The sequence below is a fragment of the Leptidea sinapis genome, chromosome 2 (assembly GCF_905404315.1).
Source record: "Leptidea sinapis chromosome 2, ilLepSina1.1, whole genome shotgun sequence".
Lineage (NCBI taxonomy): Eukaryota > Metazoa > Arthropoda > Insecta > Lepidoptera > Pieridae > Leptidea > Leptidea sinapis.
The window spans coordinates 28,039,042-28,111,130 of NC_066266.1; the positions used below are offsets into that span (position 1 = coordinate 28,039,042).

Below are 72,089 nucleotides of genomic sequence, written 5' to 3' on the forward strand. Positions count from 1 at the left end.
TTCACACGTTTCACAACAATAATAGCTTATTATTATAGACGATAATAAAAGTAAACATAATATCTGTGCAGTCCTGTCATGTTTGTTTAGCATACCACGTGTGCTGACCTTGCAAAAACCGGCACTCTATCTCATTTCATTACATAAGACTCGCATAAGTGTTTTTTATCTCGTGTGAGTGAGACGGAAGCTATCAATTAGTCTAGTTACTATACTTGGTCTATGGTGGGAATGGATTATGTCTAGTGATATGAAGAATCATTAAAATAATAATAAATGTATAGAAGAACTTACAAGATACTGTCATTTTAGCAACATGGAAAATATGTTTACACATTTGGCATACAGCATAACCTGCATGGAATATTGGAAAGTTTCTATTAATCTTTTTTAATATAAGACAAATAAGAATACATATTATTTTTTCTTTTTAATACGAGTATTGCACAGTTAAATACTTTTTAAATAATTAAAACGCGAGTAACCTAATAATTTAATGATTTTTAACGTTCGATATTTAGGTAAAAGTTACATTTTTATTATTTACTAGCTGACCCGGCAAACGTTGTATTTGCCATATAAATTAATAAAAAAGGGGTATGAAAAATAGATGTTGGCCGATTCTCAGACCTATCCGATATGCACACAAAATTTCATACAAATCGATTCAGCTGTTTCGGAGGAGTTTGGTAACAAACACCGCGACACGAGAATTTTAATGGACTTATTCATTCCGATGTTTCAATGACATTTAAGTCATCACTTTAAAGGGGACAGTTCCCCTGTAAAAATGTAACTTTTTCGGAAACATCAAATATAAAAGACAGTTTTAATTTAATTATGTTATAAGTTTTATTTAAATAGGAATACAAACAGGTAAAGGTCAAATAAACATTATTCGAATAGTCTTAAACTAATTTTGTGAATCGTCACTTTAAATATTTCTTTAAAATTATGAATTTACCATATGTTTGTAAAAGTTAAGTACTCTTGAGAAGAACCTATAAGAAACTCAACAGCCACTCTTTTCAATCAAATAGCGTATTTTACAATGGCTGTAATATATATAACAAATTAGTTTTTAAGGTCCTGCATCCAAAATGTAAGCTGTGTTTAAATAATATAAATTATTTCATTAAAAGTAATAAAGAATTCACTGTATAAATATAAACTATCATATTATATTGCATGCATCAACCTTTAGAGTTTGTGTAGAAGGACTCAAGGATGCTTCGTGAACATGATGATCATGATTACTGTCATATTTAGTAATTCAATATAACAAATACAATAATTTATTATCTATAATAGGTCGACCTGTCTGGGTTCTGATAATTTACATAACGTTACATGTACTGGTGATAAGATTTAGGCAGTAGAAGGCTAGAAGTATGCTTGTGACGAGTCCACAAAATTTGCGATTGATGTATGATTGTTCAGCTTCCATTTTGGAATTATTTATCAATATAATTATAATAAATATATTGTAACAGATAGAATTAAAGTATATGTAATCATCAGAGAAACTATTATTATTTATGTCTTTTCAGTTGATTTATTCGTTTGACTTTAATATATAGTATAATATAAATACTTTGCATTTCATTTATCAACAGTTGACCTTGATCATTCTAGGCGATCTAGAATTTAGTACAAGTCGTGCCGTCGGTTATACAATTTTTTTGGTCCTTCGAGCCGGACTTGTATAAGAAAATCCCTTGAATGGTAGGTGATGGTAGGAGCACTTTGAGACCACAGTAGTGTGTGTGTCTTGATATCGTAGTATAAAGTCATCGAGACGACGAAAGAGAAAGTATTTACAACTATGGACTAGCATACTTTCTTATTTTGAGTTATTACCATATACCTTATCAAAGATTGTAATAACATATTTCTAAATATAATGTTTGCTATAAATTCTATGAAGAAAGCACTAAAATGCCACTCATTCGTACATAATTTAAACACTTATGTATTTTTTACTATTTCTTGCTTTTCAAAGGAAGGCTATCTGATATTCATGTCTGCCACTTTCCTTTTTATAGAAGGAAGCCAAGACCTTTTTTGTCGCATTAAGGTCACAATAATGTGATCTTAATTATGATTCACAATGAACAGAAAACAGGAGTATTATCATAAATATAAATTTAATATTATTATCCTTCTACAGCTAAGCGTATATACAGTATGCCTAAGTATGACAACATTTACCTGCAACTCAAAAACAACTGTTATAACTGATCGCCTGATTTGAGTTGACGACTGTTGCTTACGCGCCATATTTGATGTAAAGTGAAGCACTTTGTTATAAGCTGATTTCCACCGTCGCGGTCCTCCACAGTGCGCTTTTCAAGGAGCTTCCTCCCACTACAAATCTGTGGAATGAGCTTGTGCGATGTTTCCAGGACGATACGACAGTACCTTCAACGGGACGGTACCTTCAAAAAGCGCGTACACATTCTGTAAAGGCCGGCAACGCTCCTGTTATTCCCCTGGTGATGCAAGGGGAGGACGCTAGGTAATCCGTGCGCTCGTTTGTCCTCCTTTTTCCATAAAAAAAAGGTTAGCAATACAAACATAAAAATAATATAGATCTGACAAAATATATTTTTTTACTTCTTTGTTATAGAATATGCATGTAGTCGGTATTGTATCTATTTATCTTGGAACTTTTACTCCAAACCCTACATCCAAGTATGTTGTCCTATAAACTTCAAACGTTATTTGTATGTTTCTTTAGGATAAAATAGAAACATTTTAATCTAGGCTCTAGTGCATGCAAGAGCACTCAAAAAAACTTGATGCTAACCGATGCACATTGCTCAGATATTTTTCCAGAACCTAAGAATAATAAAGGCTAAGTATAAATGAGAAATTCTGTTCAAAATTTCAGTACACTGACAATTATCCCGCGTATTCGCACCTCTCCAACGAAAGAAAACGCGTTGCATCTAAGCAAGTGCCCTCCGTCGAACAGATAATGCGTGGATGATGCAAAACAATAACTAGGAAAGGATAAGTCAAAATAAAATTATTGAAGTCTTTTTCCTCTTTAGAACTTTCCATATTAGCTTGCCTTTTTACGTGGGTAACACTGAAAATGTTTAGAACTTTCCAGTTAGAAACATTGCTAATGAAAACTTACGGATTTCAATTTTGGAACCATTTGGTAAGGTAACCTAATTGGCGGCAAATCTAAAACTCTTGTTACACGTGAAAATAAACCAGACGCGGGAAAATTTTTGGTCAATGATTTATTATGACTTTCGTTGTGGGCTTACTCAACAATAAAGCAATGATAGGCTGCGATTTCAGCATTGAAATGAAATGAAATGAAATTTTATTTGCAGGAAACATTGTACTTAAGATGTTAACAATATAATGGATAATCCAATATGTTTCGTCAATTGACATGCAAAATATGTTACAAAATTGTCTAAACACTACTCGTACTGTTATACCGAAACATGTCGGATTTCACAATGATATCAATAATATTTATAAAATGAAATTTTAAGATATTATAATATGAGACGTAAATAACTTAATATTTAATTTAGTACCTATGTATAATATTAATAAATTCAATGTCATAAAAGTATATTAATTTACATATATTATTATCAAATAGATTTTGTATTGAAAAATTCATTTAAACTATAGAAGCACTTATTTGTTAACTACTGATGCAGTCTTCTTTTAAAAACTTTGAACGGTAAATCTTTCAATTCATTGGGCAATTTATTATATATTTTCACAGACATGCTGTAACAATTTCTACTAAAAGATGCAGTTCTACAGAAGGGTATTATGAGTTTATTTGGATACCTTGTGTTTAAAACCTTCTGGCTTTTTTTTGTATAGAAATCACACATATGTTTTTGAACAAATAGGCTTATCTCATAAATGTGTAGGCATGGCAGCGATAGAATTTTCAATTTTTTAAATAGCGGTCGACAAGATCTAGGGGGCCGGCTCCACAAACCGCCCTTAAACACTTCTTCTGTCCAATAAATAAATGCCCTATGCTCACCGACTTGCCCCATATGACCAATCCATATCTTAAAGCTGAAACCACGAATGCATGATATGCCATTAGCGCTGTTTTTTCACCTATTTTTTTTCTATACGCGGTTGAGGACAAATACATGTTGGTTAATTTTTTTGCTAAATTTGTCAACATGTGACTTGAAGGACAAGTTGCTGTCTAAAGTAATACCAAGAAAATTGACAAGTTGTGCTTCTTTAATATTCTCATTATAATAATTAACATTTATATCTTTTCCTTTCCCATTCTTATTATAATACTACATATACATTGTTTTTTTTATATTTACAGTCAGGTTATTTTCAGTAAGCCATTCAATTGTGTCCTTTATTGTTTTATTAATTTCTATATCATATGTCAATTAATTGTTACATTTAATTACAATAGAGATGTCATCAGCAAAAAGAGTATAGTTATAAGTAGTAATGCTAGGTAAGTCGTTTATGTAGATTATGAATAGAAGTGGTCCCAATATACTTCCTTGTGGTACACCTTTTGTTTTAAGTCTAAGTTCTGATCGATAAGGTATTACTTCTTGTTTATTATTTAATTTGGCAATTTCAATTTCTTTCTTTTCTGAGCGAGTTTAAGCGTGGACGTAGCAATCTCAATGATGTACCGCGTGAGGGACGTCCTTTAACAGCGACTACTGAAGATAACATCAGTGCTGTGCGACGCATGATAGTGGAAGATAAGAGAGTGACCTATCAGTAGATACGGGCAAGCCTAGGCACTGGTATGAGTCATGTTCAAGAAATATTACACGAACATTTAGGCGTCATGAAGCCTTGTACCAGATGGAGTCCCCATACTTTAACCAACGACCAGAAACATCTTCGCATTTACTGGTGTAGCCAAATATTAGATAAGTTCAACGGCGGTGACTCAAATGCTGTATTTGACATCGTCACAGGTGATGAAAGCTGGATATATTGCTACGAACCCGAAACCAAAAGACAATCAGCTCAGTGGTTCGGCCAACTAAGGTAAAGAAAGGAAGAAGTCAAGGAAAAAAGATGATTGCCTCATTCTTTGGTCGTAAAGGTCATTTCACGACAAAAGAATGAGGCAATCAATAGAAGTTGGAAGGACAGTTACTGCAAACTGGTATGTCAATCGCTGTGTGCCTGTTGTCTTGGAAAAATTCGACAGCAGCGCCCTCGAAGCAGGATCCGCCTTCACCACGACAATGCTTCAGTTTCGAGATAATGAGTCATCCGCCATACAGTCCTGACCTGTCGCCCTGCGACTTATATTTATTCCCAAGAACTAAAGATAAAATTCGAGGTATTTGCTTTACGAGCCCTGAAGATGCGGTGAAAGCGTACTAAAATGCCACACAAGAGACCCCTAAGGAAGAATGGGCCCACTGCTTTTCTGAGTGGTTCCTTCGAATGCGACGATTTGTATAATAAAAGTATTGGCAACTTTCTACATTAAGCCGTTTTTCATTTTCTATACATCAGTGTTACCTAGGTAAATATAAAAATAGAAAGATTGGTGGCGTCAAGGTTGTAAAAGAAAAATAACAAAACAATTATTGCATCCACTTGAAAAAAACAAGTTTGTCTTATTAACAGGTGGAAACTTATAAACTCTTTTGGGCCATGTAATGTATACCAACTCTGAGATATGTTTCAATTAAAGCATTTGAGCCACATCATAATGGCTTTAGATCGGATGGTTTTCTTTTAGTGGTTATAAAATGTCGTCTCGTTCTATTATTGTGACAATACACTCATTTGTCGTACCTAACAAGCAAATTGTGATTGATAAAATATTTTGAAAAAAAAAAGAACTGAAGGGTAAACTAATCCTTCAAAATCCTTAAGGCAAATAATTTTGTGAAAATATAGATTTTTTAAGATGTACATTAGGTAGGTACAGTATGGTCTGTTTTTTTGCTACGAAACCTCTTTTATGGTTTTACTAGCTGACCCGACAGACGTTGTATTGCCGTATAAAGTAATGAGAAGAAAATTAACAATTTAAATTTTTGGGGTATTAAAATAGATGACGAACCATTTTCAGACCTACGAAATATTAAATCGTACTACAATAATTATTATATTCTATTGTGGATGGAACAGCATAATATAAAAATCGCGATAAAAAATAGGTGAATTATGTAAATATTTGAAGTTGTAGGTATTCTATATGCTGAATAATTTTTCGATTTGCGCCGAACTTGTGCACACGCTATATCACAAAAATTTAATTGAATGCTTGTGTGCAGAAATTTAATATGTTAACTTTAGATTTATCAATCTACATATAATTAATCTGATAGATAGTAAACAACTGTAGTTAATCTACCAACTATGGTTAGCTAAAATTAAGTTTGATTTTTAGCTCCTGAGAAAGTTAGAAAGATATAAAGATTCTAATTAGTTATTCATTTTAAACAATTTTTCAATTTGATTTCTGAACGACGGGGGACATATCAAAGGAAAAACAAAATTGTTGTTTTATTTAATTCCGAGCATTTTCATATTTATTCACCTTTTAAACCTTCCCTGGACTTCCACAAATAGTTCAAGACCAAAAGTTGCCAAAACGGTCTAGTCGTGCTCGAGTTTTAGCAAGACTACTAAAACAGCAATTCATTTTTATATATATAGATAATCTGTTTTTGAATTGCAAGAATCTTCAAAGTTGGCTTAAAGTACTTGTGTCCAAAGCCGTTAAGTGTCAAAAGTCAAAACATATTTTAGGCGCTAAGGACCATGACAGACTCTGTACCACCAATTTGCACCATTTACACTAAATGTAAATATTCATTAATTATGTTATGAATATAATATGACCATTTTAAATTGACTAAAAAAATCCAAAACTTGCGGATAATAAAATGTAAAAAAAAGTAACTCCACCCTTCTCGTCGACTTCCTATTTCTCAGGCGGCCATTTGCATTACTTTCCACGCATAAGCGATCAACAAAATGACTTAAATTACTTGGTGTATAAAAATCCTGTTGAACAGATAATTATTTTAAGAATATTTATTAAGTATGTATATTATAAGGCAAATATATCTATACAACTTAAAACGATAATAACAACAACAGCCTAGAAGGTGTCGTGGAGATTATTGTAAAAGTGACTTTTGATTATTTGTCAAATTCGAATATTCGTCTCTGTACATTTTCAACTAAGAGTAGGGTTAGGACCGATAATATTGAAAAATGTTTCGTTCGTGCAATCATCGTTTCGATATTGACTACGATGTAACTAAGAGTAGTATTCGACACGACTAATGCCACGATATATGAAAAAAGTGCCACTTCTTAGAAAATGTTCAATTAAGTGCGCGCTCTCCAGGCTTCATGTTATTACTCCGAGCTCATATAATAAGTTTTACAGTTATTTTTTAACACTAGAATGCTATTGTGTAAGTAATAAATATCGCGTTAACAATTTCGAACAAATATTATGGTGATACAGCACTGAGGCTAGCCAACTATACAGGTAGAGGCAAAATAGATGGAAACTGTAGGTACTTACTTAGTTTATCGAAAAAGTAAATAGCAGGCTAGCGAAACTCTCTAACGGCCGTTCCCAATATTCAGTATATCTTCAGTTGTGGCCTACTTGAGATAAAAATCGTAACTTTCGTTGACTTTTGTCTAAATAAACATATCGACGGTAACTCACCTTATCCGTACACGCTGTCATTGACAGACAGGGAGGACGAATAGCCTACCAGCGATAGAAGTTTGTATGGAAATTGTGGAAATGGAAATTATCTCTATTATATCTGTGAAAATGGAAATTATCTCTATCTGTAGATAGTATACTGTGAACAGTAGTTAGAAAAAGCGATTCACTCGATTGTATCAATTGTGCAGTCATTTATAGATTGACAGATGACGGCTATAATCTTGTAAAAAAATGAGATATCTGAAATCCACTACATGAAACTATTCTCTTTCAAATTTAGCCGAATTATACTTCGTCGCCCATCGGAATATTGTAATTACTACTATTTTTTCAATTTTGTCAAATGACTGCACGTTTCATACTAAACTAAATTTCAACTTTTACTTATGTAGTCCCGCATCTTATTACGTCGTATTTACATCCTCTTTGCTAAATACAATCTTTGGGACTTCTCTTACTACAACTACAATACCAGTCAATAACAATCATAAAACAATAGGCATTGATAATTGATTTTTCCTTTTTTCAATAGAGTATGACCGTAGTGGTTAAATTATTGCTTTAATCTGTAAATTATTTATCTTGTATCTACCTCAAAGAGTATGATAATTTAATACCTATATATTTGTAATTTGCAACCTAGCGAAACTCTAAGAAAAAACGAACAAAAGAGTGAATCGTCACTCGATTGTATGCAACGTGCAGTCATTGATAGATTGGCAGATGACGACTATAATCTCATAAAAAACGTAGATAGCCTAAATCCACTACCTTTTATGGGACTGTTCGCTTTCAAACTTAGCCGGATTATACTTAGTCCCCAATCGCCGAACTGAAATTACTAAGTTTATTATCTATTTTCATACTAAAGCTTAGCACGCACTGCGATTAAACGCATGCTTCTAAACGTAAGTCTGAAAACGCAAAAAAAAACTCATAGCTTTCTATACAAGCGCACGCATTAGCGCCTTTTTTCAGTGACTGATTTTAAAACGTAACTTGCTGCATTTTGATCGCGGTTTGTAAAATCGCTTTTTTTTGTGTCCCATAGTATTAGTAGGTGGCGTACGCACAGCGGTTAATCGCATTCGGTTTTCTATTCAGTCTCGACTGGGCGAGCGCAGAGGATAGATCGTTAGGTTATATTGCCTTACGAAATGCAGTGTCTTCATATTGTAGATACTGGTTCACAGATTGTAATAATTTGTCAAAAGTACCAATGGATATTCTGTAGTAATTAATAAACTCATCGGGATGCTGCCGTATGTCGTTGTACATTTTGCAAAAATATCCTTTCAAATGTCATTGATCTGTTAATGGGTGTACCCAGTACCTATGGCGGCGCTGTTTTGTTTTCTTTTTTCTATTTTGAAAAACCAAAGCCTCAACACTTGCTGCTCGCCTGAAATCCATGGTGATACTGGACTAAAATTAATCAAAACACCAACCGCAGTGCGAGGTTATATGCGGTTTTGCGTTTTCAGTCATTTCCAATTTCCGCTCGCCTTTAATCGCAGTGTGTGCTAAGCCTTAAGCCAAATGATTGCACCAGTGACCTTTCACACTAAACTAAATTTCAATTTTTACTTAGGCTGTAGCAAAGAGTATAATAATATATATGGAAGGTTGTAGGCAGTCGACGTAGTATTTACATCTTCGTTGGTAATTTGTATATTGACTTTTGTTAAATGATAACATACTAGCTGACCCGACAGACGTTGTTCTGTTCATAATAAAAAAATTCTTGCTGATGGAATTTTGGAAAATCCGTTCTTAGCTGACCTCTACTCGGTGAAAAGAATATTCCTACCAAATTTCAAGTCTTTAGCTCTAATGGTTCCAGAGATATCGTGATGACTATATACGTCGAAATCTCTTATAAATATATATAATATAGATCATGCAGGATGATGTAGCTAGGTACCTTCTTTCTCTTTGGTAAATTGATACCTAATTTGTTTATGATCAGTAAAAATATTCTTTTAATTTGCGCTGGAAATGTATATGTAGGTACCGCCTGACTTAATTTTTTATTTTAGATTAAAGGTAGTTATGTCCATTTTAGCCCAAAATATGCTTGATAGTTTCTGTTGGATATGTCTAAATAAAAGTGATAAAATGTATTGTATAGATAATTATAATATGTCTTTACGGGGTGCTTATGATTTCTTAACAAGTTCAAAAGTAAGTAACTCCAATTTATTTGTTTATATTAATTGTTTAAATTAACAAAGCTTTTCTTATTGTACCTTAATTCAGGAACGAAAGTATCACTTAGCTGTGATATTTGTGTAATATTTTACTGTAAGAGTGGCAATGAGTTTCTTGCTACTTCTTCTTATTAGCTCAACCCTTTACAAAGTAGCGGTAGATTCAATAAGAAAGATATATTTTTGACATAAGTGTCATTTCCGTGACCTATTTGAATAAAGTGATTTTGATTTGAAAATATAGTATCTATAGAAACTTGAGAGGCATCATTATCTACAAGCCTTTCTGTGAACAGACATAAACTTATAATGCCTTGTACTCGGCTGAGTAAAATTAGTAAGTCTTTTATGGGGCAATGTATACTTTTACAAGAAGATCCCAGAAAATGTTCAAAGCAAAAGTATTATGATATTCAAATGAAATGTTAAAAAATGTTTGTCTGAAAGAACATAAATGAATTTCTTAGTGAGACCACAGATTGGGAATGGAGTGACCACCCTCAGACTATTAATTATAAGTTTAATTGTCCAATATTATTTTGTAAACATATCTTTTTGGTGAAAAAAAGCTGTGTTTGTTGCACCCATTCTTTGGAATGGGCGGTATCCTATTTTGAAAAAAAAAATATTTGAATTTGTAAAATTTCAGAAATCAGACAATTTTATCTACACATGCTACATTTGCACATCATTGTTGCACAAATTCAACACCCTGAGGAAACAAGCAGTACATGCTCAAGAAGTAATGGAACAGTATTTACATACTAAGGTATGCACAATTTTTTTTATTTTTGATAAGTGAGTTACTAGAATGTATCACCTTCATTAGGTAAGTACGAAGTTGTAGCAATATTTTGATATTATGCTGTTATTGCTGCTTTTTACAATAAATTATAGACCTTATATAATAAATAATAAATTATAGATACATCTTACTTTCACTTTGTGTTAGTGTGCGTGATTTGCTCAAAATAGTAGTTCTATAACTTAATTTTTTTTTTATATTTTTTAGTATCTGTAATAATCTTAATAGTATCTTAATTTTTTTCGACGTTTTCACAGCTATCATAGGCTATCTAGATCATAGGTTCACAATGTGGGCGATAACGCCCCTTTGTGGGCGCTTAAGACTTTTGGGGGGGTCAGTAGAAGACCCACAGAAAATTTGGGGACATAAGTGGGTGGTGAGCAAAAAAGGTTGAGAAACTATGATCTATATGAATTAATGATCTATGTTATAAACATCGTCTTAATTTAACAGTGTGACCCAGGCCTTCTTTAGTTTCTTCAATATTATCATGTCCTTTTCTGTTCTAAATAACACTTGTTTTCTTTCTAGCATCATCCCTTCTACTCATGACTGATCAGCCTTGCTTTGTTTTTCCCATCTTGTGGTGTCAAATTATTTGTAATTTCCACTTTGATTGTGGGAGTGATGGGTGTGTGGGATGGAGTGGGTGGGTTATGTAAAACCAGCTCTTTTATATGTTTCATCCTAGTTTGCTTAATTAAATCATAATGAATACATGATTTTTCTTTTGGCTGCACATTAAGAATTTTTAGATTTAATAATGCAAGATACAATCCACTGTTAAACAAACATAATATAAATTTATGATAGATTTTATCTTTTAAGTGAGTTCTTCACTTCTGGGAATATACTATTTAAATTTATATTTGTACCGAACTTGATGGTTTACATGGGAAGCATATGGATAGTTTTAGTTAGAAGCTCTACTATTTAACAAATACAATATAAATTATATAGATCCAATCTCTTAGGATATGTCTAACAATTTGTGTTATAGGGTTACTATTAGATATAGCTCATGTTATTATTATTTATACAAGATTATGTTGTGTTTGTGGTGACACAGAATATGATGTTTTTTTTTTTTTCATAAAAATATGGGATGAGACGAGCAGGATGTGCAGCTCAGATGGTAATTGATGCGCCCTACCCATTACAATGCAGTACCACTCAGGACTCTTGAAAAACCAAAAACTTCTGAGTGGCACTACAACACTAATACACTCTTGTTACCTGGTCATTAAACGGTGATAGCAATTTATCTGTAACTAGAAATACATTATTGAAACCGGCGGTAGTCACATTAGTGAAGTATCTAGAAATAGTGAAGTATCTAGTTAGTTTATACATCAATATACTCTCAATTTCAGGTTGTTCCTGATTCACTGCGTGGGGCGTTTCACAATCTGTCTGTACATCATACTGTGGATGTTAACATTAACAGTTTGCAAGATGAACAAGTCATTATAGACGAACTGCAGGAAGTGTTTGTTGATGTGGAAATGGATGCGCAAGGTAATGACTTCTGTTCTTGACCTTCCTCATATATCATTGTTTATCCAAATTTTTCCCATTTCCGTCCTGCGGTCGGCTTCATTATGGTTTCGATATGGGGGCTTCTGTATTTCTTAATTGGTTCCATTTAGCATGCAGGGATGGCTAGTCACTCTAACCAGCCCACCCCGTTACAGATGTACGGAATTATCCTGAGAATTTGTACATTAGTCTTGTACATTCCAAGATTACAGTCTACGACTTAACTGCCCGAACCAAAGTCTGTCCATAACCCCAATAGCCAGAAGTAACAGCTATATTATTAAATGTCATGTTTCAGAGTTGGTTGCAACATCTCAGAATGGAGGCATTAAACTGAGTGCTAAGGAATATGTAGACGGCGACCAACTTAACACCAACATGACCCAAACAAGTGATCAGACAGAGGAGCCACCCTACACTTTTGGTAATATTAGTCATATATTTTTTATTCTAGTAGTTTTACTAAAAATCTTGAGTTGTCAAATAATTTTTAAGAATACCACTGTATTCTTTTAATATCATTACATGTTATACAAATAGCTGTACTATTCTCATATATTTATCTTGTCAAAAGAATTGTAAACTAAATAACAATGGAATAAATAAACTTATAAAAAAGCAATCACTTAATAATATAACATTTGGGAAGAATTATCATGGTATCATTATTTTCCTGAGTTCTATTATGTTTTATAAAACTATAAACACACACAGACTATTGATCACTTTGCAAACATAACTTTAAATCAATTGCCAAGTTCCTTTCGTTCACTAGTAATATACATTAACTAGTAATATTCAATAAGTTACAGTTGTTCCTTCAAAACTTTTATAACTATTTTTCTGTTTTCTACTTGCATTTATTTATAATTGTTTTAACTTTAACATGTTTCCTTTAGTATCAATTGATAGAGGGAGACCATCTGTGTGCTGTGCTAATTATGACACAGGGCCTTGGGTGACTCACTACAGCAACAAAAAATTTAAAAGGAACTATTAGATTACTAACTAGATTATTGACATAATCTACTACTACTAATGAATTCCAATTGGTTTACTCTTATTGAACAATGTATTTGCTTTTATTTTGAAATTGTGAAGTCTAAAATAGGTGTCAATTGCCGAATTTTCCTACTTAACAAACCATTGAACACTAACAAAGTAACTAACCTTAAACTATTTTATTTTAAAACAAGTAATATGTACACTTATAAAATCAAGCTAATATATAAATATAGTAATAGCACCTAACATTGTATGGATCAATAAAGACAAAAGAATAATATTATATCACGATTTACAGAGATTTTATGCTAGAACATTTCAAATGGCTACTTTAATATATTCTTAATTTAATTTTTACAGTGACAACAGTAGTAAAAGTTGAGTATGATGAGGATGAGTCTGAGCATGAAGTTGAAAAAGATACAGAAATAAATTTGATTAAAGGGACTGTTGCAAACCAAGTAACAGAACAAAGTGAAGCTGAAAAGCAAATTAAATATTCAAATCAAAAGAAGATATACAAAAATAAAAAGAATTATTCTTGTACAATATGTGGGAAAAAATTCACTGACTCTACCCATTTGAACACACATATTAGGACACACACTGGTGAGAAGCCCTTTTCATGTAAAGTATGTGGAAAATGTTTCTATGCCTCTGGTGATATGACGAAACATACAAGGAGGATGCATATACGTGATAAGTCCTATTCATGTGATGTGTGTGAAAAAAGTTTTAATGATTGTGGTAATATGAGGAAACATAAAAGGATACACAGTAAAAATAAACCTTTTGCTTGTAAAGAAGTTGTGCATGATGAGGAATACCTGGTGGATCAAGACTATATTAATAAAGAAATAAATTTAAATGAAGAGACTTTTGCACATCAAGAGACAGAGCATAGTGACTCAGAAAAAAAAATATTATCCGCTGACCCTTCACTAAATCATAAGAAGATATTATGCAAAAATAAAAAGGTTTATACTTGTAAAGTGTGTGGGAAAAATTTCGCTGATTGTACTCATTACAGCAAACATAATAGGACACACACTGGGAAGAAGCCCTATTCATGTAAGATATGTGCAAAAAGGTACAGTTATCCTGGATACTTAAAAATACATAATAGGATTCATACTGGTGAAAAGCCTTTTCCATGTAATGTGTGTGGAAAATGTTTCTCTGCCTCTGGTGGTTTGAAGAAACATACTAGAAGGATACACACATGTGATGAGTCCTATTCATGTGATATATGTGGAAAAATTTTCAATGATCCTGGTAATTTGTGGAAACATAAAAAATTACACAGCAATGAGAAGGCTTATTCATGTACAGTATGTGGGAAAAGATTCAATGATGCTAGTTATTTAAAAAGACACAGTGTGAGGGTACACACTGATGATAAGCCGTATTCTTGTAGGGTATGTGAAAAAAGTTTCAATGATGCTAATTATTTGAAGGTACACAATAGAATACACACGGGTGAAAAGCCTTATTCTTGTAATGTTTGTGGAAAAAGTTTCTGTGCTTCTAGTGATATGAAGAAACATATTAGAAGGATGCATCCAGGTGATTAGCTCTATTAATGTGTGTGGAAAACTTTCAAGATACTGTAAATCTTTTTTAATATGATTAATAAGAAATGTAAATCTTTTTTAATATGATTAATAAGAATATATATATATATACATATATTCTTTATTTACTTGAGTATTTCACATTTAGATGATGTAATTACTTTTTAAAGAATAAAAACATGTGTAATACACCAAATAATTGAACTTTTCATTTGATATTTGCGTAAATATTACATTTTTACTATTTATTTATTTATCACGACTGATTTTCAAGGGCAACGTTTTAAGGGGCCAGTCCCCCCCCCCCCCCCCTGCAAAAATGGTATTTGTTTGAAGCGTCAAATATAAAAATTCAGATATAGTTACACACAATTTAGTAACTAAGAAGTATTTTACTTAAATAGAATTGTATTCCTATTTAAATAAAATACGTCTCACAGGTGAAGAGGCTTGTTTATGCTATTTCTGTAGAGTTTTACTTATGATGATAAAGACTAATAGAAACTTAATCAAATATATGGGAATGACGTCTCAATGACGCTATCTCACGTGGTCAAGACAAACGAATAGAAAATTCGTAGCCAAGCTTACAACATTCAAGATGATAGAATAGAAATGTAATCGTTTCTAAAATGTTTATTGCTACCACAGACTAAAATCGCTACATCTCATTAAAATCGTAGCCAAGTTAGTTTTGACAAGCGCATAGAAACACTTTCTAAGTTTTTGTGCGACCACTTAGCGTTCGCCGAGACCCACCAAGGGCTTGCATATCATAATATAGGCAATTAGGTAGTGGGTACCTCGTTATGAACTTAAATAAATATAGTGTTAAAGTTAATTTACTACCTACGGTAGGCAGACTACAGATTGCATATACGAAGGTAGCAACGTTTCATACAACTTATGTCGTCCTGTCGGACTAAAGTGCAACTACACCTAGTTAGATCCACATCCTTGCTAGAAAACCAATGCACGCCCCTGAGACCTACTAGAAAACGATAAAAAATGACGTCATTGGCGTTTATTTGATAGTGTTGGTACGGAGAAGAGTTTTGTTTAATAGATTATTTTGGATTATATTTACCATTTCGCATTTAAAATGCATACTTTGTATAATGAAGAAGTGTGGCTTAGGCGTCGAAATAGAGACTTAAACTTACCATATTTGTCTGTTAATTAATATCATCATGCATGTTTTTATTTATTTGTCTATTATTATTTTATTATATTATATTAAAGCCTTGTTGATCTTATGTGATTCAATATGTTGAAACACATAAGACCAACAAGTTTGATGTTGTGACAAATGTTGTGACATATGTGTCACCGCCTCTGACAGGGCAATTGATTCGCCAGTAAAGATGGAATTCTGCGGGGGACCTTTGTAATTTAAAATTATATGGAACTTAGGCATCCAAACTGCAGACCCGACCCAGCTTTTGTTGGATAATTTGGATGCGTCCGTGTACAACGTCACCCAATCAAGCCAATCAGAAGATAGAATTGAATTAAATTTTCTATTGGCTTCAGGGCACAGTTTAGTAATTCCAAAGTCAAAGAAATTATTAGGTTGGAAAATGAGAGACTGATATTCTACTTCAAAGACTGGGCATAAGGCTGATTGGAAAATGGGAACTGTAAAAGCTTTAAATTAAGTATGAGAATTAATTAACGGAGGCGGATCTTTATGAGAAGAATATAAAGAAGTTTGAAAAGTTGGAGACATAGAGTGCAGAATATCAAGAAGGGGGTGTGCGCTTAATTGGATTGCGTTAGTTAGGAATGTATCGGCTAGGTACTGACGGCGAAGGTGAAGAGGTGGGTCTAAACACTCCACTTGGTGAGCGTTGACGGGAGAACATTTCATAGCACCAGTTATGATTCGTAAGCATTTGGACTGGATTTTCTCCAATTTGGACAGGGCTAATTTGCTACACGGTTCAAGTAGAAAACTGCCGTAATCAAAATGACTACGAACGATAGCATTGTATAAATGTTTTTGGCAAAATGGGTGAGCACCCCAGAGTACCCCCGAAAGGGCCCTCATAACATTGACACACATTTCTAAACAATGTACTTCAAGTGGTGAATACCGGATAGCTTAGAGTCAAGAAAAACACCAAGGAATTTAACATAATCCTTAAACGGGACTGATTCATCACCTACTGAGAGATTTATGACCGGCATGGTGCGTTTTTGGGAAAAAATAACCGCAGTACATTTGGGAACAGACAGAGTGAGGTTGTGGTCTAAGAGCCATTGATTCAGATAATATAAAGCAGAATTTATCCTCCTAAGACCCAGGTCTATATTTCTTTTGTACTCATTGGTACCCACTGTACAGAAAAATGTACAAATTGAAAAATCCTTGTCAGACCCAAGGATTGAAATGCTTCAAATTTGTATTATTTGAGTTGCTAAGATTAAAATTTATATTTTTTATGTTGTTATAAATGGCTGGAATACATCTATAGTGTTTTAATGTGATTTGAATTTGTGCATTAAAATGCACATTGGGTATTAACACATACTTAATAATTGATCTAAGAATACTGAATAAAACAAGAATATTGCTATTACAATGAGAATTATAATCATTATTCATTATTATTATTGACATAAAATAGTAGGAACGTTAACACACAACTTAGATATATTTTCAGTCACAATTTTAACTATTATTCAGACTTTTATGGTCATTTTGACACAAATTTTCTGAAAACAAACAGCATATTTAGATACTAAAATTATAAAGATCAACATTATTAATAATAAAACAAATTTCATATATTTGGAAATAGAACTGAGAATAGATGTGTTTCTTATTACTAGTGATACTCTGCGTAGCAATTGCGAGAAGAAGTCAAGCAGAGAAACATATCGCATTTAGTCATTTTGCTGAAGATCTTTTGCTGCAGCCTTCTTTGCGACATCTATTCATCACTCCTGTAAATTCAGGCATGTGTGACGACACCTCACGAAGCCGTCTTATTTTGGATGGAATTATATTGACAGATGGTCTACCTCTTACGGCGTTGCATTGGGATGTCGTCATCTGCTGATGATCCAATTTCCAATTGTTCCATCATGGATTATGTTAGTTATGATTTTAACTAAAGTATCGTCTATTTATTGCTCAAAATAATCAATGCACGTGAAGTCCTTGCTGTCAATAGGCTGGTAACTTTGTTCAAATAGCTGTGGATTTGATGGGTTAAAGTCTTTAGACAGCCACTCCGCGCCCTGATCGACTCCGATCCCTTGCTCTGAAGCTTGATCTTCACCGTGATCCACGGCTATGGCCTCTATTAGACTGTCTACGTACTGAACGAGAAGGAAGACGGGCTAAAGGAGGATCACCTTCATCCGATTCTGACTCTGAAGAAACCACGTCTTCTTGAACGCGTGGGTTGTAATCATCATTTGAAGCATTTCCATCTTCAAAATCATCCTCTTTATAGTCAGACTGGTCAAGTGTGTGGCTGATTCATTCATCCGCAAGTTCTGTGAATTAAAAATGAAATTATTACCAAACTATACGTTGAGAGCTTGAGACCCAAAGTGCAGAAAAATGTACATAAATATTGAATGCAAAATAAAATAGTTTAACAAAGTGAAATTCAACTAAATAATATTTGAAACGAATAATGTACTTACTGCTCAATGTAAAATAATGTGTTTTACATAATATCGATTAAGATCCTTTTGATAAATTAAGATAAAAACTTACCAACGCGTACGGGCGGTCCCATCTTCTCGCAAGGTCACAAGTTTGCTTGAGAATTCGTGTCAAATAGGTGATAGTAACGAAATTCAGACAGAAAATACATCAACCTAACACATCAACTGACAAAATTCAATGGCGTGAAAATTCAAAAAGCCCACGAGTTGCTCGAATGTTTTGTACAGAAAAATTTACAAAGGGTCTCACTGACTACAGAGTCACGTGTTGTGCTGGAACTGACGGAAGTAATTTATTTTGTACATAAAAATGTACGGGGGGTCTTAGGAGGTTAAGCAAGATGAAGAATAGTTGAAAGAAGATGAGATGGAGTATAGCATCAGCATATTGAAGAATTTTGCAGAATGGGCTAATAGTAAGGCCTAGGTCAGAAGTATATATATTATATAGCATAGGACTTAACACTGAACCCTGTGGGAGGCCCTTCCTAACAGTTCGAGGTGGGAGGACGGTTCCTTGATGGCGGACGGAAATAGAGCGACCCATTAACATATTACAAATGATATGGATAAAGCTAACAGGAATACTCAGTTGGTGCATTTTCTGCCTGAGTAGAGGAAGGTGAACGTTGTCATATGCCGCTGAGACATCTAGAAAGACCCCAACAACATGCTCGCTTCCAGAGAATGCTAAACGAATTTCAGAAGTAAGGATGCTCATGCTGTCCAACGTACCCTTACCTTTTCTAAAGCCATATTGGCTATTAGAAAGGAGATTTTTATTTTCTATTATCCATTCTAATTTGTCGGATCGGGGCTTAAAAGGCAATCAGATTCGGGGACGTAGGGAGGAGCTAGATGGCAAAAGAAGTCTTAAGAATTAAAAAAAGAGTTTGGGTCATTGTTTGAAATGTCGGGCATGTTAAAACCTCTACGATACGTTTTATATTTTTTCAAACAAGGTAAAGGGAGGAACGAGGACATAAGGATTCACAGAATTGACGCCATCCAAGGGATTTCTTTTTGCAAAGAAGTCTTTTTGTCCAAGCAGAAATCTCTTTAAAAGAAATATAATCTACCATGCTACAAGATGTGGAGAATATTTCCTCAGCTTCTTTTCGCGGACCATGGCGGAGCATTCGGCATCCCACCAAGGAGGGGAAGAAGTTAGTTTTCGGTCAGGGTTTTTATGGGAATGGAAGAATTAGCAGCTTGTAAAATTGACGAAATGAACTTCTCATATATCTGGAGACAAATAGATATTGTTATCTCTGTAAAAGAGTCACTTTCTGAGTCCATAAGCAATGAAAATTGATGCTAGTTGGCATTGGCGACTCGATATTTGAGGAGTTTGAGGGAGGGAGAAAACGGGGGAGATGGATGGGAATAAAAAAAAAATAATGGGAAATTGGTCACTATTCAATGAACTTGGTAGCACTAGCCAAGATGAGAGGGAGACTAGAGAATGAGATGCAAGAGAAAGGTCTGGCACACTGATATTTTGTGTTGGGGAAACTCTACGAGTGGCAGATCCATCAATGAGGATATCTAAAAGGAACGAGGAAGATGGGTCAATACAATGAGAACCCCAGATGGTGTGTCGGAAATTAAAATCACCTAATACCACCATGGGGCTAGGTATTGAGGAGAGGATAGTATTTAGTTCGAGAATGATGTTAAAATTGGAGTGTGGAATATAAACAGAAACAAAAGATATATTAGCAGCTCAGGCAGCTACTACATGTAAACCTGGATTATGTGTAGGCACAATAATTTGGGAGAATGTCTTACATGTATTAATCATCAGTGCACAACCTGCCCAACCATCATCCCTGTCATCCCGGAGGCAAGAAAAGCCAGAAATCCTAAACCCAGGCATAAGCCACGTCTCCGAAATGGCAAGGATAGACAATTTGTGTCGATTACTCAAATATGGCAAATCATGTTTATGACGGCGAATGCTTCTACAATTCCATTGGAGAATTTGGAGACCTATAGGAGCCATTATTGCGGGAAAGGACTTCAAGTACCTGTTCAACCAGGACTGAGATATTGTTCGGTAAGGTTTTAAGACTTTAAAACACAACTATTAAATCAAAACTACCACATAAACTGTGACTTTGATAGGTTGTAATTTGTATGTTTGAGAAAACGCTCACCATAGCCACGGACGACCATAGCCAAAAATATAAAAGATAGAGATATTTTCTAAAGATATTGGAGAACGAGCGATTGACACAGTCGTGTCAACTTGGCTACCAAGTTAGCGTTTTCAACAATCGCTCAACGCCAATCGTTTGTAGAAAGTCAATCAATATAAGGCGTTTGTCACTTGGCTAGGTCTGCAGATGTTCTCTCGGAGGCTTTCTTTCTACATGTTAATATATTGTAAACCTATAGATATTGTGAAATATGTTCTGTACTGTAGTTGAGGATACAGTAAGGATAGACAAATCAACAAGCTACCCTTTGTTGAGTAAAATTTAGATTGTCATTGAATCCACCTCTTGCTCTCATTCATACTCAAAAATTACGCCAAAAAAAATATTTGTTCGCAACTGTTCCGTGATAACCAAAAGGTTTTTGTATCTTGCTTTTTTTGTATTTCATGCAGTACTAGATAATCAATTTAATTTAACAGCCATATTATCCACTAAAAAGTTATGATCACCCAGATAAATTCTTGTAAATTTAATCATCTAGAACACACCTAAGACCACGTCGCCATGCCAATGTTGCAGGCTGCAAAAAAAAATCAAATCACAAACAATAATTTTATATTATACAGCATTTCTATTACTATTTTCACAAAAAAAGCTGTTTGATAATTTAAATTATATTTCTAGATCTAGATACTATTTACGTTGTTTTAAATAAGTTAATAAGATCTATTTCATTGTAATAAGTAAAATAAGATCCTTTTTTTAAAACCAAATTGTCAATTCTTGTTAAATACAAATTTAAAAAAAGCATCAACGACTATTTCAAGTGATTACCCAGTACCCTGGTGTTTCAAGAGAGTGTGGGCGGCGGTAATGACGTGCCATCAGGTATACCCACTGTACAACTGATTAAGTGTATGTAGGTCGTATAAGAAATGGTGGAAGCTCTGACTGTGGTTGTGACTGACCGAAGGTTGCGCAGTGCGCTAGACACAGGGATAAGCGCAAAAATTCCACAATTTTCGTTTGTCACAAATGTCGTTGCGTAACATGACAAACACTCCCAATATAGTGATGTACTGATTTGTACTACAACATTGTCGCCTTATTTGTTTCATGAATTATTTTTAACAATATATCCCGGTAGGTTTCCTCGAGTTAAAAGATAGTTTATGATTTAAATTAAAACAACATTGAAACTTGCTCGCAGACACTTTATTTGTAGTACTGATATATTATAATTACAATGTATATCCGCAAAAAACGAGTTACACATTAGAATATTTTTAGTGAAATCAATTACATTTAAATTTAGTCTCGACATAATATTTAATTCGAGTCACATTAAGACTTTCTTAGGGAAGTTTGTGATGGACTTCGTAATATTAAGAATACAACATCAGCCCATAACACTGATTTGAAACGCATCACAAACCTAGTATAATCACTTAAGTCATACCGTTATACAATACATCCGAGTTCACATCATTTAAGAGACTACCTTCAATAACGCCATTGATTTTTCCTCTATTTCTCTTTAAAACTACTAACATGATTATTTTTCGATATATCATATAATTAGTACTATTTTATTCCTAATTTTACAGGAGTAATAATGAATTTTCTTGATAAAAACAAATATCAAAGTATACCTTAGCGCAACGTTTTGAAGCGTTTTACATCTGACCAACTCATCATAAATTGTAGATCAATTTTAGTTCGCTGACATAGTTTCTCAAATAAAACATTATATAATATATACCTGGTAACAAATAAATATAATATTGAAATAGATTGTTCCTTGATGATTATTATTATTTCATTGATAACTAATGTCCCATATGCCTGTCATTTCTTATCCTGCCAGCAGTGGACCTATAGTATTTCCTAGCTTTCGTAGTATAATCAACCATCTAACATCAACATATTATCTTAACACCAAATATTAAACATTGAAACGTTCATTCCTTCTCCTTGTTCTTGGTGGCGATGTGGAAGGCGATAACGGGGATCGAACCCAGGACCATGCAGGATCCCATTCCGTAGAAACAGCAGGAGTAGCCACCCGTGACGTCACGAATTAATCCTGCAACAATTTGTATTGAATGCTTAGGTCCATTAGGCTACAGCGTCAGCATATTATTGAAATGAGATGAAATTATTGATGAAATGACCAACTAAATAAATTCTACGTCACCACTACTTAGTATTGCTTTCATCGATGGTCTGGTGCACTCCAGTATCAGCTCGAGCCATTTGAACGCGTGCAACACAGACCTGAGCGAATTGTCGGACATCCAGTATTCTGCAAATGGCTCGAGTAGAGCCGTCGCTTCATTGCGTGTCTTCTACCGCATTTATCACAGGTGGTATTGGAAGAGTTGTTCTACCTGATTTCTGCCGCCAAATTCCTCCTTCGCTCGAGTCGCCACAAATTAGGATATCATGATTCATGAACACCATCTGGATGTCGGACGTCAGTGCGGTTTCCAGGAACATTTTTTCTTGAACAACAAAACTATTAAATGCGCTTCCATGTGCGGTGTTTCCAGGACTATACCACTTGGGCACGGCTGTTATTCTTGCAACGCTCCTGTGTTTCCTCTGATTTGCCAGGGAATGGGTGGCGGTGATCAGTTCATTTTAAATGGAAGGTTCGTAGGTGCGTAGGACTCATAATAAAATTGGTAAATTAATTAACGCACACTATCTATTCGTACTTACATATTGGGTCCTCCTAATCAAGCTGAGGCGCACGAAATAAGGCATCCTGTCCCACTGGTAAACTATTTTGTTTATCTACAAGTTTTCGTGTTCCAAGTTTGAGGAGGACTTTTAATCCGATCACGTAAACAAAAAAAGGAAAATACGTACCTGCGTATGACTGGAAGAAAACCGGCACTGATTGATAACCGGCTGCATTTTGAGGATCCTGCGACACAGTCCTGTCTTAACTTATAGCGGAAATTATAGCGTTAAGGTTACCAGCAGTGGGCGGCACGGATACCGCGGCCAGACTCTGGAACATTCTGACCAGGCCGTACGAGGAGGCAATCCGAGCTGTTCCGAACGCGTCGGCCAGAAGAACCGGAACTAAGAGAAACCAGCACCCCAGGCATAAGCCGTATGCACCTGCCAATGTCAATATCAAATAGTCTGTGAGACACGTCCGTACTGTCAACGAAAGATACTTCGCCTTAAAATTAAAATAAGAAATGTCAAGCCAAGATAAAATGGCGACGCTACGAGATTTGTTTATTGTTATGTGTAGTCATATTATATTCAGCTCCAATTTATTCTAAGTTATTTACTTTGCGTAAATGATTCCACTGAACAAATTTAAGAAGTTATATTTAAAAAAATTTGAATTGTAATATAAATAAATGTACTTTATAACGGAAAAGGGGAGAAATCTCACCCGCAGCCACTGCGAGAGACCACCATGACGACAGACTCGGTAGAGTCAGCACCGCAATGCCGGCGACCAGAATACTGCAAACAAAGTACCGCAGAGATCAACCGAGATTATAATATATAGGTAAAGCGGGATTAGCAGGCGTGCCAAAAGTAGCTGGTCAAACTGAATTGGCCATTTTCCTACACAAGTGGGATTTGATCTTTATTTTGAGCGTCCACTTAATTAAATTAATAAATAGAAAAATTACATTAATCACTAGTAATAGTAATTTTAATTTTGAGATTAGGTGATGTAGCCGACAATAGCAGACGAAACAATCTGGTTTGACTGTTTTGGGTTTAATTATGTTGTTTTAGCACGAAATATCTACTTCCTTTCTGTTAAATATTTGTATCAAAACAAAATTACATTACCCATATTTTGAACGAAGTCTCGTTCAATATATGGGTGGTATTTCATTCGTTACGTCCTTTAGTACAAATACAGAAAAGGTTTTGTTACCTATTTTGCTTTGGCAAGACATTCCGAAAACACATTGCTCCGTCAACGACAAAATACAGTCGCGATAACGCGGGCGAGACATTCATCAGTTCTATAAGGACAACTGAAGCTCCGACTAAAAATAGATATTAAACAACTCGAAAATCGTTAATAAAATAAACCCGTTGTAACGAAATTTTGTAATCTGAATAGGAAAGAAATATTCTGTCTAATTACTTCAATATATTATTATGCTTATTGTTGTCGGATTTTTTTTATTAGGCTTCTGTTTGCGGCCTATAACATGAAGCTGTTTGAAGTACTCTAGCACTAGCAAAAATAAAAATATTAAAAAAAGCAAAAGAGAGAGGCACAGAGAATTATAATACTGATATTCTTATTTGAAAATAATAATGATCCAATTAAATACAAATTGTGCACAAATATTTTGAGGAAGAATCAGTCTATAATATAATAATACGTTTTCTTTAAACGGCAACAAAAGGGGCATTTTCTGACTTTTGAGTAATATTCTCTTGTGGTAAGTTAATTGAAAATGCTTTCATATTCACACATAAATTCAATTTGTTTTAATTAAATATGATACCTGATAATATAAGCCTTAGTTCTGCAAAACAGATGAAGGTCACACAGCCAGCCAAGCCCGAGTCGGCCGCACAGGTCCAGAACAGCACTTATGGCTACAAGACGACCTGTTAACATAATATTATATATGCAATGAGATTTTCAGTAAGGACAAGTTATCTTTGACGCACATGTTGGATTATCTATCGGCAAAGTAGCAAGGTGGTACCTTGATTGAGTACCTGCGAGTAGGGCGAGATTCAGGTAGGGATGTGAACATCACATCTACGAACAAAATTTCTTCACATCTTATTTGTTCGTTAACATCATAACACAATCGTAGCGTGACTTTTCAATACCTTTTAGAAAACATTTTGATATAATATACCTGACAAATTGTTATTTTAATTGATGTCGCTCACTTATGGGATTAAATATAGAAAATTAATTTGTACCCAAAATTTATGAACGATGCCGGACCAACTGAGCCAATCGTTCGAGTGACGCATCGACCGAAATTTTGTGTTGTCATGTAATGTTCAACTCTCAGGTTGTGAATTGTGACTCGGACGAAATCCAAGAGGCGCGGGTTTGGGTCCGTGACATATAATAATAATATAAAATAGTTTATAATTAATTATTGAAGTCACATTAGTTCCTGCCGAGTGAGAGCTTATGCCTCCAGCCTTACCTTCACTCTTCAATCTTATAACTCAATAGAGTGCTGGTACCTACTTATACACTTGAAATGCAAACAATTCACTCAACCAACTTTGGTGAGCGCAGGGAGCGGTTTCGTCAAGAAATTATTACAATATATCGTAAACTAAACATTTAGACACCATATTCTTATACAAAAAATTAAATAACATTGTCAACTCCTTGATAAATAAAATAACCTTTAGAATTCCAAGAAAATCATCTCGTTCCCGCAATTTATTTTCCACAGATGTGTCATACCAACTATGCAAAGAATACTTATTTTAGTACTATTAACTTATAAACAAGACTACTCATTTAGAAGTTGATATATTTCATTTATAAATCGGTAAATTTAAGATAAATATTGTACAATTTTTAAAAAGTTTTCAAAATTGTAGGTAATAACTATTTGTTATTAACTGACTATTTTGCCCTTTCCCTGTTGGATGTATTTGATGAAATCAATCTCTGCATTATCAATGATGGCTCTCCAACCCGAAGGGTTTCTCCTTCTCAAAATCCCAAAAGTGCAGTTGATCTCACCTTATGTTCTCCGTGTCTGGCTCCTCTCCTTTCTTGGAACATCTTACATAATTCCCATGGTAGTGACCATTTTCCTATAATAATTTCTATCCCTGACAAAGTAATTCCACCCCAAAATTTTTCCCCATCTCTTAAATATAGATTAATAGAAGCAAATTGGCCTAAATATTCTTCTTGTCTTGATAAAAAAATTGCTGAGTTTCCAGTCACTAACCATTTTAATGCAGTAGATAATTATAATAAATTAGCTAATGCCATGATTACATGTGCTGACAACAACTTCCCTTTAAAAAAACCTGTTTCAAATAAGATTTCAACTCCTTGGTGGGACTCTGAGTGCACTGCTGCTGCTAAAGAAAGGAAATTAGCTGAATTAAATTACAATAGAAACATGTCCATGTCAAACTTTATTTATTATAAAAAAGTGGCGGCGAAGGCTACCCATTTATTCAGAAAAAAGAAAAAACAAGGTTGGATTAATTTTTGCCAGAATTTAAAACCAAGCACTCCATCCTCAACTGTCTGGAAACAAATTAAAAAATTTAGAGGTTCATTTTGTGATCAGGTGTGTGATTTTAATGTGGATCCTTCTGTATGGCTTGATTCCTTTTCAGATAGGATGTCCCCCCCTTCAGTTCCAAATATGGACTATTTTCCATCCCCCCCAATCCCTCTTGCCTCAACTCACAGTTTAGAGTCCCCCTTCTCATTCTCTGAACTTCTTCTTGCTCTGGATGGCCTAGTTGACTCTGCTCCTGGGGCAGATGGAATCCCATACTCTTTCATTAAAAATTCATCATCTACAACCAAGGAATATTATCTTAGCATAATCAATAACCTTTTTGATCTTGGTTCCATCCCTCCACCTTGGAAAAATCAGGTAATTATTCCATTACTTAAACCTGGTCAGAATCCATCTGAAGCTACCAGCTATAGGCCAATTGCCCTCTCTTCTGCTCTTGCAAAAGTTTCTGAAATCATGATTAAACAAAGACTTGAGTGGTTTGTTGAAACCAATAATCTCCTTTCCAACTCCCAGTACGGTTTCAGAAAGGGCAAGAGCTCCTTAGATAGCTTAGGTATCCTTACAACTGACATTAGAATAGCACTCCTCAGAAAAGAACACTTTGTGGGAGTTTTTCTTGATATAGAATCTGCATATGATAACGTTTCACTTCCCCTACTCAGGAGTAAACTCAACCAGCTGAGTATCCCCGTGAAGTTATCCCGTTTCATATGTAACATGTTAATGGAGAGATCCATCACTATTAAAGGTCCATCCTCTTACCTCCCTCCTAAGTCAGTTTGGAAAGGTTTACCTCAAGGCTCAGTCCTTAGTCCCCTTCTTTATAATCTGTATACCCATGACCTCAACAGTACCGTTACACCTTTCTGTCAGATACTGCAATATGCAGATGACATTGTCCTGTATTCTTCTGACAAGTCTGTACAAGATTCATCTAATCATTTAAATAATGCTCTTGATTATCTTTCTGAATATTTAACACAACATGGACTGTCTCTATCAACATCTAAAAGTAAGGTAGTTTTATTTACAAATAAAAGAATTCTTCCACCTATTAAAATTAAAATTTATGATGTTGATCTACCAATTGTTAATAATGTTAAGTTTTTGGGTATTTGGTTGGATCACAAATTATCTGGCGTCAAGCATTTTGATTATGTCTCACAGAAATGTGAGAAAAATATTAATATTCTTCGCTCATTGTCTGGTGTCTGGTGGGGAGCTCACCCCGTCACTCAAAAATTACTGTACAATGCCATAATTCGCACTCATTTAGATTATGGCACTATGTTCTTAATCCCAGCAAACAAAGCAGGTCTAAATAAATTGGACAGAATTCAGGCTAAATGTTTACGTTTAGTATTGGGAGCTATGAAATCCAGCCCTATTAATGCAATGCAAGTAGAATGTGTGGATCCTCCCCTCTCACTACGTAGACAATTCCTTGCCAATAAATTTTTCTTTAAACTAGCTGGCTGCCGAGCTCATCCCTTACTCCAAAAATCAGAACAATTAGCTGTTTTATACAATGATAATAATATTGTACCTGAAGACAAAAGACCTTGCGTTATAAATAGTTACCTTTTATTTTCTCAGCTCTCTAACCCTCTCTTTCAATATTCTAAATTGCCTTTATTTTCTATGCCTTTCAATGCTCTTACTTTCCAACCCTCAGTAATTTTAGACTTAGGTGTTGATAAGTTTTCTATAGAAGCAAATAAAACTTTTTCTCATATAATGGACTCAGATTTTCGACATTGGTATAAAATCTACGCGGATGCTTCAAAAACAGACATGAGTCCGGTTGGGGCTGCAGTATGGATTCCCTCAACAAGAATTATACTGAATTATAGCTGCCCACCTACCACTTCTATGTTTACAGGGGAATCAATCGCCATTCTTCAAGCTATTCTATTTGTTAAGTCTCACAACATGAACAATTCTATTATCCTTTCAGACTCTAAAAGTTGCCTCCAATCAATTCTCTCAAATCCGTTTAAGACAAAAAGTCAGTTTCTCATCATTCTCAAAATAAGAGAAACTTTGAAAGAGTGCTATGAACTCAAAATTAACATAGTTTTAGCTTGGATTCCAGGTCACATGGGCATCTCTGGTAATGAAAATGCAGATGCCTGTGCTAGATCAGCTGCTCATTCAGGTTCCTTTCAGTATTCAGAAATATTCACTCATGACTTGTGCTCTACCCTGAAACCCAAGATGTATGAGAGTTGGTCAAACATTTGGCAAGTTTCCAAAACTTTAAAAGGCAAATTTTATGGAGAACTCCAACCAGAAATTCCTCAAAAACCTTGGTTCTCAAAATGTAGGATTCATAATAAAACAATAATCTCAACTATATGCCGCTTACGTTTAAACCATGCCTGCACTCCAGTCTTTCTAGCAAAACTTAGAATTAGGGATCATTCTCTATGTGATTGTGGCCTTGATGAGGGAAACATGGATCATTTATTCTTTAGTTGTCCCTTAATGCGATCTTCTCTGCACAATTATATACCCGCTGAAGTCCCCCGTCCAACCTCCGTTAAATGTCTCCTCTCCCTAGTTTACACTCCTTTTGTAAATATTTTGTGTAAATATATTAAAATAAATAAGATTAAGTTGTAAATATTATTTAGTACTTATATTAATTAATTATTTAAGTATTTCTATTTGTGTATGTCATTTATAGTCTTACAAGCATGTATATTATTTGTTTCAGATATTATTAGAAAATTAAACTTTATGTAATCTGAACACCGATTATTACCGTTAAACTTAGAAGACACATACTCAAAGCTTGGTAGTCTAATCTAACGTGATTCTGGCAAATCTGTGGTATATCTTCCACAGAAGCCACAGTAGGAAGAATAGAATAGAATATATACTTGTGAAGATTTTTCTTTTGTTTGACTTGTATGGGGTCCATTGTCGATAATTTTTTAACCTATATTTATGGATATCATTTGCTTAAAGACTGCGAATGTTCCCTGAAAATAAATTAAGTAATATAAAAAAAGTAAACAATGGCGATCTTTTGTGGGTTTATCTGATCTGCCTCGCTCATGTGGTTCTGATCCCGTATGTGAGGTATTTTTAATTATTACTTAAGGACGGAGCCGCGTACGACATTCTTGGTTCTATTTCTGTTCCAAGGCACGTCAAGTCTATGAATTCACTTCAATTCATTCTTGCTGAATGTTTCACGTCTTTTTACTGGAATTTAAATAGTGGTTATGTCATTCTCGTATTTAATATCGGAGTCTAATTCAGACCAATTATATTAGATTGCAATTGTAACTGGAAAGCTCAATGTGATACAGTGGCAGGCAAAATAAATAAGTTCGTTTTCGCTTTAAGAAGGCTCAGACAAACTGTATCCTTTAATGCTGCACTTACTGCATACCACGGTTATATTGCGTCAGTTTTACGGTACGGGTTAATACTATGGGGAAACTCCACTAATATTTCAAATGTATTTCTGGCACAAAAAAAATGTATAAGAGCTTTATGCAATGTCAGTCCTCTAGAATCGTGTAGACCATTATTCAAAAAGCACCGTCTGTTAACGCTTACTGGTCTATATATATTAGAAATTTGTATGTTCATTAAAAAACATGGTGAACTTTTTAAACCAGCAAAGGACTATTCCATATTAGGATTAAGAGATCCAACTCGCCTTCTGATGCCATACTGTAGAACAGCGCTTCATCAAAATAACGCAAATGTTATGTGTGTTAGGGTATTTAACCACCTTCCAAAGAATATTAGAGAGATGCCTAAAACATTAATGCATAAAAAATTAAAATTATGGCTAATAGATAAATGCTTTTATAGTTTAAAAGAATTCTTTAGCCAAAAATAATAGTATTCAAATGTAATTTTTGAGAGGTACCTACAAACTAATGTTTATTTTATATTATCTCATTGAATTAAAGCTATGTAATGTGTATTCAGAACGTATAAGTATAAATTAAATATGATATTCCAATATTGACAATCAAATATTTGTATGCCGATATATTGGCGAATTGTGCTGTACACCAATTAATTGTTAACAACTACGAGTATGTTACCACGATTCATACAAATAAATCATTTCATTTCATTTCATTTCAACCACACGGTAAGTACGATTATGAATTATTTTGTTTTGATAGCTACAAACCTTTTTAAACTAACTATAATCTATAATTTAAGCGAAAATATTTAGGAAAAACAATATTAATGTGTCCTTCCGAACGAATCGAATATGTAATGGCAAAGATCGATTAGTTAATTCGGAAAAATCCGGCGTTTATAAACTAAGTTGTGACACTTGTAACGGGGTATATATAGGTCAAACAGGTCGAAATTTAGATATTGCCGCATTTAGGAATAATCATCCCGAAAAATCACACTTCGCGAAACATGTAATTGACACCGGTCACTCACTCGGAAACAATAATAATTTTGATATTTTACATGCATGTAAAAAGGGTTTCGCTTGAATGTGTTAGAGCAATTAGAAATAATAAAACATAAAAATAACATATTTACATTGTTGAATGAAAAAACAAATGTGGTCCCTTCACCATTGTTACATATCTCTTCCGGGGGTAATACGTCACAACAGCCGACCAATCACAACGCGTCATTTCATTGGACGAGGATATAAAAGAGCGGCTTCTGGCTCATTTTATATTTTTTTTCAATCAATCACTTATTGAACGTCAAAACAATCAAAAGAGACTGCCTCAGACCTGAGAAGAATTGGCGCAAGAAACTCAGTGGGCTTATTTTTAAATATAAAAATATGGATTACAATGTGATATCGTACAATAAACATTTATAATTAAATAGCCTGCGGGTGTTCGCTTTATTCCTAGTCCGTGGTGTCATTAAGAAAATCGTTTATGCTATAGTAACCTTTCCCACACAAACGTTTTTTAACAATTCTTTTAAATTTCGTAACACATTTGTTTTGTACATTTTCTGGGATCATATTGTAAAAGCATATACATCGCCTGACAAATGACTTACATACTCGACCAACCGAGTACTAGTCACAACAAGTTTAATGTTTATTCCTCGTGTTAACATCATGAATATCAGTTTCTAGAAAATTCCTCAATGTGGTTATGAACATACAAAACATTATCAAAAATGTATTGAGAAGCAACAGACAAAATGTTTATTTCTTTAAATCTATCTCTTTATGATTCTTTAGGACCTCGGTTATAAATAGCGCGAATAGGCCTCTTCTGCAGCACAAAGATGGTATTAATATCGGCCGCACTGATCCATAACAATATACCATAGGACATAAGACTATGAAAATAACTAAAGTATACTAGTCGCGCTGTACCTATGGCAGTTAACCGCCAATCCTTCAATATTATTATAGATTCAGTCTCGTGCAAGATTTTGGCGAGACAACACGTCTGAAGAATGCCTCGTGTAGAGGCGAAACACTTGTCACTTTTAAAGAATTGGCGGAATCAACACTAAAGAAAACTCAAATCATTTGGATACATTTTTTATAAATAAGAATTGCTCGTTTAAAGATATAAGATCAGTGCTCGTACCTGCTGCCGCCTTGCTGTGGCCCGCGGCGACGGTGTATGCGGGCAGGAAGTAGAGTGCGTACGGCGACCCGCACGACATCAGGGCCACGGATGTGCACAGCAGCCCGAACCGCCATGACCTCAGCAGCGACACGTCCAGGTATCTGCCAAGTGCCAATGTACAAGTGATTACATGGGTGACCGAAGATTATATTAATATACTTTATACTACAATAAATGCAAAGATTAGACCAACAGTAACTCGGCCGCTAAGCTGTTCCCTTGAAACAGGCAGCGGTCAAGTGACCTCTACTAACGAAACGATGTTTGATACGCGTTCAATCGGCATTCAGAACGTGCAACGGGAGATCAATAGCGACAAAAATGTCGAATAGTTCCGTTTAAAGGTGTAAAAGGCGAAGCCAAAGCTCACTTAGTTTACTTTATAAATAATAATATTAAAACGTCTGTTGTTCCTACAAAATCATGAGAGTTGCTGCGACAACACAATTATCATTCAACTTTTATTATTATACGACTATAATATTAAATGTATGGTCACGATGACGCGTCATATTATGTGAATTTCATATCATGGACACCACGCCCATTTCTCGGCAAAAATTGTTTGACGCGGTAGTCCATTGTAATAGTTTGTATTTTTTAGATATTGTCGGGCTAATGCAATTTTCTTGGACTCTGATTTAACTGGCGAACGCAATAAGCCAAGATAATAAACTAATCTAAAATGGCGTTACCAATATTATATTGGCCGAATTAACACTTAAGAAAACTCAAAACATTTGAATAGTACTTATACTGTCAACAAACCAACCCATGAGTCGCACGGAAAGCAGACAATCTCTAGAAGCTTATAGCACTAAAAAAACGGCAGCCTACATATTTAAATCTATCGATCGCCATAAGTAGTGACAACACGATAAACACGCCTGCTTAACAATTTTATTCATCACAACACGACTTATTTAACTTTATTTATGAAAAGACATTGTCAATAGGAGTTTTAATCTATTTTATGAATTACCTAGAGATCTTAGCGACACATCCTCTCTTCTCTTCCACAATTTCGACGCAGCCTTCTTTTTTATCATCCTGTTTCCTGAAGTCATTTACTGGTTCGGACATTTTGTTATCCACTACTTGTCTTGGTAGCGGTGGTTTAATATAAAGCGAACTGCAATAAAAAGAAGAATAAATGAACAGATAACGCCATGCTCTGCCAACTGAGCTAACCGTTCGAATGACGTATCGTCTTAAAATCTTGTATGCTTTGTTCAACTCTCAGGTTATGGCTTTATCTACAGGATCCACTTTACAGCTTATAACCTGCTCGACCCCAGTACTTGCATATTAGGAAATTGACTTGAGATGTCGCTCTTGTAAATCTAAACAATTTGTTTATTTTTAAAGTGATAAACCTAACGTATCGCCATAAAATCTTGTAGGCTTAGTTCAACTTTCAGGTTGTGGCTTCATTCGGTCGTTACTCAAACGGTTCGATCAGTTGACAGAGCACTGGCACGGAACGCCAGGAGTCGTGGGTTCGAGTCCCGCATCGTTCATAAAATTGATAATTTTGATTGAAAATTGTTTGAACAGATAATGTTTGATAATCACACCCTCACACCCTTTCGATGAGACGCATGTGACCATATCTAATAATGTAGATTTTTTTGAAGTGCGTGATTGTTTGCCATTTTTTATGGACGAGTTGAAGAGTAGAGTTTCGGCTGAAGAGTCGGACAAACCAAGACTTATGTACGGAGCGTTATAGGACGGTTTGCTATAGCGGTACATCTGTGAATAAGAGAGCTAGAGAACTTCCTTTTGGAAGCGCAGGTTCCAATCTCAAATATCACATCTTCCGTAGACAAGTATTATATTTACGATTTAAAATCAAATAAAAATGGCATTTTAAACTGAGCTCTATTAAAAAGCATAGTAATTTATATTTTTCATGACAGTGAGACTTAGAAATACAAATAATTCATTTCAATATACGTGCGCACAGCGGCAAGCGACTGGTTTACCCGCCCTCCACCATTTTCTTTTTACCATATACCACCACTTTGGAAAAGGTTGAGCTTTAACTAGGAGAAGGAGCAAGATACTCAATACCAGTGTTTTAAATCAACATTTACAACTTCATTGCAATAAAAAATATTTTAATAACAATCTATGTAAAACTGAATATTTATGATTTACAGTTTCGTTAACATATCGAACAAGGTACAATAAAAATAAACCGACAACGGGAATGGACCTGCGGCACACCCATATTAACTGCGGGCCTCGGAGATCGGTTCTCACAACAATCAGTCCTTGCATTTTGTCATCTAAGTACGTAAGAAGAATATCCGAAGACTCACCATGGATTTTACAGTAGTATAATGTCCTAATTGAATTTTCATGAAATACACAATTAAATGCCTAAGACAAATTGCTAAGAATATTAATGCATTAAAGAGAGTATAAATGTTGAATGCAACTTAATAATAAAATAGAATACAATGTCTTGTTACCGGCTTATTTTCCGTCTGCTGGCCTTGTAGACGCAAGTACTGTCAGTAGACAAGTCCTCAACTGAATGCAGGATGGAAGAAGATCTAGTTGGGCGCAGTCGAAGTTTGTCCACACGAGGTAGTCCTGACAGATGAGTGACAGTTAAGCTTAAAATTATCCTTTTAATTGAGATGAAACAAACTTGAAAATAATATCTGTAAGACTAAATTAAATATTAAAACCAAGTTAATCCCCAATAACCCTGCAACCACACAGTTGCCAGCGCTTAGGTTTCCAGTAGCCCTATTGAGGCACATAGATAGTACTTTGTACATCCTCCGCGCCTTTGGGCCCACGGGCTAAGTGTCTCGACACAGGCACAATGATGTATGACTCACTCAGACCAACAAATTGGCGACAATTTTGTTGGTCTGAGTGAGTCTGTCTTCGTAGTCGAAGCAGAAGTCCCAGCATTAACTGAAGTAACTTGGACATGAGAAGGAGCTAGAGTGTCAACGCAAGTCGCGTCCCACACCAGCGCCCTTCGTCGTGCCCAAGCTACCAGAATATATCAACGCATCAGCCTACTTATGCCAATGTGGAAATGCTGCCAGTATTATTGGTACACTTTCCCGTAACAATAGTTTTAATTTAATGTAAATATAGCTATAAGATCTCTTTTGTTTGAATTATATAAATATCCCATACTGTTTATATTTAATAAAAAGACTCAAACACATGTATCGCACTTGTAGTCTGTACGATTAATATCAAAAAGCTGAAATGAAAAAGAAGCGTGTAATAAATTATAAGTATTCTACGGTGGGTTCCAAGCCTACAATACTGTAATAGATCCATTTGTTCACGTACCAACGACACCGAGTACATCCAAGCCTTCCGAATCCTCAGAGTCAGACATCTGTGAAGTTGGAGGCGGTCTGGCTACCTGCAATTGGAAAAAATAAATCAATTTGCTCATGTGGCTCCCCTATAAACGTGCAAGATATGCCTTATTAAACTATTATTAATATTCTGTAGCCGAGAAGAAATTCTCGCATAAATCTATATACCTTGTTTGATCGATGAATCTTTTATCATAATATACTTATAACATTCAATACTGCTCCTGAGGACCACATGAGCAACTAATGACTAGGACATGATAGCGCGGTACTCCTTGAGGCATCCTTCTTTCTATTAGTAAAAAAAAGTGACAGGATGCGCATAACATTCAACTAATGGTAACTATACACACCTGTACATTGCACGAGAGCGGGAGAAATGAAATACTATTAAGTAATTATTGTTGTTCTGGGACAGTCTATCCGCTAATCTGGTGGAACGAGGATTCAATTCTATAAACAGCTCTTTTAAATAAAATATGATTATTTTGTTTTATAAATTTGCATAGCCTGTTCAATGACGAGCACTTTTGCAATACCGCCCGGGTCATAAAACAAGAATCATGAGCAGTACTGTATTGTAATGGGCACGGCGTCACTTGTCTTCATAGTCTCGTCACTATCTCCCGTAAAACAATGTAATCTCGCCTCTATCAAGCTCGGATGCATGATCTCAGTGAGGAGGTTGTTCCGCTTGTCGTCGCCGAGGAACGTGCTCTTGTGGTTGAAGGTCATCATGTCAGAATCTTGTTGGAACAGGTTCTGCAGCTTATTATCGTTCAGGAGACCTGTTTTGCCTAGAACAAGAAGAAATAGAGCGTTAGCACTTATCGTAATCTGTGTTAAGTTGGCAACACTGCTTTCAAATGTTCGTTTCTTCTTTGCCTAAAAATATTCTCTCCTCCTCCTTTCGAATTTTGCCAAAGTGCGCGTGGTGAGATGTGATTATTTTCCACCAAATTCATCACGGAGTATTTGGAGGAATTGTTCCTGAACAATTCCTCCAAATGGATAAATCCCTTTATATCGTGTACTACACAGCGTGGAACATGTCCTATCAGACTTGCAGATAGCCGGTCATTAAGATTTATTAATTCCATTGTCGTTACCTTCCTGTATATCATTAAGAAGCGTGGTGTTCTCCGTGGTGGTGGTAGCAGGAGTGTCGGTGGGGAGTGCGACAGGGGGTGGTCGATACAAGGTCGCCGCCACACACACGTGTAGCATCCCGCCTCCTGCAGCATAAACAAGATAAGCCATACAGTGCAACACGTCATCATGCCTACGTTTAGAACTTTAGTGAGATACTACATGACATGTTAGTCGTTAGACGGCCACTGTTCCTTCCGCATCCAGCGGACTATTAGCTATAAGAAGGTACACCCTTTTTTATTTATAACCTACGTCCTAAAGAATCATTGAGAGCAAAATTCAAAGAAATTAACATCTTGTTCCTGTTGCTTCTCAATATATTCTTGATAACGTAATGTATGTTCATAGGCACATAAATGAATTTGCTAGAAACTGTCATAACCATAATGTTAACACCAGGAACAGACATAAGCTTATAATCCCTACTACTCGGCTAAGTCGAGTTAGCAAGCCTTGTGGGGCGATGTATATACTTTTACAACAATATCCCAGAAAATGTTCAAAACAAAATTACGTTTAATTGGATGTCATTGAGCTGTCACGCAGAACATACTACTGATCCATATTTTAATTCTGTTTCAGATTATTTTCGCTGCATATCAGCGCATGCTGTCCCATCCCAGCCGCAGAAAGTGGTGCTGCATCGGTAGAAGTGTTGGTGTGTCGGTGTGGCTACCCATCACAATATTTTAGGATAGTATATTTCCTAAGTATTTTTGTCCTGTTAATATAGTTGCTAAGGTATTTATTGTTTTCAGATTTGTCTTCTGCACATAGCAACGCGCAGTTCGTGTCATTCGAGGACCAATTTCCAAATTTCAGACCGGGTTGATATTACCAATAAATTTAATGTTCTGGCCCCCAATATTAAAGTTTTGGATAAGAATTCACTTCACCTTCTTGGAGCTCCATTATTTCCTGTTTCAATTCCAACGATCTTAAACGATCACATTAAAAAATTTAATAACGTTTCGGACAGATTATTGAAAATTAATTCTCATATGGCCTTAACTATTATTCGGTCTTGTTTATTTGTTCCAAAATTTACGTACCTCTTAAGGTCTAGCCCGTTATGGAAATTTCCAAATTTGCTTGATGTGATTGATATTTCACTTAAAAATATTTTAGAAACCGTTTTGAATTGCGCGTTTACAGATCGTGCATGGTCTCAAGCCTCTTTACCGATACGGTTTGGTGGTTTGGGTACTCGCAAAGTTTCGGGCGTTGCCTTACCAGCATTTCTATCTTTAGTTCATAGTGCGCAGCCTTTGGTTACTAGAATTGTAAATCATGTACCAGATAACTCAGAGATTGTGTATTTGAACGAAGCTAACAATGCTTGGCTAAATATTGCAAAAATTCAAAATTTTGCAGACGATTTAAAGTGTCAAAAAGCATGGGACGCACTTCTTTGTAAGTCAGCCTTTGATGATCTTTTGATCTCATCTACTGACATAACAGAGCGTGCTCGTCTTTTGACGTGCCGTGACAGAAATTGAGTCGGGATTTTGGTTACAAGCCTTGCCTTCTGCGCCGATTGGAACGCTACTTGACAATATGACATTGTCAATATGCGTATCACTCCGGCTAGGTATAAAACTGAATGAACCACATCAATGTAGATGTGGCGTTCAGGTTGATGCTCTTGGACGCCACGGGTTATCCTGCCTAAAATCGGCAGGCCGTATCAGTCGTCACGCCAGCATTAATGAAGTCATCCGCAGGGCATTTGCCGCTCTTAATATACCAGCTGTTTTAGAGCCAAATGGTATTACCCGCCGCGATGGCAAGCGTCCTGATGGAATGACGCTGGTGGCTTGGGCACGGGGAAGGGCGCTGGTGTGGGACGCTACTTGCGTCGACACTCTGGCTCCTTCTCATGTCCAAGTTACGTCAGTTGGTGCTGGGGCTGCTGCTTCGACTGCCGAAGACAGCAAGCGTCGCAAATATGTTGGTCTCAGTGAGTCATACATCTTTGTGCCGTTTGGTGTCGAGACACTTGGCCCGTGGGGCCCAGAGGCGCGGAGAATGTTCAAAATACTATCTTCGCGCCTCAATAAGGCTAAGCTAAGCTTACGCTTCCACGTAATGATAGTTTTAATTTTATGTAGTCGTAGTATTGTAAATATTGTTATAAGATTTGTTTTGATTATATTAACTTTATATGTAAAATGATGCAACAGATTTAAAAAAAAAAATTTACGTTATTCAAAAAAATTGTTAAAAAACGTTTGTGTGGTAAAGGTTACTCTAACATAAATGACTTTCTTAATGATATCGACCGCCCTCAGGCTAATAAATAATAAGTTTGTACAATATTACTTTGTAAACATATTTTTTGATCAAAAAAATATGCCCGCTGAGTTTCTTGTGCCCATTCTTCTGAGGCCTGAGGCATTCATTTTGGAATGGGTGGTAGTTTTTTTACAATAAGGGATGTCAAATCCTATTTTGAATAAATATATTTGAATTTGAATTTAGATCAGGGTCAAGCGGACAAGTGGATCACTTGAAGGAAAGTAAAAAACCGGCCGGCGGCGGTGGGTTGTAGTAAAGTTATGTCTCGTTATACTGAGCACACCAAGGTTTGCTCGATAATGTAGGCTGTGGCAATTAGAGGCATGATCTCAAATCGAGAAGGTAAGTACGATGGAGAGAGATTTTTTTACGCCGACAATCTTCTTCGGCCTCGCTGTAGGAGTTACAAAACAAAGATTAAATTAGAATAGGTTAGCTAATTTTACTACTCATTTTGATTTTAGCCACTAATTATATCAATTCTACCTTGGAAAAAGTCCAAACTAGAGTGTCTTAAGCTTAAATAGGATTTACTGCCATACTTAGAATATAGTGTGATGAAGTCTAGGATAAATTCGGCCTTAAACCTGAGATGGGTCCCGTATCTCTGCCAGGAAATAAGTTTGGCCAGTCAAAGCAGCATATATAGTTACTTGCATCCAGGGCCAATTAAATGCTTCTCAATTATTATCATTAGATTGCGACCTTAGTTGTCTTATTAATTATTTAATTTTTCTTAATTATGTTTAGTTTATATCATCTCATTTTGCCGACTTCTTGAACGCCGCCCATGAACATCTGAAGTGAAAGTATGAAAAAACAATTGCAAAAGAACTTTGAACTGGAAATATCTTGAGTCGTTCAAGTCGGTTCGGGAATAATATAGCTGGAAAATAGTTTATTTGGAAGCTTTTTTTGCGGTGCGATAATTTCTTTTTGTTTCACGTGGTTGTGAGTGGTAGGTAGCTTTACTTTTTGAGAGTGCAATTTTAAATAATCTCATACATTTTTCATAATTAGTCACAAAAACATCTTAGAGGTGCTTACCCAATAGAAGTAATGTTCCATGTAATCCATACGTAGTGACCAGTTTTTCGATCAGCATCGGGAACACGAAACTACCAGCAGCTGTCCCACTCACACATATACCATTTGCTAGAGCTCTGAAAGAGAGCCATGCTTTTAAACAAGATATAGAGTTTGTAGAATTAGATCTTAGGTCTATCATCAGACGACAGACTATCCGTGACGCACTTTTTAGTCTGTGGTAATAAAACATATAGAATTATATGCAGTAACGTAGACAACGCGCAAAAAGTCTGACACACAAAATATCCTCGTAGATCTGACAGACCGCGAAGTTTAAATAGAAAATTGTGGGATGAATTGTGCAAATATATTTGGATATAGTTTTAGAACTGAATGTTTAATATGGAACATTTAACAATCTTTCTGAAAAAATAGGACGAACCCGAAATTATCTATTTCTTCCTCTTTTTTTATATCTCAAGTACGAAATAATACACGGCAAGCTCTGTACTTCCATTGCGTGTCTACCTCATCCCTACAGTTCTGTCGACAAAATGAGAGTAAGTGTGCGTTGTGTGACAGACATTTTGCGCGCAATGCAGACTTTTTGTGTGCCGCAGACTCAATCGCAGAAAAAGTGTGTCATCGGTGATAGGCCTTATACTGGGGCCACACTATCAGGAAACACCCGTAATCGGAATAAATGTTGCGATAATTAACGTATTAAGTGGAGTAGCCACACATACAAAGTCAATTCCCATTCTTGGCAATAGAGAATGGTGTGTACGTGACAATATAAGTGTTGATTTTTTTTAAATTATATGAATATGTTTTATATCCTATTGGAGGAGGTGATATGAGGAGAGGGTGAAGATATACACACTTCCTCTTCAACCGTTGACGAGTTAGAGCTTTACTCTGTCCGATTACTGTCTGAATATTAGTCATTGTGACATTATTCGTAATAATTTATGCTTAGAAGCTTGGAGTTGGTTTCTTTTAAAGTTTTGTAACACTTTTTTCTATTTAATTTTACAGTTAAGTGATTATATAGATGTTAGCATGTCTGTGAATTTTTCGTAGGGGTTATTAAAGTTTTTTTTTTTATAAAAAAAAACCTTTTGATCTTGTTTCCTAGACTATATACTATCAAGCGATAGACAAATTTAGCAAATCTATGACCATTCAAACATTCCGTATTAAACGTTTAACGTTTTAGAAAAACAAAAAATATACTTATTAATTGTTAAAGGAAAAAGACTTAGTGTTGGCAATAAAACGTGGCTACACCACGAGATAATTAACGGCATATCCTGGTAGTGTGGGCTAAAACGATTAAAATACCCAATTGTTTGTCAATAAACATCGAAGACAAAGCTCTGTATTGCATGAGGCTTTTTAAAACTTAATCTATGATCACGTATCAGTTTGTCTCTTTTTGTATGGAATAGGAGGACAAACGAGCGTACGGGTTACCTGGTGTTAAGTGATCACCGCAACCCGCATTCTCCTGCAAAACCAGAGGAGTCATATCTGTGTTGGCGGCCTTTAAGGAAGGTGTACGCGCTTTTGAAGGTACCCATGTCGTATCGTCCCGGCAACACCGCACAAGGAAGTTCATTCCACAGCTTTGTAGAACGTGGAAGAAAGCTCCTTGCAAACCGCACTGTGGTGCACCGCCACACATCCAGATGGTGGAGATGATATCCTAACTTGTGGCGTGTCGTGCGAAGGTGGCGGCAGGAATCAGCTTAAATAGCCCTTCGTAACACTCCTCGTGATAAATGCGGTAGAAGACACACAATGAAGCGACATCTCTACGCAACACCAAGTGATCCAGCCGTTCACAAAGCACTGGGTTCCTGATTATTTGAGCTGCTCTACGTCGCACGCGGTACAATGGATCGAGCTGATACTGGGGTGCGCCAGACCAGAGATGACAGCAATACTCCATGTGTGGCCGGACCTGCGCTTTGTAGAGCGCTATTATGCACAGTCACAAAGACAGAGCCAAAACACACTTCATCTACGTTTTCATATTCATACCTGTGTTTATCAAAATATTGTGACACAATCACGATTCCTGGAGTAGTGGACAGACCTCCGCCGATACCTGCAAGTGACATTGATCTGATTAGTCATAAGTACTGTGGACGTGTTATTATCAACTCATTAATGCAATCAGCCAGACTATGGAAGGGCTAGTTCATGGAATTCTAGCAGGAAATGCTCGAGAAATAATTTGCCAAATCATTGAAGGGTGTGATAAAGTTGATGAATTTGAAATGTTAGGGTTAGTTCAGTCTGTTATAACATATTAATCGCTGAGATACTATTAAAAGATATTATGTCTAGGTAACTGCAATGAATAACTAGGCAACATCTAAAGGTTTAGCTCAGGATGAATCCCCATTATCCGGTGAAAAAAGCTGCAAACTTGTTCTAGAAGAAGTAGAAAATGTCTAATTTAAGAGAGTATAAATCTTAACATATTAAGGTGTAAATCCCTATCCGGGGGGGTATCCCCAAGATAGACCGACGATCTGGTCAAGATCGCCGGAATACGTTGGATGAGGGCAGCGCAGGACCGATTGTCTTGGAAATCTTTAGGGGATGCCTTTGTCCAGCAGCAGTGGACGGGAACTATTTTTTTATTTATATATTTTTTTCCTAATTGACTACGTTTTTGTTATCTTTTTTCTTTGTTTATCGTTTTTGAAGTAAAACTTCTTTGGGCGCAACTTGGGGGTAACTTAGACGGAAGTAACGATCAGTAAAAAATTCAAGTGAAATCATAAGGCGTTATAATTTTATGGTTTAAAAAAAAACATTTCAATATGATATCAGTATCAGAAATATCAGTAATATTTTTTGAAAATCTCTAAATGTATAATTTGCTTATTACTACTTTTGTATTCAATTACTTTCTTTAATGAGTGAATATTTTAATATGTGCGAATTAGGGTATTAATTAATTATAAATAGAATATAAAATGAAAATAATAATCAGTCAAATAAAGTGGCGGAATCCCAGGAACATTTTACTATTTCATCAATAAATAAGAATAAAAGAGATAATCAAGAACCTGATAATGACCTCACGTGTAAAAAGTTTAAGTGTTTATATTCTAATGAATAATAATATCAAAATATAACATTAAGTATATTATCATTATTTGTAAAATATATAAGATCTCACTTGATTATATAATAGATATTATTTGTTATGAAGGCATTCTTTTATTTTATATAGAGAAAATGCCAACTTTGCTCAAAAGATGAAGTTATACCGAGAAAAAAAACGTTTCCGAGATAAAAAAATAGCAAATAATATAACAATGCTCCTCAGTAATACGTGAGTGTTTATATGATAACAAGGCTTTATTTAATGTTATATATCAATGTATCTGTTAATTATTCCTTATTAAGTTAATATTAATAAGTTTTACTTCAATCGCGCGTAAAGATTAGACGCACACACTTTTTTTTTATTGTCAAAACTATTGTAATATTTTCCTTCATTTTAATAAAAAATATACGGGACAATAAAATAAGAGGAACAACGAACAAAATGGACCATAAAAATATTACCATTCGAAAATGGCTTAAAAAATCTTATTCTTTAAGTAATATTACTTATAGAATAAGATTAGATATTACTTTAACTCAAATATATTTTTTCTAGACACAACTATAATGATCCTACCTGACACATCACTCGATGAAACGATAAAATAAAGGAGCTTATGATTGAGCTTCAAAGGGCTCACCAGGTAATTGAAAATATCAGCCATGACAATAGACAGTTGACGTTGGAAGTAGAGAAATGTAATAGAATTATTATAAAAAACTAGGAGAAGAGAATCGTACAAATACTATTTCAAACACGGGTAGAACAAAAAAAAGAGAAAGTCAGTAGCTACTAGCAATACCGATACAGTTAACTTTTGACAAAAAAAGGAGTTAAAAAATGGTACAAACATTTTACTTCCAGAAGAGCACAGACACAGGAATCAAATCAGGAGTCAACAGTCTCAGATAGTTTAAATAAATCATTTTTGACTGAGTAAAAGTTTCATGTTACTGAAGTAAAGCAGGACAAGAAAGAAATTCCAATTAAGCCTAAAGGAGTAGTTGAGGGCAAAATCCACAAAGAGGACCTACTGAAGCTTAAATCAAGAAATAGGATCGTGATTATTTGACTGAGCCCATGTATGAGATCACTTGTTTTCTGCAACCAGGTGCAAAATTGACTGATATACTTCTTTCCGAAGGTTGATAAAAAGCTTAACAAAAAATGATGTTGTCATTGTAATAGGAGGCACTTATGAAACTAATCCCTATGATTTTCTATTCAGTTTGAATAGATTTTTCGATAATAACTCACATACAAATAATTAAGTGAAACATACAAAAGTAAGTGAAACACCTCATAATAGAGCCTTAAATGAAAATAAGCTAAATTACGATTTAAGATTTATATGTGGGAAATTCCAAAATGTATTATAATAGAAAAAGAATGAAACGAAGTATGCAAATACGACATCTATGCCAGTCACTCATAAAGGATATTTTACGGTTTAAATATCGAAGCAAAATAGACAGCAACATAAAACAAATAAAGAATACGCAGAGGAATGTAAAACATACAGAAAATAAATCTACCCAAACAGAACATGGACAAAGTGAAGATGAAAATAGTACTGAAAGACAAGAGGAAAAGGATGATGCCATAAAATATATTCCTGAAATAGACAAAAGTGGAGCTAACGGAAACAGTGCAGAACCTAATAATTTTTTTCGAGTCCCATAAGTTGCACATATAACATCAAAATATTAATGGACTTATTAATAAATCTGAACAGCTGGTAGTACAACCCGACGAACAAGAAATTAGTAAAAATATTTTTATACATGTAATTTGTATTACGGAACATAATTTAATTAAACACGATTGTGAGCTGCTTACGATATCAAATTTTCGCATTGCTTCTGCATATTTTCGCAATAATAGAAGGGGTGGGTCAGCCATACTTGTACGAAATTGTCTTAAATTTAGAGTTAACGAATATCACACGCTTAAGCGTACCAGGTGTTATAGAATGTAGTGGAGTCGACTTAATAGACCAAAGCACAATAGTTATTTGTATTTATAGAGCACCAAAACTCGATAAATTTACCGTACACACATTTTTTGACAGTTTATTCAATATAATAAAAATTGCTTCAAAAAAGGAAAATCATTATCAGTGATGATATAAATATAGACGTGTTAATAAATAATAACATTACCCAAACCTTTAAAGAACTAGTACATGGTTTTAATATTTAATATATTATTATTAGCACCTAAGCAGCCGGCGCGTTAAGTATAGATATATATATATATATATATATATATATGATAGAATACTGATTTAGAAGAGACTAGAAACTATTAGTTAAGAAGAAACATTAGCAAAGAAAACTTGAGTAAATTTAAGGAATATCTAAGTAGTATTACATTAGTATTATATTCGGATGTTTATGAAACATCTAAACCAAATGAAGCATACAATAGATTTTTCGCAATGTTTTCACTTCTTTACTATCTCTGCTTTCCTTACATTAAAATTAAAATACAGTCAATTCGAAAACCAAAGTGGATATCAAAAGGAATAATACAATGTTGCAAAAGAAAACGAGAGTTATTATGGAAATATAGAAAAAACCTAGTAATAAAATAAACAAAATTACAAAGTATATGGAAAGCGTTTAAAAAATATTATGAAACTAACACAAAAATCCCAAAATGAATATAATATTAAAAATTCGCAAAACAAATCTAAGACTAAATGAGACATAATAAATAATAACAGATTAAACCTAATAATAACAAAATTGAACGTATTAAAAAAAGGCAATGAAATAATTAGTGACCCCTTAGAGATTGCACAAGCTTTAAATGAACATTTTCTTGGTAGTAAAATTTTGTCAACAACTAATAAAAGAGCATACACTAACTGGAACAAGCCGAACTCAATTTTTATGAAACCATCATCGCCTACTCAAATAAATTGTATCATAAAAACACTAAAAAATACAAATAGCACTGGGTTTGATGAAATTGATACAATGTCGCTAGTTTTGTGTCATATTACAAACTTATGTGTAGAGAATGGTGTGTATCCAGATAAATTAAAAACTTCCATTGCGAAGCCACTTTTTAATAAACAAGATAGGGAAGACATGGACTGTTACCAATTACACTTATACTAATTTTCTCAAAAATAATAGAAAAGTATATTTGTAATAACTTAAACGATTATTTTGAATATTGTGAAATATTAACCAAAAAGCAAAAAAGGCTTTAGAAAAAACAAATCAATTAATTTAGCAATATTCCATTTCGGGAAGGAAGTCATTACTAATGTAGATAAAAGAAAGCATGTGTGCGGACTTTTATGGACTTTACTAAGACTATGTCAACCATCAAATATTATTTGATAAGCTGAGCGTATATGGCCTAAGCTAAGCCTTTTTATCTAACGGGGAGGCAACAAATGACACAAATAACGAGGTTAGCTTACATATTGATGATTGCCTAAATTGGAAAACCCATATTGAAAATTTGTGCATGAAGCTAAATAGATTTTCATTTGCATTGCACATGCTGTCGAAACTAGTAAACCAGTCCGCAGTGTTAGTAGCTTTTAACGCATATGTCACATAAATATTCGGTACGGGATCATATTTTGGGGAAATTCCACAGACAAGGATAGTCTTTAAATGTCAGAAAAAATGTTTAAGAGCTCTAAGTCATTTCAGCCCCACTGATTCCTGTAAGTGTAAGGCATATTTTGATCAATTTAAAATACTTACTTTCCCGTGCTTGTATACATATGAAGTGCTAGTGTTCATTAGAATTTCAGAATTCAAATGATTAACTATTTAGATACTCTGATAGTAAACGCAGAAAAAATAATATGTTTCACGCAGCATGCAACGGCAATTTTTGGTAATAGTATTTAATATAGCTCTTCAACTGTATAATAAACTACCAGCATCATTAGCGGACTAAAACGTAAATATTAACTCTTTTATATCTTTAAATGACGAAGAAATATTATTCAGTTAAAGAGTATTTATCAGTCATGAATCTATAGTCATTACAATAAGTTAATTTAGATATTTAAAGTTGACATTTTTAATAAACAATTTTTATTTTTCACATTTTAATAATATGTTATGTTGGAGACCGTACACTTTTAAGAATAATGTTGTTTTGATTTTATATGTTCTCTGTAAATGTACTGTAAACATAGAGTAAGAATTATTAAAATATTATTTTTGCATGCTCTGGAGATTGTAAGCACCCATAATTATAATGTAACACTAATGATTTGATTTGAATGATATTGATCGATGATAAGTGGGGCGAGGTCAGTGTTACCAGTCATGATTCCGAAAGTGAACAGCAGATGCAGGAGCTCGGTGCAGTAGAAGGAGACGGCCAGTCCCGTGGCGCAGAACACGCCGCCTACGAACACCACCAGGCGACACGAGTACTTCTCGCACAGAGCCGACGAAAGAGGCGCTGGAATAGATTGTCACTATGTTTTTTTTTTTCAAAATTTATACATTACTAGCGGACCCGACAGACGTAGTCCTGTACGCACGTGTTAAATTTGAAAAATCGGTCCAGTCTCTAGACGTTAGGAGGAGATCACTAACATACGTAGGAGAAATATATATCGACTGTATTGAGAATATAAATCAATATCAAATTCACAAATCGGTCCGTTTCGGAGGTAGTTCAATTGTGAACCTAAACAATTCTCGAATCCACTTGAACACACACAGAAAATTTAAATATATTCGGCCCAGCCGATTAGGAGGATTTCACTCTCAGCACTTATATAAGAATTATATACATAAAGATCATATATCTTCCGAATTCTTTTTTATTTCAATTTTAATTTATTAGTGCTGTTTCAGTTTTTAAAATACTAATGTATGTTCACTTCTTACATCATTTCGGAACAGCCTGTAAGAAAGCTATTTGCCGCGCGCTATCGTAGTCACAGTTGGACAGTTCCGCTGTGAAACAATTTCATTATAACAACAGGGAGCATTTTTTACGAAATAATTGTTGATGTGACATCACTTATTGAAAGTACTTATAAAACAGTATTTTTTATTATCTACAGAACAACGTCTGTCGGGTCAGCTAGTAAACATATATTAAAAACAAGAAAAATTTCGTAAAAAACGTCAAACCGTGCGTCACTAAATTCTCTCATAGAAAATATGTCCATAGAAAACAAATATTGAAAATAAAAATAATTATGGGTCCCAAATCGAAATAATAACTATCCTATCTCTCAAGTTGGACCAAACTGCACTCCATGAAGTAATCCCCATTAAAATCCATTCATTCATTTAGGAGTCCATCGCGGACAAACAACGTGTCAGGTAATTTATATATATTAAGATACTATATATGAACTCTCTGAAATATAAGTTCTATTCATCTATGATCATACCTAGAGCCAAGCATAGCGTGGAGAGCGCCGCCGGTATCCAAGACGCGACGCTCTCTGAAGAGTCCGGGAAGGTCTCCATGATCTCGACGTACAGGACGCCGTAGGACTTGAACAGTCCAGCGACCCAGAACTGAACCATGAAAGCGCCGAACACGACAACCCAGCCGTAGCCGCCGTCCGGTGGTGAACACCTGGCATCATAATGCATACACATGTCGGTTAGCACATCGCACAGATGCAGAGGCTTCCGTTTGTAAATTCACGGATTATAATTCTTTTAAAGCGAGCGAGATGCATTATACCTAGTCTTTCAATAAATACTGACACAAATAAAAATTATATTGCAAATAAAACAATTTAAAATATAAAAATACTTATTTGAAGTGGTCTCCATTGGCTGCAATACAGTCTTTTAAACGTTGAGGGCAGTTATCAATAGAAGCACGCACTCTTTCCATGAAAAAATTCTGTACTGCCAATCGTAAGGGTTGTTTTAGGGACTCTAAATTATAATGTCGTTTAGAGCAAGTGGTACTCTCTAAAACTGAACATAAATCATAATCCAGCGGATTAAGAACGGAACTAGACGACGGCTAGTCTTCATCCGAAACGAAAAGCCTTTAAAAAAGGCTGTCTGATAGTTTCTACTATATTTGTGCGTAATAAATGACGTATTCTCGCCTCGGCTGTCAAAACAAATACGAAAGCACTTTCGGAAGGGGTGTAGTAGAAGTAATTGCAAGTTGGCAATGAAGTTCTAAATAATCTGTGACAACATTCCTATTAATGTCACGCTAGTCAGTATATTATTATTCTTATCTTATCTTGAAATAAATCTTATGAAAAGATTTCAGTGTTTCGGGGACGATTTTATTAAAAAGGAGAATACAACTTTTAAAGCTGGCAAGGCTGAGTGCTGGATGAACCACGAAGCAGCGCTCCACGCGAAAGGGGGCCCCTCATGTTTTATACCCACTCTAAACTGCCTGAGCGTAATTTTTTGAGTGAAACTTATTGAGATGTTGGTATATTGAATTAACTTGATATGGGCCCCGCGCTTTCTAAATCCGGCACTGGTAGGCTGGTGTTACAAAGTTGACCCTTACGTTCGATTGTCACTCTGTTCCATAACTTAAAATTTGAAAAGTCCCTCTTATACTAAAATTTAAATTCAATTAATCCAGTAACTACTGATGCTGAATTTTAATATACTATAGGGTCATGTCAAGAAAATGTCAATAAAGAAAGCACTCACTCAGAAGAGTCACTCTGTGGCCTCAGTTTCCTGGAGACCGCGAGCAGAGGCCTCGCCGTCACGGAGGACAGCGTCAGCAATGAGTCCTCCTCTTGTTCCGTCGGTGACATGGCCGACAGATATGCGCCAACTTGCTACAACACAACACATTCTAGATCTTAGAAGATGAGAATCATCAGTTCTAAAATTTACCGTTTCATACGTCTCTCTTTTATTTAAAATATTATACTTTTTAAAGTCTGGCAACAAGTTGGGCACAAATTTTAAATTGATAGGTAATAAAAATCCTCAAAATTCAGTTATTCCAAGGTTTTTATTATTTAAAGTTTTGCTCTTTTCAAGAACCTCAAAAAATTGTGTCTCTTGTATTAAAAGTGAGTAAGTCGCTCTCCCTGCTCCACTCTGTCGCTCTGCTGTCTCGTACCACACACATGCAGAGCTGCCTGTATCTGACGCTCTTTATTCTGTATCTAAGGTGGCACGTGAACAACTCACCGAAGCTAGCGGCAGTTCCAGCAGCAAGCTCACAGGTCGCTCTCCCTGCTCCACTCTATCGCTCTGCTGTCTCGTACCACACCAGCTAGATGCAGAGCTGCCTGTATCCGACGCTCTTTATTCTGTGTCTAAGGTGGCACGTGAACAACTCACCGAAGCTAGCGGCAGTTCCAGCAGCAAGCTCACAGGTCGCTCTCTATGCTCCACTCTGTCGCTCTGCTCTGGTGGCGCTGACTGAACAGATAGCAAGGATCCTGCTGTTTCTGGAGATAGGGCTGCCTGCATATAGAAAAATATAGTCGTTAAAAAGATTCTCCAAGTCCTTAACGAGTTTAAGACATTAAATAACCTGTCTTGATTGCTGTTTACTATACGAAATGTGAAGGGCGTGTTATACATTTTACAAGTTATTGGTAAAGGTACCTTGGCATAGCTTGCTGTACTTTTGCTATTTAGGTCGTGTTCCAAAATGACCATAACGTGATTATATTTGTTAACAATGATAAATTCTGCCTTAAGTATTAATGTATGGATTACATACCCATACATGTGTGATATCTCTGACCATATCGTGACTAATAAAGTATACTGTCTTATATTCCCATCAAAACTGTTACCTCTGCGATAGTGTCCACCGGCATGTCAATGGAGCACAGGACTGGTGCCGCAGATGCTGGGGGCGCCGACGAGCCCAGGACATCATCCCCGAGCTTTGACAGCTCCTGGAAGTCCATGAGAATATTAATTATCATCATTCATGATTAATTAATTACTGGGTTGTAGTATTATCTAACCTTTAATTTATAGTATTATAGTCCCTCTCTAACGTGTAAATAAATTATTGTATAATATATTCAAATATATTTACGAAAGATGTCGCCTCATTGCTTGTCTTCTACGCGTTTATCAAGGTATAGTTGCTTCGAAGAGTTGTTTAACTATATTCATGTCAGTGAACCATGCATAGTTCGAAAGTAATATCGGATTCTTATGGTGATGGGCTGAAGAAGTACGCCGTCTAATTAGTTGCGAGTTACGACGATGTCTCATGTTAAAAGGACCTCGCGTTAAGACAGGGACAGGCAGCCATTTTAGGATGACATAGTTACGTCACTTAAAACTCACCAATCAAAGGTGCCGTTTACAAAGCGACGTCTGGTTCTTAAAATCGCGTAGTCACCACGCCTATTTCAACGGGCAGATGCAATTTATCGAGAACTCCTATTTTTTAAATTTTACTTAAGTTTTTGATTTAACTCTCCGTATTATTGATTACACTTTAAGTTTGTGATACTTTAAGTATTTATATGATATTATACATACATTTATGTTGTATACAGCGTGGCATTACACAGGTGACATTAAATGAACACACGGGTTCCCAGGCTCCTTTGCACAGGTTGCCGGCTAGATTATGGGTACCACAACGGTGCCTTTTTCTGGCGTGAAGCAGTAATGTGTAAGCATTATTGTATTTCGGTCTGAAGTGCGCTGTAGCTAGTGAAATTACTGAGCAAATGAGACTCTCTCAAGGTGACGAGCGCAATTGTAGTGCCGCTCAGAGTTTTTGGGTTTTTTCAATAATCCTGAGCGGCACTGCATTTTAATAGGCAGGGCTTAGCAATTACCATCAGCTCCATCTCGTCTTGTCCCTTAATGTCATAAAAAAAGAAAAAACAAACAATTCATAATTCACCCAAGTAAATTAATTTTCCATAATATCATTTCGGAACATCCTGTAAGTAATCCAGTAGCGGCGAGCTAGCGTAGGCACTGAAACTCACTTCGGTCATTAAAATTTTGATTTCTAAATTTCTTTGTTTGACAATTTCAAAATTTCAATTATTTACTTTAATTTTTAAATCTTGTGTATCATGTATTCTTAAGTAAGTCAAATGTGTATTGATGATGTCTGTCCCATCCGGCCGTCCTATCTAACCTGCTATCCATAATGTTGAAATCATAATTTTTCGCAGCAGCCATCTTGCATTAAAAAAAACTGCGTTTACTGCACACGACGTTATGCGACAGAATTGTCATCTAAAGTTCTAATATTTAACTACTAAATGAAAACATCAACCAATTATCAAAAATACATAGGTATTAAAAAAAACATCAAAGTTATTTGTTAAAAAAAATTCAAACTTGCTAAAGTATCAAATTCATTTTATTCCCGCAATTAACTTCAAGTACGTGTATGTGTTTGAGCGGTGTCAGTGTAGTGGTGCGATTCGATACCTCTCTGTTTTGAGAACGCGTCCTTAACCACTTTAATACTCGCTGATAATGAAAGTGAAAGAACTTATAATTTTTTTAGCCTTTTTAATTTTTTACCTAAAAAAATATAACAATGATTATTGTCTTAATTATATTAATACATATACAAAAGGCATAAAAAAGGCAAAATAAATGCAATTGTTCACAAAGAACATGAAATTATCTAGAAATTTCAGTTAGTGAGAGTTGCAATGTTGCAGCAATAGACAACAGACGTCGGTAAGTACTCGGTATTGATTCGCTGACCCAGGTCACCTAACTTCAATTTAGAGCGCATCTAAACTATCTTAATATATATAAATTACATGACACGTTGTTTGTCCGTGATGGACTCCTAAACTAATGAACGGATTTGGAGTGAGAGATCATGGAGTGCAGTTTGGTCCAACTTGAGAGATAGGATAGTTTTTATTTCGATTTGGGACCCATAATTATTTTTATTTTTAATATTTGTTTTGTATGGACATATTTTCTATGAGATAATTTAGTGACGCACGGTTTGACAGTTCCGCTGTGAAACAATTTCCTCATAACAACAGGGAGCAGTTGGAGCAGTAAAGTCTTCGAATGGCGGCCACGTACCGGAAGACGCAGTGTTGGTAGGCCTCCACAAGATGGACCGACGATCTTGTCAAGATCGCCGGAATACGTTGGATGAGGGCAGCGCAGGACCGATCGACGTGGAAATCTTTGGGGGAGGCCTTTGTCCAGCAGTAAACGTCTTCCGTTTAATGAAGAAGAAGGCTGATTCATATGGTTTTGCAAGACAACGTGGGCTGCGATGATCAGTTATCACATGACCTGGGCGTCTCAGTAGCCATTACGCCACTGTACAAAGTACAAACTGAAACGCCATAGAGATTGGCATCTACTGCTTGACAGTAGTAACAATATTATAGAAGGAAAATCATCCCTGCTCATCGTAAGGTAGAAGAATACGTCATCTATATCCTAGTCTAAGATCCCGATATAAAACGACATATATATAAATAAATATGAAAATTAAAAGCTAATCCTCTATTTTAATATTGACTACGAATAGCTGCTATGTTGTATCCTCTTCTAATGCATGGGATGGTTGGTAGGGACCTCTCAGTCGCACATATTCACTCGGAGCAGTATTTAATCTTTTAAAATTCGGCAACCGGTATTCAGGACTGATTTTAGCAGGGAACCCTATATCACTGTGTTTGTAATGAAATGAACTTTATTTTTATCTAAGTTTCATTCAATAACCAGACAAGTGCAAGTTACTGGTATCAATTATTAACTGGTTCATACCTGGCAACCCATGAGTTGTGACAGGAAAAAAATAGGCAATCTAACCTTTGCATATAGGTACTATGGACAGCATACTTTCGATTGGTATAGAATTTATCCATTAAACAAATCAGAGAAAATTAAAAAAAAAATTAATCGTATCCTGGACTGAATATTTATCGATATATTAAATTTCATAAAAATATTTTCATCCAATAACCAGCTCGGTGAAGGTCGTTTTATATCGGGGTATCGATTTGTCGTATTCATTTATAGCTACTGTAGGACCGTTAGTTATTCTATGGTATCAGTAATAAATACGAATATCGATTACTCTGTCGTCTGGGTGGATTTGTGTGCCTGATAGTTATCAGATCCGAATATGAAACGCGATGGTAAGGCGGTGCCAGGAGATACCAGTTCTCCTGTTTGACCTCGAAGTTAAGCGTTTCAAAACCTTCTTTTTAGTAAATATTTAAAAGTATATTCGCATACAGTGTGTATAAACTTATAATAGGTCTGCTTGCTGTGTTTTTTATTATTATTATTTCCTTTAATTAGTTATCTTAAAGTTAAAGTTATTATATAAAATATATATATATATATATATATTTTATGAAATGCTCACACAATGCCTCTATTTATTTACGTTATGTGTGGATTGATACATCTACTTGCATTTGAGTATTTTGGTTGCGTCACTTTGCATATATTGTAATTGAAATGATTTGTAAAACAATTAAAATGTATATCTTGACTTAAAAGATTGGCAATGAGTTTCTTGCTACTTCTTCTCTTAGCTCAACCCTTTACGAAGTAGCGTTCAATTCAATAAAAAAAAATTTAATTTTTTGACATTCATAAGTGTTCCCGTGACCTACATGTATAAAGTGATTTTGAATTTTTTGAATTATACTCTTTTGCTGTACAATTTGTATCTGGCTGATAACAAGGTACGGTAAAAAAAGTATCATTATTATAGAGAAAAAAAATATTGTTAAATACTTTTTCCAACATATTTTCATATATTTTTCTTTCAGTCAGATTTTTTTTTATGAAAGTAAGGGACGCAACGAGCAGGACGTTCAGTTGATGATAATTTAAATACGTTGACGATAATTTACGGCCATCACCGTGCCGCATTACAGTGCCGCTTTGAAAAACACAAAATTTCTTACCGTCACCACAATTGCGCTTTTTATTATTTTTACCTCTTTATTATTATTAAATAATTACGTAAAAGCTTAATAAGCTTAATAATCTAACACGCTCGTCACCTTGAGACATAAGATGTTAAGTATCATTTGCCCAGTAATTTCACTAGCTACGGCACCCTTCAGACCGAAACACAATAATAATCACACATTACTGCTTCACGGAAGAAATAGGCGCCGTTGTGGTACCCATGATCTAGCCGGCATCCTGTGCAAAGGAGCTTCCCTCTGGTAAAATTGGCAAGTAATGTGCAAGCCACGACAGAAGTTGTGAAGAACTGGAAAATGACCAAAATTGTTCTGACCCAATTAAAAAAAGATAGGTCACACAAGAAAGCTTGATATTTGGGTATCTCATGAGCTAATAAGCACGCCAACCAATTAGGAAGAAACTGCTAATTCCTGCTTCCGAATTCCACCTTCATACACACACTTAGGGTATGTTCCGATATGCACTGCGAGCACTGCACAGTGCTATCTATCACTGTAGAAAAATTCGTTCCGTTATGAACTGCCAGTATACTGCCGAGTACCCTAGGGAAATATATGACGTCATAAATCGTCGCCATATTCTACTGTGAGCACTGTCGTTTTCGAGGTAAGGTACTCGCAGTGCTTTGATCACGTGTTCAGTCCAACCCACTCGAGTCCCTAACGTTTTATAAACAATACCTATAGTTTAATCCAAAATATTTTTAATTTGACAGTACTCCGAAAACAGTTTTTTTAAATGAACTAGAAAACTTTAATACACTCATTTGATACTGCGTCAAAAAATGTGACTGACAGTATACGGGATTGCGTTCCGTTTTAAATAGTAACCAATATAACTGTTTATAAAGGAACGGCTTCACAGTATACTAAATTGACGTCACACTGTACAGTGGTCGCAGTGCATATCGGAACATACCCTTATTCATGTTCAACCATCTGAATACATTGCGTTACCAAATGTAGCGAACATTAAAGTGAACTTTGCTTTTATGTCCTCGGACGCGTAAGATGTCTTCAGATTTACAATTCAACTGACGATCCATATAGCCCAGTCGATTGTGGGTGTGGTTTCTACTGAGCTAGAAGTTTTTATTTTTGGTATGTTTGTTAGGTCACATCAAACCGATTTGATGATAGAATCTGGACATCCACAAATTATATAGCGTTCAATCATGCGTCTGTATAAATATACATATTATGAATATCATTCGGTAGAGTCCTATTGTAAATAGACTGCACCCACACTCTTCGCACACCCACAACAATTCGAACACCCACACACTTCTTTTGCGTGGGTGTTCAGAATTATTGTGGGTGTTGAATGACACTAAGCATCATGCTCGGAATGCTATGAACGCTCGTTCACGTAAAGTTCGCTCAAATTGACTAGGCATCGTCCTCACTATCTGTTGATATGTGTGGCGTTCCTACATAATGCACCATATGTAGGAACTTACAGCCACGTATAGCCTAACTGTGGACTGAGCTCCCTTGTACCTCGAACCCACGACCCTTAGGGTTACGTCCGAGCGCTCTTTCCATCTGAGCCAACCGTTCGAGTGCTGCAAGGTTTGTAAATCTTGCCATGTCTTGTTCAACCCTCAGGTTGAGGTCGGAGAGGTGGCGGGTTCGAGTCCCGCATCGTTTATACATATTGGTTACTAATTTAATTTGTATAATTAATCACAGTAGTGAGAGACTGATATCATTTTAAAAATAACAGTGTTTAGACAAGGGTGTATTCAAAAAAGGGTTCACCTACTTGACTTATTAATGTTTACCGTACGATATTACATTGTAATCCATATTTTTATTAAAAAAAAAACCCCGCAAAATTTCTTGCGCCCGTTCTTCTCAGGTCTGAGGCCGTCTATATTGAATGGGTGGTAGTTTTTAACGTTTAATAAGTGATTTTGAATCCTATTTTGAATAAAAATAATTGAATTTGAATATGTTTTATTTGACCTGCCCTAAAGGCTTTAATGAAGTCCAGAAGTTTTTTTAATAAAAAAATGGGAAGAGACTAGCAGGACGTTCAGCTGATGGTAATTGATACGCCCTACCCATTACAATGCAGCGCCGCTCAGGATTCTTGAAAAACCCAAAAATTCTGAGTGGCGCTACAATCACGCTCGTCACCTTGAGACTTTAGATGTTAAGTCTCATTTGCCCAGTAATTTCACTATCTACGACGCCCTTCAGACCGAAACACAGTAATGCTTATATATTACTGCTTCATGGCAGAAGTAGCGATGTGGTACCCATAATCTAGCCGGCATCCTGTGCAAAGGAGCCTCCCACTGGTAAGAAGTACTCACGTTGTCGAAGAGGAACTGCCTCGGGAGCGACATATCTGGATGTCTGGAGGCGCGGGGGTGGATGTTAAGTGATCTTCAGATTCCGTTGATTGCAGTTGTCGCCCGAACACGGCAGATGCCGTATAATGCATTGGTTTATCGAATGGTGTCACTTCAACAAATTAACAATGTCGTTGGTCGGAGTATTATGTCATCACTGGCAGGGCGGTCTGTTCCGCGGTCACTGTACGCCTGGAGCGGCCCGATGGCTCATGCGCGGCGCTATCGATTGACATCTAAGGCCGAGGACACACTCGCGACAATTTTACAGTTCGATCTTCAAATGTAACTCCCACACGAACTCTTTATTTTACAGAAAAAATGTATTCGTGGGCTTGCAAATATCAAACAAAGAGAAAGCTGTAAACCTCATTTTCAAAAACTAAATATTCAGAATATTACCGTGCACATATATAATCGAAATATTTAAGTTTGCACAAAAATCATAGACATGGCCAGGCACAACACACCTCGCTATAAAATTAATCTTTTGCAAACTAATTCTAAATTAACATTACACAGTTCCGGTCCCTACACAATGTCAGTTAAAAATTATAATAATTTTCCAGATCACTTAAAAGCCGAAACCAATATTAAAAAATTCATAAGCTTTTTGAAAAGGTTACTATTCTATTAATGACTACTTAGAGAAATAAAATATTTGAATGTCTGCCCCTCTGTCGTTCATTGCTATGCGTTACGAGGTGCATGTGATAATTATTTTGTACTACAATTTTGTTTAAGTAACTGAGTCACATGTAACGCAATTTAATTAAATAAAATAAAAAAACAAATCATTTTTTTTTATTAGGTAAATCATATAACACTCTCACTCGAAAGGCAGTTTTCCTCAGAGAAGAATGAGGAAGAAACTCTAAGGTTGCTCTTTTTAAAACAGATTACGTTTTAAAAGTTCTTATGTTTAATGCAATTTACAAATACTCAAACAAAAATACGCAAACGTCAAAAAGAGAAAGGATTACACGAGTAAGTAAAAAAAAGTGAATTAATAATTATAAACACAAGATCTATTGAGTACAGTAGATGCAAATTATTTAAGTTTTCTTTAGTGTTGTCTCGCCAAAAGCTGGCACGAGACTCCTGGAGTCAACAACACGTCCTGAGGATGCCTCGTGTAGAGGCGAAACACGTGTCGAATTGTTTTAAAAACAAATATTGGCGGAATTAACACTAAAGAAAACTTAAATAATTTGTATAATTATGGATTTCCGCAAAGTAACGCCTAATTCAATAAATTTTCTACAGTAGATGCATCAATCCACACATACCGTAATTAATGGCATTATGCGAACTTTTTATTAAATATAACTTTAACTTTAAGATAATTAAATAAAGGAAATAAAACTAAATGGAAATAAAAAAAAGCATGAAGCAGACCTCCCGGTAACAAGAGCATTCTGCCACCACAAGTAGCACCCATTGACGAGCATGAAGCATGGACCAGCCATCGTCACCCTCGACCATATTTTAGGGAAGGTTTTGTTTTCAAATTTTATTTGTGTAAGCAATAAAAATAATTTTTCTTAAATTTGATAACGTGAAAATACTATTCAAGTCAAAAGTGTGAATAATGGCGCTTTGAGAGAGAAGATACGGTGGATGAAACTTTCCCAGTATTATTCTTGGCGCTCTTTTAGTGACCATTACGATACACAAGTGTGACTCGTCGTTTAGATAATGTGCATGTGATAGATAACATTTATTGCAGTAACTTTTTTTAAGGACGTGAGTCGTCTCAATATAGGCTGGGACTGAATAAGACATATATCTTTATATATTTAATTTTCTGTACGTGTGTTGACAGCGAACTCCTCCTAAACGGCTGGACCGGATTTTTTTGTGTGTTCCGGTGAATTTCAGAATGGTTTAGATTCTCAATTCTGTCCATATTTAAATCTCTTACGCATGTGGATGTATATTAGTGAGCTCCTCCTAACATCTGGACCGATTATACGTACCGATTGTACGATTAGACATACTTACGATATTAAGTCTGATTAACACAGTAATGTCACTAGCTACGGCACCCTTAAGCCGAAACACAATAATGATTACACATTACTGCTTCACGGCTGACAAAGGTGCCGTCGTGCCCATAATCTAGCCGGCATCCTGTACAAAGGAGCCTCCCACTAGTAAAGTGTGATAATCATAGTGTTAGCACCAGAAACAAACACAAAACTTTCTATGCCTAATACTCCATCAATTCGATTGAGTATGTCTTTTTTATTTTTATTATACCAACAAAGTTTATTTAAATATTATTTTTCAATTCATCATTTATTTGTAGTCATGGATATACATAAGATGTTACAAATCACAATAAAAGTTCTCCATTCCTCGCCCACATGATGTGGCGTACAAATAATAAATAATAACAAGTTGATATCTAATTAAAATTGGTAAGAATATTAGTTGGTAAGGAATTAACTTCAGATGATATTTTAAAATGTCAATTGAGTGAGGCATCTGAAAAGAAGTCCTTTATAAAATTGTACGATTTTATCACTAGGAGAATAAATAGTTTCTTTTTAAAACATGTCAACTTAAGTTCTGTGTTGTTAAATATTCTCGGCGCCATTTCAAGAACACCGAGCATAAAAGCTGTGTTGCTACCATGTAAACGTATCTATTCTTGCTTCTTAAGTTTATATTGTGGATTTCAGATCTTCTGAAAAATGTATCATGGTTTTTTTGTTTGGGCGATGTAGGTAAATGCTTTTACAGTATGATCCAAGAAAATATACAAAACAAATGTGTTTCGTACCAAGAGTTTGGTGCAACATTTCAGTGGCAGGAAACAGTGATGAGAACCTATCTACGGTAGAGGACTCCACAAAAAATAACTGTGTGAACTCAGCCTTAGATTTAAAATAATATTATTAACTATAAATAGAGCCCCATGCCAAGTATATATTACGCAATATTCAAGACTTAAGGGCTCCATGTACTGTTATTTGTAATTCATTGTTTCTTTAATATTTGGTTGATCTCTTGAGACAGGCCTCGTATAGCTCGTCACATGGTCACATGGGGCGGGGTGTTCCCTTCCCTAATATGTGCGCTACATGTATTAGTTCAATGATCGTTCAATCATTGTTAATATTTTAATAAGAAAGAGTAGGACAAGTTACTTAAGTGATCACCGCCGCCCATATTCTCTTGAAAGAAAAGAAAGAAAGAAGAAAAAATGTTTATTGACGTCATTATACATTCTGATAATAGTTCTTAAAGTTATACTAATCTTATTATGATCTAATGACGCCAATGGGCCCCCAACTCAGCGTAGTTGTGGTTTCGAAAGAATCCACAACGCTGGTCTTCCGTGGAAACCCAGAGAGCGCTACTAACGCACAGTCCTGCCACACGAAGGTGTACAAACTATTAATTCTCTATGAGCACAAAGCACAAAAAATAGTGAAACTCGGATCTAAAATTAAAACTAACAACAAATAAAAACAATTAAACTTGATTTAAACTTAAGACCTCGAGGCACCACAAGTTGTGTTTCCCCTCTTATTAGGTAAGGTAGAGACTCGCCCCACGACGCCGCCAGTCCCATTTAAGCGAGCATGACAAAACAAAAAATCTAACAGATGTGTGATATATTTTCTCACTAAATACCTTCTCTCACAATTAAAATACTTACTTAAACATATTTATGTATACATATAAACATACATAAATACATATAAACATTCATGACTCGGAAACAAACATCCATATTCATCATATAAATGGTTGCACCTTGCGGGATTCGAACCCGGGTCCTCTAGCTTAGTAGGTAGGATCGCTAACCACTCGGCTATACAGGTCGTAATATATTTTAAATCAATAATCATAATTCAATGAAAATAAAAAAGAATTGCGATTAGAAATAATAACAGAGACTCAATATACTTACGCTTATGCCAAATAATTTACTCCCAAGCATCATTAAAGAATAGATGTATTTTAAATAGGCCTTATAATTTATAATTTACTTATAACGTAATATTTAAATCTTAGATTAAGGATTGGTCTCCGCTGCGCTCCAACTAGATACCGTAGACAAGTCGCAAAGTGCTACTACGCCCAAATGGGCGTACTCGAGCCAGTCTCGAACAACGTGTGACATTGACGTGCCAAATGTTTTGTTAAACTTTGCTAATAATTAACACTAATAACTTTGTAAAAATAATACTACAGGAAATAAGAAAGACACTGGACTCACATATTATCATCAGTAAGTATTTTGTTTTTTATTCATCTAAAATAACACGAAGCGTATGTTATAAAATTTGAAAGATGCCATTGAGTGTCAAGATGACACGCACACAAGCATCTAATAGTTGCCGTAATAAGAAAGCAATTGTTTTTAGGTAGTGCGGTATCTACTTGGAGCGCAGCGGAGACCAATTCTTAATCTATGGTTTAAATCTATTAATTGACTCATTTTTAATATCATTCGGCAAAGTATTGTAAAAACGTACACCTACAAATGAAATAAGTACTTATTTTATAAAGCCTAGGTTACGGCACTTCGAGATTAGCCTTAGGTATGTCTTAAATTGTGTCATAATTAATAGACATTTATTCTCAAAACTTTATTTTATTACCAAAAATGATTACAAATCATTATCATGTATAATATCATCGAAACTCGTCTGAGTTTCGGCTGAATTAACGCTCATATCATCAACAAAACCCTTCAACGTTTGAGTCTCAGTCGATATAAAATTCATTGAGAACGATGTATTACTATTTGACGAAATCCCTTCAATAGATCTAGGCTTCGGTGAGTCATACAAACAAAAACAAGTCTGTGTCTCTTTGATACTCAAATCTGGCGAATGCGTTCCTGATGTGATTGTTTCTTTATTAGACCTCATTAAACCAAACTCTAATGGAAATGTTTGTGTTTGTATGTCAGACAGGGATACAGTTTCAGAACAAAATATCGACTCGTCTTCGCTAGTTTGTGACTTTAGCGATAGGAGATCTTCGAAGACTGTCTGTGTTGATATTTCATCAGTTTTTGTCTCCGGTTGCCATGACAACGTCACGTCGTTTCTTATGTTTTCTTCCAGAGTTTGAGTTGCAAAAGATCGTTTTGGACTGTCGCAAATGTATTCAGAAAACTTTTCAGCCTCGGACTTCATTTTCTTTGACTCAATACTACTCTCCGATTTCCTTTTTTCTACTTTTCGCATTTCCTTGTGTTGCTCGTGTAAGTCTGGGTGTTTACGCATCAGGTGTACTAGCAGCCTTTCATTATCTGCGTAAGCCTTATCACATATTTGGCACAAATAAATAAAATTACACGTTTTAACATGTCTGTTATAATCAGTTTCAGATGAGAACTTCAACTTACAGACATCACACAGTATATTTTTTTCGTCGTGAACTTTCCTGTAATGCTGATTCAAAAGTTTCCTATTTGAAAAATATTTCTCTTTGCCCGAATCAGCGTGGTATTGGCAGCCAACATGGTTACAATTAAACTTTAGATCAACAATAAAATCCTTCTGTTTGCCGTGAAATTTAACCATATGGCTTTGTAAATGGGTTTTCTTTAAGAATTTTTGATCACAATTATATGGACATGGTAAATCTAATTTTTCATCTTTATTTGGCGCAATTATATAGAGCGTGAGAAAACTATCCTGTAAGTTTATCGTTATGGTATTTTGTACGGTGTGAGTTTCTTCGGTTTCGTAAATTTGAGGTGTTGTGAGGATTCTTTTCTAAAACAAAAAAGGGATTGGATAAATACTTAAACAAGCTACTTAGTTAACACATGCCAAATTCGGTTGCCCAATAACAATATATCATTTTTCATCAAGGGTAGAAAGTTAGCGAATCTTACGCGGGTCCAGTTTGTACATACGAGTAAAAGCCTTAATACACTCCCATAAAATCAAGGGGAAATCGCGCTTATCACTTAAGAGGAAAATAATGAACAGATTACTATTTTATCAAATACATTATCAAACTAGATTTTAAAAGTACATATATTTTTTATTCTATTGAAATTTGATAATTAAATCACTTTTAACACAAAACTTGCCGGTGCTTATGTATGGAATTGAGACTTGGGTTTTTACTAAGGAGATCCTCCACAAACTTCAGGAGGCTCAAAGGGAAATTGAGAGAAAACTGGTAGGAGTTACACTGAGAGAGCGTAAAAGAAACGAATGGGTCAGAGAGCAAAGAAAAGTGAGCGATGTAACCAAACGTGTTGCGAAATTGAAATGGGAGTAGGCTGGCCATGTTGCCCGCAAGCTTGGCACGTGGTGCACGGCATTGATAGAATGGAGACCGTGGGGTGAGAAACGCCTGAGAGGAAGACCGCACATGCGTTGGTATGACGATATCAAAAGACTGGCGGGAACAAAGTGGTTGGAAACCGGAAAAGACGGCATAAGCTAAAGGAGGCCTACACCTTAGAGGATGAGAACGGCTAAAGAAGAACACAAAACTAGATATACATTTAATCTACATCACTGCAAATTGAAATATTTTTTTTTTATGAAAGTGATCAACACTGGCGAATAACAGAGGAGAATGGTCTCAGGTGGAGAACACTTTTGTCCAAAGAGGAACACAGATGGATGTCAAGGAAGAAGATGTTTAAGCTTTAGTGTATACTTGTTTCTGAATAGAACTGAATTATTATTATAAGCAGATATGTATTTAGTAAAATGGAAAAGGCTTAAATAAATAAATAACTAAGTAAGTATCTAAGTAGTATCTTAATATATTAGAAATAAATGCATTTTATGCCTTTATGAATATTAACTAAACTTTGCTTACTTTAGCAGCATCCTTTATGATCTGATCCGCCTGAATGCTTTGTAGCTTAAATCTCATACATTTCAGCAACAAATCTTCACAGGAAAGACATAGGGACTTTGACACTGAGTCTCTTTCTGTTACCTGTCAATACAATTATCACTTATTATTACAAACAATAAAATCAGATTTATTCAATAAGGTCAAAAAAACATACTTGCGAATGTCAAGAATTATAAATGTAAGATTTTTTTTACATTTACCAATAATTTGGACAAGGTTGAGCTTTAAATGAGAAGTGGGAGGAAACTGTTGTTAACAAAAAAGTAAATTGCCACTCTTATAAGTCATTATTTACAGCTTCATCATTTTACAAATTATGTTTATTACAATCTATGTGAAGCTGTGCAACATAAATACTCAAATGTCATGACTTAAGTACATGAGTAAGTAAAAAAAATATGGGTTGCACAGGAGTGCCGGCAGAAGTGCTTGAACATTAATGCTTTGCATCTTTTAATAATTTGGAATGGTTAGGGAATAATTTCGCTCAAATTCATCAATCATTTATCAGTATAAAAGAACTAGCATTTATGCAGTTAAATACAATATTCATTTATTGCGCTATCATACACAATAATGACAATTTATACTACATAAAAAATTTAACGCTTCAGACCTGTTACAATTATTTTACATTAACGAATGGAATTATGCGGTTTTAAATACACTCACAAGCATTTTTGAGTATAGTAGATGCATGTGTCATAACACATTGTACATTGATAAATGTATTATATGAACATTATATCTATCCAAATGTTTTGAATTTTCTTTAGTGTTATTTCAACCAATATTTGTTTTTAAACAATTCGACAAGTATTTCGCCTCTAAACGAGGCATCCACAGGAGATGTTGACTCGCCAAACTCTGGCATAAGACTGTCTCGTCTCTAGTTAGATAAAAAGAAAACTCAAAACATTTGGATAATTATGGATTTCCGCAAAGTAACACCTAGTAACATCATAATATCTAGCAACATGAAGCAGAGTTCTTCGTGACACCATCATCCAACCATCAAAACTAGCACCTGTTGAGGAACATGATGTGTAGACCACCCGTTACCTCCCTCGACCATATTTTAGGGAAGGGTACAACACAACCCAGGATGCTGCAGTAATGTTGATTTTAATGTCTTATCTTGTCATTATGGTCTGTATGTTATAAGACACGAGCCACAAAGAATGAGCTGCCAAAAGGGCTAAGAAATTTTGTGAAAGTTGTTTTGATGACCCCTATAGCCCAGTGGTCAATGGCCCTGCCTACTGAGCTAGAAGTCTTGTGTAAGAAGTAAGTACAGCCTATGCCTAGTTTGGGGCAAGATAATTTGTGTAAGACTGTGTCAATATGTAGCCCATATTAAAGCTGCCAGATAACAATTACTTTAACACAAAATGTCTTTCTACAAACATATCAAAGGCTAGGTGTGATATTTCACAACCATAGGGGTAATATGCTGTTAAATAGTAATAAAATCATGCACCAAAGAGTTGATGTGATTGGAAATTGGAGTTGCTCAAATTTAACTACTATAGAGAATAGTTACATTTTTTTTTTCAGTTCTCTATATATATTTTTTTTATAAATCCCAGAGGATGTAGATGTTACTTATTTCATACCATATTGCTGTATATAAAAGCAAAATAAACTTATATTGAACATGAAGTGCTAAATGTTTTTTTCTATGAAAGTAAGGGACGAGATGAGCAGGATGTTCAGTTGATGGTAATTGATACACCCTGCCCATTACAATGCAGTGCCACTCAGGATTCTTGAAAAACCCAAATATTCTGAGCGGCACTACAATTGTGGTCATCACCTTGAGACATTAGATGTTAAGTCTCATTTGCCCAGTAATTTCACTAGCTATGACACCCTTCAGACCGAAGCACAGTAGTGTTTACATATTACTGCTTTACAACAGAAATAGGTGCCATTGTGGTACCCATAATCTAGTTAGCATCCTGTGTTAAGGTTTGTGGTACCATGAATAACAAACATAATTACACTTAAAGAGCTGCACCTCATGGTGTTCACTTGACATGTTATAGGACCACACATTGAAAGTAAACAAGTATTATGTTATGTTAACAAGATTTTTTATTTATTTATTTAATATTATGTAGTTGAATTGGGAATATATGAGTGGGAGGCTCCTTTGCACAGGATACCAGCTAGATTATGGGTACCACAATGGCGCCTATATCTACTACGATCACAGTTGTAATGCCACTCGGAAGTTGAGGATATTTGAAGAATCCTGAGCGGCACTGCACTGTAATGGGCAAGGCGTATCAATTACCATCAGCAGAATGTAAGCTCAGCTGGACCCTTATTTTCATAAAAGAAAAAATGATGCCATAGCAGTGGTGCCTTTGGGATCTTCAGAAATTATAACTCGAATGGACATCAAAGCTGCAGCAACAGGTTAATATAAAATTTATTTATATGGGACATTAACATCATGATAAATTATCAAGTGCTTTTTATGATATCAATTGTAAAGAGTATAAGTATTTTAAGATCCAACAAGCTAACATCTTTTTTTTATTGATAGTGAAAGCCTAGAATATAAAGTTTTAAATTAGTTAATTTAAATCTAACCAGAATATCCGTTGCTTTGTAAAAATCACCAGCAAGCCCCCAATCAATCATATTCTTCAGATCAACAGACGGTGAGAGACAACTTCTGCATATTGAGCTAAGATCTTCGTTATTTAAGTCTAAATTAAACTCCACAGAAGACATTTCATTACTCTGACTATAGAAGTCTGGAGATATTAAGATTTTTTTGTTATTTTCTTGACTGCTGTATTTTGAAACAGTGTATTTTGCGGTTACTTTTTATTTTATTTATGTTTCCAGAGCATTATAGGCCTACAAGTAGAATCTTTAAGGTCGAAATTCGAATGAATAATGATGATTGATGACAAATAATCGAATTTTGACTGTTTTTTTTTTTATGGAATAGGAGGACAAACGAGCGTACCGGTCACCTGGTGTTAAGTGATCACCGCCGACCACATTCTCTTGAAACACCAGAGGAATCACAAGAGCATTGCCGGCCTTTAAGGAAGGTGTACGCGCTTTTTTTGAAGGTACCCATTCGTATCGTCCCGATGGATGGATCGAGCTGATACTGCGGTGCGCCAGACCAGAGATGACAGCAATACTCCATGTGAGGCTGGACCTGCGCTTTGTAGAGCGCTAGAATGTGAGCCGGCTTGAAGTATTGCCGTGCTCTAGTGATGATGCCCAGCTTCTTCAAAGCCAATTTGGCTTTGCCTTCCAGATGGTCACAAAATTGACAATCGCTCGAGATTTCGAGACCCAGGCTTTAAGGGAAGTGTTGTCGAAGAGCGGTGATACGGCAAATGGGGTTTTTTTGTGGTAAACGAGGAAACTTGAGTCTTCTGGGGGTTAAATTGGACAAAGTTCAATTTACCCCATTCTGCGACCTTCTCGAGAGAAGACTCGATAGAAGACACAAGTTTCTCCCGGCACTGGTCGACGATTTCTCGAGAGAGACCTGCATGTCCCGTGTATACGGCATCACCAGTGCTGTCGTCTGCATAGCAATGTATGTTGGAGGTGTCCAATATATCATTGATATGCAGAAGAAACAGTCCAGCATTCACGGGCTTCGGGTTTGAGCAATATCCGTCGACAACGACCTGTATGCTGCGCCCAGTGAGGAAGCTGGAGGTCGACTTGCACAAACTCTCGGGTCTCCTTTTTTTGGATCGGATTGACAAGGGCTAACTTCCATGAGTCAGGGACTACGCCTTTTGACTAAGTCTGCCGGAATAAACGCGTAAGCACCGGCGTCAACTCAGGGGCACACGTTCTAAGCACGATTGGAGAAATGCCATCCGGCCCGCTCGACTTCCTGACGTCCAACGAAAACAGAGCTCGGCTAACAGTTTTCTGTCTGAACTGTACTTTGAAAGTTATTATTATAATTCATTTTTATTAAATATTAATATTTTAATTATAAATAATTAATGTTTTTAGATTTTAAGTCTATGAATACATACATTTAGTTTTTGAGGGAGATTGATTCCTACTTTAATTTTAATTTATAGAGTGAGGGTTTCAGTTGAAACTTTCAGCCGAACCAATTCAAGCTGGTTTATTTACATTTTTTTATAGTGTATCCGTACCATTGTTCCGTACTCCCTTCTCTGTGGTCTAACTTTAACTATTGACTAGGAGCTAGGAGTTAGGCCCAGTTATGCCTATAAATTATAATGCTTTTAAGTCATAATATTATTTTCATGTTTTGTATTTACTATCGTTAGACAAAATACATTGATTTACTATTACTTGTGCTGAGTGAGTGCTTACCAGCAATAACATTATATTTTTGAGAAATCCAAGTAATCGCCGTCTTTTACTTTATTGACTAAATTATATTTGAAAGAATGTTAAATAATATTTGCAGGATTTGTTTATCTAAGAATATTAAAATGTATTGCATAGATAATACTTTTTTACGAAGTGTGTACGACGTTATAACGAGAATGAATGTGAGTAGAAATAATATTACTAATGCTCGCAGGTACATATTTAATGACTAAAAACACATACTAATAAGGTATCTACAATCCAATCCGCAACTCTTTTCATCACTATACGTCTTAATCAACTAAATATTCACTGCTATTCAGTTAATACTGGGGAATTGCAAAAATAAATTTCTGACTGATTTTTATGTATAATAAAAACTTTTAAACCATTATGAATAAAGTTAATTAATATTGTGACACACATACAATAATTAATCTTTAACTATACCAGTTTATATAAATAGTCTCTTGTTTTGAATACATGTACTCTAGCTGTGGCCGTAGACACCTTGGAGATGAAACTAAAATAATATGACACTAAGCACCTCAAATAGCTGATACTAGTGTCATTTTAATTATACCTCTAGTATCTGTTTCAGATTTTATCAAAAGCAATCTCAAACATGTTCATCAATTGTTTAGTGTAGTTGAAAAAAACCATAATTTTATGTGTTAACTGTGATAAATAACAGCATGTTATGACTTTGTTAGAAGAAAAATTTGTAAATAAATTCATAAATGCATAGTTCAATTGCCACTAAATGGTTGATAGATTTTCTGCTGAAACTTTTTTTTATGAATATAAGTTACTAGATGAGCAGGACGCTCAGCTGATGGCAATTGATAAGACCCTACCCATTACAAAATACAGTGACACTCAGGATTCTCGTAAAATCACAAGATTCTGAGTGGAGCTATTGAGCTCTTCACCTTGAGACATAAGATGTTAAGTCTCATTTGCCTTTTTTTCGATATTTATGCTGAAAAGAAAACCGAATCCACATTTGGTTACTACTTATTATATTGTTACATAACATTATATTGTATGTCTTCAGGATACACAGAATGTTGCAGTCTTCACTTGCTACCTCTGCACCTCATTACTTCACAAGTGTCATAAACTAATGACTCAAGCTCTCTCAGCTCAGGATATTTTGAAGGAGTGCTTAGATAGCGAGGTTTGTACTATCACAATAAAAGGCATTTATTTTCTCAAAATTGAGTCCTTTAGAATTCTTTTTGATGTCATTTCGAATATACTAGATACTACTACCACTTCGGAAACAAATGGGGCGCTGAGAGAAAAGAGGCGGCGCAAGAAACGCTCCCAGCATTCTTTTTTTGCATACAGTCATTTCTATCACTATAAAATGATCATTATCTAGTCCCAGGCCGTCCGATCACTTAGATATTCAGCTGTGGTGTGATATTATTTACGACAGAGCCATTTTTTTTATAAAACATTTAAATTTACTTATAGAGATTTTATGGTTTAATAATAAGATAACAAAAATAATATAGTCAAGTGTGAGTTATTGTGACAAACAATGGGATCTGTATCTTAACCAGGCCTGTCTTACTCCCCGTGTAGGAATCGAAATTAAAAGTATGTGAGGCGGCCTATACACAGAAGGCTAGCCATTTCTTTCATTAATTTTGTGGAGTGAGACTTCCGAACTTGTACTATCACATATTTTTTGCATAAAAAATATAGCATTAATAAATTTCATAGATTATAGTTAGAAAGATACACATTTTATTGAGTACATCTAAATATCAAACTTTTAAAAAGATCTCAGGCATAATTATAGAAGTATATACAAATGTAATTGTGGTCTTACTGCTCGAAGAGCTCCGTATTGGTGCCTATGACATACGAGTATAGTCCATAGACATAAGGTTCCCATTGGTTTGACAGACCTCGTAACAGATACCAACCCTTATAACTGATAAGGTTTTCATATTAATGTAAATAGAAATGTTTAGTGTAATCAACTATCAATAATCAAATGATAGTATCATATTAGTAGTAGTGTAATATATATACTTAATTATACTCGTGAGGCGCGGGGTCAGGTAACCATTAAAATGCGCTTCCCGAAAATCTCGCGTCCCGGTGCACGGTTATGTATTTAGAATTATGATATCTTATATCGTAATAAGTATAACATTGTAATATGATTATTATATGAAATAAAGTAAAATAGAGGTTGGAGGGGGTCAGGCATAGAACTTTCTAGAATAATTAATAGGAAGATAAATAATAAACGCGTATTGGCGTTGTCATTCAGCGAACGGACTTCAACAAACAAGCAAGAAAGATTTATACCTCAACTCAGGCAGAGTTCTCTGAGATCAATCAAGGCTGCACTGATCATTTATATTTCCCGGACTTGAAATCCTAGGCAATCTATTCGTCACAATTTTATTATAATGTAAGTGGAAATTATGTTATGTAACCACACGGACTAGTAAAAAAAAGAAACTAAGCGCCTTGAAAGTGCCTTTATGCTAGTGTGGGTGCGGTTACGGGGTATACCAGTTACACAAGTTTTTCTCCCTTTAATAATCATATATCCACAAATACTTTTAATATTTAGTTCACAAAGTACGACGGCATTTTTAAAATATTTTATTGCGACGCAAACTGATCTGTCACAGACGATGGCAAATCTCATAATGGCGGCCGATCGGCTTGTACTAGTGTAAGTGTATGCGTTGGGCTATGTATTTACACGTTTACCGGCTTGTTTTGGTGCCTCACTGTTATGTAAGGTGACACGGAGTGCTTCTTTTTTTACTCGTCCGTGTGTAACCAATGTTTCAGTACACGATACTTCATGTGAATAGCAACACAAATTAATAGAAGTTATTATGTCACAGATAGTGCAGACAAACTCCTTCAGTCTGTCTGTCCATCACATCCACAATTACACCGTACTGCCCACAGATGAGATACCAGAGGAGCTATTAATAAAACAGGAGTTGAAGGCAGAGGTGGATGATGGAGAACAGGATTTAAATGGTGTGTTTATGTTCCCATTTCACACCTTTAAGAGAAAATTTGTAAAGATTTGATTGTAGTTACCATAGTCAAAGTCAAAAAAGTCTTTGTTC

The 72,089-nt window shown here is 35.3% G+C and overlaps 3 protein-coding genes across 3 annotated transcripts; 1 reads left to right on the top strand and 2 right to left on the bottom strand.

Annotated features, from left to right (window-relative positions):
• The first annotated feature begins 13,271 nt into the window (after positions 1-13,271).
• LOC126975054 (zinc finger protein 93-like) lies at positions 13,272-15,043 on the top strand. The gene has a single exon (XM_050822856.1). The coding sequence runs from the start codon at positions 13,936-13,938 to the stop codon at positions 14,842-14,844; it is 909 nt and encodes a 302-aa protein (XP_050678813.1). The 5' UTR covers positions 13,272-13,935; the 3' UTR covers positions 14,845-15,043.
• A 6,840-nt stretch (positions 15,044-21,883) lies between these two features.
• Positions 21,884-51,307, bottom strand: LOC126974420 (monocarboxylate transporter 12). Its single transcript, XM_050821909.1, has 17 exons — positions 51,284-51,307; positions 50,820-50,945; positions 50,172-50,305; positions 48,917-49,107; positions 47,824-47,967; positions 42,438-42,504; positions 40,410-40,525; positions 37,022-37,147; positions 36,561-36,709; positions 35,881-35,956; positions 35,031-35,160; positions 33,533-33,682; positions 32,509-32,651; positions 25,196-25,301; positions 24,109-24,182; positions 23,676-23,822; positions 21,884-22,776 (listed from the first exon to the last, which is right to left on the bottom strand). Exons 1-17 carry the CDS (start codon positions 51,305-51,307, stop codon positions 22,652-22,654), a joined length of 2,028 nt encoding a protein of 675 aa, XP_050677866.1. The 3' UTR covers positions 21,884-22,651.
• Positions 51,308-62,360: 11,053 nt separating this feature from the next.
• Positions 62,361-67,481, bottom strand: LOC126974428 (RE1-silencing transcription factor-like). Its single transcript, XM_050821921.1, has 3 exons — positions 67,228-67,481; positions 64,585-64,707; positions 62,361-63,515 (listed from the first exon to the last, which is right to left on the bottom strand). Exons 1-3 carry the CDS (start codon positions 67,369-67,371, stop codon positions 62,397-62,399), a joined length of 1,386 nt encoding a protein of 461 aa, XP_050677878.1. The 5' UTR covers positions 67,372-67,481; the 3' UTR covers positions 62,361-62,396.
• Positions 67,482-72,089: the final 4,608 nt, after the last annotated feature.

Excerpts from the sequence above, each read along its gene's own strand:
- LOC126975054 (XM_050822856.1), top strand. The coding sequence starts at position 13,936 with ATGACGAAACATACAAGGAGGATGCATATACGTGATAAGTCCTATTCA.
- LOC126974420 (XM_050821909.1), bottom strand. The coding sequence starts at position 51,307 with ATGCCGGTGGACACTATCGCAGAG. Across the intron at positions 49,108-50,171 it reads CCACAGAGTGACTCTTCTGA|GTGTTCACCACCGGACGGCG; the intron begins GTGAGTGCTTTC and ends TTATGATGCCAG. Across the intron at positions 35,957-36,560 it reads TGCATCCGAGCTTGATAGAG|GTAGCCAGACCGCCTCCAAC; the intron begins GCGAGATTACAT and ends TTCCAATTGCAG.
- LOC126974428 (XM_050821921.1), bottom strand. The coding sequence starts at position 67,371 with ATGTCTTCTGTGGAGTTTAATTTAGACTTAAATAACGAAGATCTTAGC. Across the intron at positions 64,708-67,227 it reads ACAAAGCAACGGATATTCTG|GTAACAGAAAGAGACTCAGT; the intron begins GTTAGATTTAAA and ends TTGTATTGACAG. Across the intron at positions 63,516-64,584 it reads TCATAAAGGATGCTGCTAAA|AAAAGAATCCTCACAACACC; the intron begins GTAAGCAAAGTT and ends TTTTTGTTTTAG.